Source organism: Amyelois transitella, chromosome 22, assembly GCF_032362555.1.
Source record: "Amyelois transitella isolate CPQ chromosome 22, ilAmyTran1.1, whole genome shotgun sequence".
NCBI lineage: Eukaryota > Metazoa > Arthropoda > Insecta > Lepidoptera > Pyralidae > Amyelois > Amyelois transitella.
The window spans coordinates 349063-421151 of NC_083525.1; the positions used below are offsets into that span (position 1 = coordinate 349063).

Sequence of the window (72089 nt, forward strand, 5' to 3'; positions counted from 1 at the left end):
CATGGATGTCGTAAAAGAATTTATGTATAAACACTCGAATTACGATTAAAAATTAATATATTCGTTCCGTCTGACGCAGGAAAAATTACTCATATTAGATAGGCTAAAAACAATACAAAGATAAAAGAGTTTATTAAACATTTTATGTGGTTCCCGGCACTAGTACAAAAAAGAATAGGACCACTCCATCTCTTTTCCATGGATGTCGCAAAAGACTACTAAGGATAGGCTTACAAACTTGGAATTCTTTTATTAGGCGACGGGCTAGCAACCTGTCACTATTTGAATCTCAATTCTATCATTAAGCCAAATAGCTGATAGTGGCCTATCAGTCTTTTCAAGACTGTTGGCTCTGTCCCCACAAGGGATATAGACGTGACCATATGTATGTATGTTAAACATTTTAATTAGGTCCTCATAATTATTGATTACACGTATGAGTTCGCAATTTCATATCGTTTCCGTCGACCATGATTGAGCTGCCGGCCATTGTTAAAACTAATTTGATATTCATACAATACTTTGCATGTCATTACAGGTACACACTACTCGTTGCCCGCAGATTAATCCGCTGTAAATGAAACAAATGAAAAGATTCGTAACATACATACATATGGTCACGTCTATTTCCCTTGCGGGGTAGACAGAGCCAACAGTCTTGAAAGACTAAATGGCCACGTTCAGCTATTTGGCTTAATGATAGAATTGAGATTCAACTAGTGACAGGTTGCTGGCCCATCGTCTAAAAAAGAATCTCAAGTTTGTAAGCCTATCCCTTAGTCGCCTTTTACGACATCCATGGGAAACAGATGGAGTGGTCCTATTCTTTTTTGTATTGGTGCCGGGAACCACACGGCATACATAAATAAAATCACGCCTCTTTCCCGGAGGGGTAGACAGAGACTTCATCTTTCCACTTGCCACGATCTCTGCATACTTCCGTCGCTTCATCGACATTCATAACTATCTTCATGCAAGTTCGGCGGTTTCGGGTACTCTTGACCTGACCCTTTGCCAGGACGTCCTTAATTTGATCAAGATCGTAACTGTAATTTAATCTAAATTTTATTATCAAGTCAAACAGCTGAACGTGGCCTTTTAAGCTTTTAATGACTGTTGGCCTCTGTCTACCCCGCAAGAGATATGAACGTGATTATATGAACGAATGAATAAATTAGGTAAAGGGCCATAACTAATTTTAGAAATTTTGAAAGCAGGAATGGTTGTCCCCTGAGGTAATATGAAGGCTGGAAATAGTGTGATATTAAAATTAGGAAGGTCCCTTGGCAACGGGAATCTCTAAAGATTTCGCTAAAGGCGTGACGACACAAATGGGCTGTCTTTTATTTATTTTTCTTTGCAGGTCATGTTTTTTTTTTTTCAAGCTGGTCTGATAATAACAATCTAACATTTTCACACGATACGACTCCCGTGTTAATGGTGCCGTGTGGTTCCCGGCACCATTAGAAAAAAAGAATAGGACCACTCCATCTCTTTCCCATGGATGTCGTAAAAGGCGACTAAGGGATAGGCTTATAAACTTGGGATTCTTCTTTTTTTTTTTTTTTTTTTTTTTTTATTTTTAATTACACAAAACAGATTACAACTATATCTAAACAAATTATATAAAACAAAACTTATAATCTAGGTTGTATTCCAAAAAATGTGTTTTTATAAAAGCTAAAAGAAGAGTTAACTTAAACTATGTCTAAAATAATATAAATAAAAATAAAAGAATGAGTATACTAAACAATAATAGGAGGAGACCAATGTTCCACGCGACAGGGATTAGACTGTCGTCTTGTGGTATAAAATATTTTTGATTGTATTACTATACAAAGCCAATTTAGGTAGAAAAACGTCAAAGGTCTGGTTGCCTTTGGCGATTTCATTGCATTGACGAGCCATCCTAACCAGGGGATTGTAAAATGAGGTATTATTGCGATACACTTGTAGAACAAAAAGTCCTATTTGATTAGCTCTACGAGCACTAAATCTCGTATTAAATGATAATTCAGCCAGCAAGTTAGGGACGTCTAATAAGGAGTGAATTATTTTATAAAAATAAACGAAATCAAAATATTTTCGACGTGTATCTAATTTCTGTACATTAAATTTAATGAGACGAGCTTCATAATCAGGGGTGTTTCGCTTTGACTGTTGGCGGTAGCATAAAATCCGCAGGCACTTACGCTGCACTCTCTCTATATTATCAATATGAACCTTATAGTGCGGAGACCATATTGGGCTACCGTATTCTAAAACACTTCTGACCAACGTATAAAAAAGATAAAGAAAAGAACGAGTGCCTTTGAAGTCTTTGGTAGATCTAAAAATAAACCCAAGAAGTTGATTTGCTTTTTGCACTATGTGGTGGTAATGTTCGCGAAATGTTAGTTTGTTGTCAAAAAGAATCCCGAGATCTTTAACAACATGTGTCCTCTTTAGGGACTGGCCGTCAATGTTGTAATCATTAACGATCCCATGACGCTTGTTAGTGAACGTAATGACGAAACACTTGTCAATATTAAGGTACATTTGATTAATTCTGCACCAATTAGAAACAGCCGTTAGGTCTTTCTGTAAAAGATTGCAGTCATCTAAAGAGTTTATTGTTTTAAATATTTTCAAGTCATCAGCGTATAAAAGACATTCACATGATATATCCTTTATGAGGTCGTTAATGAATACAACAAATAATAGCGGTCCCAGATGAGACCCCTGAGGCACACCTGATGCTATGTCAGCGGGAGATGAGGTGTAACCTCTCAAAGCCACCAACTGACTTCTTTTATTCAAATAGGAGGCCAACCAGCGAAGGAGACTACCATGAATACCATAGGAGGAAAGCTTGTTACAAAGTAGTCTATGATTCACTTTGTCAAAGGCCTTCGAGAAGTCAGTGTAAATAGAGTCAACCTGACCCCCTGCGGCAAAACTTTTGCACAAGTAGTTTTTATATACCAGAAGATTAGTAATGGTGGATCTACCTTTAATGAATCCATGTTGTTTTTCGGAAATCAGAGGCTTGAAATGTCTGTATAATTGAGTGTATACTAGGGATTCGAAAAGTTTTGCGAAACATGACAAAATACTTATGGGTCTGTAATTTTCGCACCTCGACTTGTCTCCGTTTTTGAAAATTGGAACGATATGAGCTACTTTCCAACGTTTGGGAAAAATTCCATTTGTTAAGGATTTATTAAATATGATGCTTAAAGGTGTGCATAGCTCTATACCACAACTTTTAACGAATGAAGGGGGTATTTGGTCCGGACCAGCTCCTCTACTTGAGTCAAGAAGCTTGATTTTCGCCATTATGTCTTTGTCAGATATATAAATATGAGACATATAGTCAACAGGTCTACACTCAGGTGTCTTGAGATTGTTGTTGCTCGTAGCAGAGGAGTTACATTGCTGATCCGATTCAAACACCGAGGCAAAATAGTTTGAAAAAAGCTCACATACTCCCTGACCGGTCGAAGAAAAAGAGTTGCCAAACCGCATGACATTAGGAATCGAGACTTTGCCCTTTCTATTATTTACAAAAGACCAAAACGATTTTATATTATCAGTCATTGTTTCTTCAATTGAGGCCACATAATTTTTATAACAATAATCTATCATTTTTTTGGCTCTAGCGCGTAATAAAGTAAACACATCATAATCTCGTGGGTTATTAAATTTCTTAAAAAGTTTATGGAATTTATTCTTTTCTTCGAAACATTTTATTAAGGACTTACTATACCAGACTGGATAATTATTGGACTTCATAGTTGTTAATGGTGTATATTTATTAATAATTTCAAAAAGTTTTTCATAAAAAATATTTACACATTCATCTACGTCAGAGCTCAATAAAAGATTATGCCAGTCCAATAACTCCAACTCATGCTTTACGCTGTCATAATCACACCTTGCGAAGTTCAAGCGTTTATTGTTATTATGTTTTAAATTTTTTGGAGTATTACATAGGGAGGGAAATTCAAATTCCAAAGCAGGATGATGCTTATCCTTTAAACTTAGCGTATCAGCTTCGGTAACTGTCAATGAATTGACTGATGATAGTACTAGGTCTAGATACCGACCATTGTCATTAGGAATGTTGTTACTTTGATAAAGGTTGCAAATTGAGATGAATTCCTGTAAGAGTAGTAATTTTTTACTTTGTGAGGTGCATGATGGCCCGTCAGTGTCAAGAGCAATAGAATATTCAGGTGTATTAAAATCTCCAATGATTAAGTTTCTGTCATCTATGCAGTGATTCAGCAATATCTTTTGACAATTCGAGTAAAATTCATCCCTCTTAGAACAATTTAATTCAGGAGGAAGGTAACAAACACATATATTGATTTTAGAGGCATTACAATTATTTGGTATGATTGTTATCCAAAGATCTTCTAGATTGCTGTCCCAATATGCCTGTCGGAGCACCTGGAATGATTTTTTTACTGCAATGAGGACGCCACCGCCGTCCTCTTTTAAAGAATTATTATCATCGCGGTCTCTTCTAAAGATGTTATAGCGAGAGTCAACAAACTCTCCATCAAAAATATTTTTATTTAAGTTAGTTTCCGTCAGGCATATGACGTCATAGTTAGAATTCAGTAGATTTTCATAAAATTGTTTTAACTTAGTTCGCATTCCATTAATATTTTGATAATACATACTTATCATAATGAAAGGTTTTAGGAACTAGATTATAAAAATAATATTTACTTACATAGAAAGAAAAAGTACCTAATAATTTTTACAATAGTTTGTTGAGACAGTCAATGGTTTTGATGTGCCGAGCTGGACTTTGTTCATCTTTACGTATATACACTTGGCCGAAACGAACCCACACAAACTTAAAGTTATTGTCTCTGCAAAATTTCCTCGCTACACTGTGCACTTCTTTTGTTTCTGGAGAAAGGTGTTCAGCCACATAAATCCTGCGGGTTTCTCCCGCAAAGCCAATGTGAGTAGAGGCGAGTTTATCTCTAGGATGAGCTTTATTGAAACGAGTGACTGACGACAAGACCAAGTCACGTTGTCTCTGAGATGAAAGGGTGACAAGAATATTGCGTGGTCGCCCAGATGAAGTATTCATTTTTGAAACTCGGCGACATGCTTTTACATCGATTTCAGGAATATCAACCTGTAAACACTCGCAAAGTTTTTTCAATATGCCAGGTAAGTTTTCGTTTTTGCTCTCAGGCACCTCGTGTATCTCAAGATTCATGTCGCGTGAGATTTTCTCAATAGTTTGAATTCGTGTCTGAAATTTAGCAAGTGAGTTTTGACATATTGATAAGTCAGATTGTAACTGTTTAACTAGATTGTCCTTTTCTCTAATCTCAGATCTCAAATCAGCCTGCTCAGCAGCCAAATAGTCCGTGGTAGAAGAGAAATCAGTCTTCAAATTTTCAATTGCTCGGTTGACATGCACAGCCACCATTTTTTCGATGTCTTTATTAAGAGCAGATCTCAAATTCTTCATAATTGTGGAGTCCGGCGCCATCTTTAAGTCAAAAAGTTTGCTAATACTTTCCATCGTAACGGGGCACTTTGCAAGGGCAGTATCCGTGGAGATACCAACACTAGTGTCGGCAGTAATGTCATGACTCAGGTCGGCAAAAGAAACATTCATTGATTCATTTATCAATTGCGCCTGTCCTTTTTGGCATCTCGGGCGGCAGGGCGTATCGTCACTGTTCATACGCCGCGTTACATTCCGACAGTAGGGGCAACTCAATGAATTTGTTTGTTCTGGGGTAAGTAACTGGCTTGCATCATAAGTTAAATTAAGGCAAGCGAAGCAATATTCGGATTTGCAGCCATTACATTTCAAATAATTATTGTCCCTTAGCGTTGAATTACAGCCGTGGCAAAGCATTATATTAAATAAAATATCGAGAAAATGCAACACAAATTGCTGGATTGAGCGAGCCAATGTACCAGGCTATTAGAACATACAAAGAGCTAAAGCGTTCACTCAACCACCACTCCGGTCAAGTATCACCGCCCTCGGCTTCTTCTCGTGTTAAGTTGGGGGCAGGACTCGACGACGTCACGATGCAGCCAATAGCACGCGGGATGTAGGTGCCGCCCCCTTGGTCGATGTAGTTTTTTTTTTTTTTCTAATAAGGGCAACACTGGTTGTCTTTAACTACACTTCCGGTTGTCAATTGACAGCAAGTGACGGCACAAAATGTTAAATTTCATGAGGGTAGATCGAACAAAAGTTCACAATAATCTTAATTGAGAATGTTAATTGAGATTTTCGATTCACTGTTCCACACATAAAGCACCACGAATTCACAGAATTATATGTTCAGTATGTCTCAGCAATGTTTATCTCCGAAAAACAATAAAATCAGCAGTTGTCGAACACTTAATTTCTTGATATCTATTTTTATTGACGGAGCTAAGAAATACAATGTTGCTTAAGTGACAACCCGACCAAAAAAAAAAAAGGCTTCTTCTCGGCGACAGGCAAGCAACCTGTCACTATTTGAATCTCAATTCTATCTAATGATATTCTACTGATAGGCCCCGTTCAGCTGTTTGGCTTAATAGCCAAACAGCTGAACGGGGCCTATCAGTCTTTGTAAGACATACAGTCACGTCTATATCCCTTGCGGGGTAGAAAAAGGCCAACAGTCTCGAAAAGACCAATGACCACATTCAGCTGTTTGACTTAATGATAGAATTGAGATTCAAATAGTGGCAGGTTGCTAACCCATTGCCTTAAAAAAGAATCCCAAGTTTACAAGCCTATCACTTAGACGCCTTTTACGACATCCATGAGAACAGGAGTGGTCCCAAAAAATTTTTACCGGTACCGGAAACCACACCGCTCTATAACATACATACATACATAAAATCACGCCTCTTACCCGGACGGGTAGGCAGAGACTACATCTTTCCACTCGCCACGATCTCTGCATACTTCCTTCGGGTACTCTTGACCTGACCCTTTGCCAGGACGTCCTTAACTTGACTTCCCGCTCTATAACTGCGCTGCTCTTGACGTGTTTTGTGTGCTCACGCCTTTATATAAATGGCGACAAGGTAGACTTAATTAAGAAGTCCCTCACAACGCCCGCGGGCCTGTCAGCGGATATCTTGAAGGTTTTGCAAAAAATAAATCTAAAGGGTTGTCCAAGCATAAAGTTTTGTTGTAAGTTTATGGACTCTTTTGATTTTTGGCATTGTTCGGTTGCTATGGTTTTTTATCTTTGTTATTAGTTGGTAAGATGGAGGAATAAATTTTTCTTTTTTAGTTCGCCTAGGACACGGTATTTTTATTTAATTGGACCCTTATTGAACATGGTCCTATCGCCGGATTGCGGCCTAGTTCCGCAAGCGACATACGGAAGCATCTAATGGCGGATATTTCACTATTGCCTCATAGCATGAACCCAATGAAACAGATGTGTTTTATATCATCAAAGCGTGAAGGTATCAATACTTATCAACCGATAGAAAATGCAGTTTTATTTAATGTGGTGACAAATCTGTAAGTAATCTGAATCTTGAATCTTCTATAAAGGGGAAAATAATAGATACCTATAGAGATTGTCTAAAAGTGCACATATAAGATGAGTTCGTTGTTTAAGCTTCAGTATGATACTATTTCTAGTCTCTCTAAAGCAAGGCGTAATTTTAAAAAGACTCCCAAGGATATACTAACCAGCTCTTATGTGGAGACGAGACTAGAGATTCTTGATACATTGTGGTCATCTTTTTATTCCACCCATAGAAGAATAATTGAAGAGTGTAAACCAAATGAGTTGGAAGAATCTGATTATCACACTCAAGATTTGTATTCGTCAACTGAAGATGTTTACATTGAATATAAATCGGATTTAAAAGAAATGCTGTGCACGTTGAAAAATAATTACGCAAGTATATCAGATAATGAGATGTCCGATGCCTCTCAACATGTTTCCAATATAAAGTTACCCAAAATTTCGTTACCAATTTTTAGCGGCCAGTATTCGGAATGGACTAGCTTTTATAACTTATTTGTTTCGCTAATTCATAACAATAAGACACTCGATGAAGTGCAGAAACTTCACTATCTTAAGAGCCACTTATCAGGTGAAGCAGAGCAGCTGCTACGGCATGTCCCTATTACCGGGGAAAATTATATGATATGTTGGAACAAATTAGAAAACAGATATAACAATAAAAAGTACTTGGCTAGTTGTATTTTGTCGCGATTTATGAGTCAAAAAAACATTACTGTTGAGTCATCGAGTGCCTTAAAAGAATTATTAGACACAAGTAATGAATGTCTTAATGCTTTGAAACAATTAGGTATTAATGTAAAAGAATGGGATATAATGGTAATATATATTTTAAGTTTAAAGTTAGATATAGAAACTAGAAAACAGTGGGAATTAGCTGTCAGTAGCTCATCTCAAGAATTGCCATCGTGGAATCTGTTTCAACAGTTTTTAGAGAACAGATTTCACGCATTCGAGTTTTTAAATAGTAAAAATAGTGTTAATAAGACATTCAGCCGTAACTCTTTTAACAATGTTAAAGCTCTTCATGTCACCACTACCTTAAGTTGTCAATATTGTACCGAAAACCATAAATTATATACATGCCAAAAGTTTTCGAGAGATGATGTCGATACACGTCGCAATTTTGTCCAAAACCAGGGTTTATGCTTTAACTGTTTAGGTCCACGCCATTCCGTAGTTTCATGTCGCATGTCAACTAGATGCCGAATATGTTCCAGGAAACATCATTCTCTACTTCATTCCAATTCAGCAGTCCCGTCGATTGATGACTCAAGCGATACAAATACCAATCAATCGGATGGGGCCGAAGCTGTGTCCTCAGTAGTCATACAAGGCGATTCCAATGATGTTGTAGTAGGCTGTTGCTCTAAAGCTCAATCTCAGGTATTGCTGGCAACTGCTTTAGTTAAAATTCAATCTCGAACAGGAGCAAACATTACTTTTAGGTCAATGTTAGACCAGGGTTCACAGGCTTCGTTTATAACAGAGTCTGCAGTTCAATTACTTGGACTGAAGAAAATTGCAAGCAAAAGTAATGTTTCGGTATTAGGAAGTGACAGGAGCCCTTCAGTGGTTTCTAAGTATATAGTTTTTATCCAATTGCAATCACTTCTTGATACCAATTTTGTTGTTCGAGTAAAAGCTCATGTGTTAGACAAACTGACCAACTGTCTTCCTAGTAAGAAAGTGGCAGTTCAATTGTGTCCAAAGTTTACACAATTGTCGTTGGCTGACCCTACCTTTGCTACTCCCAATAAAATTGATCTTTTGCTCAGTGCAAAGGTGTACAGTCAAATTATAAAGCAGGGCCTAGTTAAAGATTCTAACAGTTGCCTTATAGCGCAAAATACATCTCTGGGATGGATAATATCCGGAGAAACTGATGAAGGTGAAGATGTTGGGACGATTATTTGTAATACAAATGTGACTATGCATGTTCAGATAGGAGAAGATGATAAGCTTTTGAGGAAATTTTGGGAAATAGAAGCCGAACCTTCGTTAGTTAAAGCAAAGAAACATTTAACGGAAGAGGAACAGCTATGTGAATCAATATATTCAAGCACGACTAAAAGGGATTCTTTTGGTCGTTATATAGTGAAGCTGCCATTCAAAGAATACAGTCCACAATGCTTAAATGGAAACTCAAAAGAAATAGCACTTAGAAGATTATATTCATTAGAACGTAAATTAGACAAGGAGAAAGATTTGAAAGAAAAATATGCAGAGGTATTTGCTGAATATCTCAGTCTAAATCATATGGAGATTATTCCACCTGAAGAACATAAAAGCTCCAAAGGTTTTTATTTACCACATTTTGCTGTGGTGCGCAACGATAGAAGTACAACAAAAGTACGTATTGTCTTTGACGCATCGTGCCCAGGATCCAACGGTGTTTCTTTAAATCAAGACTTATTGGTTGGTCCCACATTACAGGATGACTTGAGACATATTTTAATGAGATGGCGGGCACATCCTGTATGTATTTCTTCTGATATTGTGAAGATGTATCGTCAAGTTCGTGTATCTTCAGAAGATGTTGATTTTCAGCGTATTCTTTGGCGTGAAGATTCTGCTTCTGAGGTGCAACATTATCGACTTTTGACAGTTACATTTGGTACATCGTCAGCTCCATATTTAGCAATTCGCTCATTACGTCAAGTAGCTTATGACGAGGGTGTTCATTTCCCAATAGCTGCAAAAAAAGTGTTGTCAGACTTTTATGTTGATGATTTGATGTCAGGATGTGAAAATTTTATAGAAGGTCAACAGCTATATACTGAAATGAAACAATTGCTTAGAAAAGGAGGGTTTGAATTACAAAAGTGGACAAGCAATGATAAAAATCTAATGAAGTGGATAGAAAACGAAGAAAAACTTGGAGATAAAAGTATGAAAGAGCAAATAAAAGATAATAGAAACAGTGAAGACAATGATAATAGAATTGCAGAGCAAGAGTCTAAGACAGAGACACCAAAGTTTGTTGATAAATCTGATTCGATTACTAAAATATTGGGTCTTACGTGGGACAAATGTAACGATACATTTAAATATTTAGTGCAGTTGCCGACAATTGAAGAGCCAATCACGAAACGGAAAGTGATCTCAGATATATCACGTCTCTATGATCCATTAGGTTGGCTTGCTCCAATTGTAATAAAAGCTAAGATTTTTATTCAAAAACTATGGACATCAGGTTTGAAATGGGATGAAAAACTTACGCCTCAATTACTAACCGAATGGGTCGCATATAGAAACGAGCTTTTATTAATAAAAAGTTTCGAGATACCCCGATGGATGAACACTCGAAAGGATGATACTTCTGTTCAGCTTCATGGATTTTGCGATGCATCGAGTGAAGCATATGCCGCAGTTGTCTATATCCGTGTTATTGATAAATGTAGTAATATTAATGTAAACCTTGTTACTTCTAAAACAAAAGTAGCTCCTATCAAACAACTGTCAATACCCCGATTAGAACTTTGTGGGGCAACAATACTTTCTAAATTATTAATAGAGGTAGCTGATATTTTAGGTATTCCAAAGCAACACATTCATGCGTGGAGTGATTCTTCAGTTGTACTTGCATGGCTTAGCATCCATCCAAGCCGGTGGAAAGTATTCGTCGCTAACCGTGTAGCAGAGATTTTAGGAAGTTTAGACAGATCTCAATGGTCTCATGTCCAATCAAAATATAATCCTGCGGATATTGCATCGCGTGGAATTATGCCGTCTGACATTTCAAAAATGAGACTGTGGAAGCAAGGACCAGATTTTTTGAGAAAGGTAGTCATAAATTACAATGGAGATGATATAACATATGATACAAATACAGAAGAAAAAGGTAATAAAATATGTCAAGTATTAACAAGTATAGATGATGATGTTATTATATGGGAAAGATTCTCATCATTAAGGAGACTTCTAAGAGTTATATCGTGGTGCAGGCGATTTATTTTGAAAAGCATTAATAAAACCAATGAAGGTCCTCAATGGCTAACTAATGTAGAATTACAACAAACATTACATATATACATAAAGCAATGCCAAGTTCGAAGTTTTTATGAAGATATTGAAAGTATAACTAAAGGAGGAACAGTTAAAACAAAAAGCAAACTTAAACCGTTAAATCCTTACCTTGACGATGATGGACTTTTACGTGTTGGTGGGCGGTTGGATAGAACAGCTACTTTCTTGAACGTAAATAAAAGACATCCAATCATTCTTCCGGCTAAAGCTCATTTAACAAACTTAATTATAAAGGATACGCACGAACGAACTATTCACGGGGGTATTCAAATTATGATCAATCATCTTAGAACAAAATACTGGGTTATTGACGCTAAAAACCAAGTAAAGCATTATATTCGCAATTGTGTTATTTGTATTCGATATGCAAGTCAACGTAGAGAGCAACTGATGGGACAATTGCCAACAGCCAGAGTTACACCAATGAGACCTTTCAAAAGAAGTGGCGTCGACTATGCTGGTCCTATTGCTATAAGAACGTCCAAAGGGCGTGGTCATCATGCATATAAAGGGTATATTTGTTTATTCATCTGCATGGTGACTAGAGCAATCCATCTAGAAGTAGTAAGTGACCTTACTGCTCAAGGATTCATTGCTGCCTTTAAAAGATTTGTAGCTAGAAGAGGACATTGCGCAGAGCTTTTTAGTGATAATGGTACAAATTTTGTGGGTGCAGAACGTGAATTGAAGTCCTTATTATTTACAGAAAAGTCTAGATTACTGCCAGAAATAGCGAATTGGTTATCTACAAATGGTACTGAATGGCATTTTATCCCACCCCATTCCCCCAACTTTGGAGGACTATGGGAGGCTGGCGTAAAATCCACTAAATATCACCTTAGACGGATAATCGGAACTTCTACACTTACTTTTGAAGAAATGAGTACTCTCTTATCTCAAATTGAGGCTTGTCTTAATTCGCGTCCATTATCAAGCTTAAGCTCATCGGCTGATGATCCCGAGCCTTTAACACCAGGTCACTTCTTGATTGGGGAACCATTAGTACTTGTACCAGATGCAAACTATGAAACGTCAAACATGACTAGCTTGAAACGATGGCAGTTTATGCAACGTATGGTACAAGATTTTTGGCGAAGGTGGTCTCAGGAGTATCTTACACAATTTTTACATCGGTACAAATGGAGTTATCAAACGCCAGAACCAAATATTGGTGATATAGTACTAGTAAAGGAAGATGATCTTCCCCCTGCGAGATGGTTGTATGGAGTTATAACTCAAAAGCACCCTGGGTTGGATAATATTACGCGTGTTGTTACTTTAAAATGTAAAGGGAATATAATTAAGAGACCCGTCTCAAAGTTGTGTATTTTACCTATAGCTAAATAGAAATTTGTGGTATTTTTTTTTATCATTTACACTGATACACATGCACTTCTATTAACCTTTTCTTATGAATTAGTAGGTTAGTTTCTTTTTGGTTATTTTTACTTTCGTTACATTTATGAAGATTTGATTTTAGTTAAGTAAAACATTAAGTTTAAAGATAGCATAGTGAATGTTTTTAACATCTCATTCATTGTTTTATGGACATAATGTCCATGGTGGGCGGAATGTCCAAGCATAAAGTTTTGTTGTAAGTTTATGGACTCTTTTGATTTTTGGCATTGTTCGGTTGCTATGGTTTTTTATCTTTGTTATTAGTTGGTAAGATGGAGGAATAAATTTTTCTTTTTTAGTTCGCCTAGGACACGGTATTTTTATTTAATTGGACCCTTATTGAACAGGGTTCAGTTTAAGGACAAGGATGAAAGGGATTCCGGGATTAAACGGGTTGTTGGAATAATGACATGAAATTGCAGTTTAGTTTAACTAAAACGCGGTCGAATTGAGAACCTCCTCCTTTTTTAAAGTGGGTTAATAAATAGCTTTTATATGATTACACAGTGTACACATTTTTCTTATACTTTTAGCTGTAATGACGAAATAAAGATTCAAATAGTGACAGGTTGCAAGTTTATTTGCACTTTCCCTTAGTCAACTTCTACGACATCCATTGGAAAGATATAGAATGGTCCTATTCTAATTTGCCGGGCTAAAGAATTTAAAATTAAATCCGAAGTCGAACACCGAAGCGATTTTGAAGTCAGTCTCCATTGACTTTAAAATTGGTTCAGTACAACAGCATCAAAGGTTTTAACCGTCTGATGTGGTTCCTTTATCTACCACCAGGTGGCGGCACTCAAGGCTTAACCCCAAAACTGGCGATAATTAATTCAACCGATGCAAAGTTCAAAAACATTGGCACCTTTACCGGGGTCGGTCAAACTGGCCCGAACACACAAACTAATGGCAACACTGAACGGAGTTGCCGTTTTAATCCTACAATAGGTTGGCAGGTAAGTAGGGTGACCATATACCATTAAGTTGAACGATATTTACATACATACATATAGTCACGTCTATATCCCTTGCGGGGTAGACAGAGCCAACAGTCTTGAAAAGACTGAATTGGCTTAATGATAGAATTGAGATTCAAATAGTGACAGGTTGCTAGCCCATCGCCTTAAAAAGAATCCCAAGTTTGTAAGCATATCCCTTAGTCGCCGCTTACGACATCTACGGGAAAGAGATGGAGTTGTCCTATTCTTTTTTGTATTGGTGCCGGGAACCACACGGCACTTGAACGATATTTTATAAAAAAAAATATTAAAATAAATTTACGTGCCGTGTGGTCCCCGGCACTAATAGAAAAAAGAATAGGACCACTCCATCTCTTGCCCATGAATCGTTAAAGGCGACTAAGGGATAGGCTTATAAACTTGGGATTTTTCTTTTAGTCGATGGGCTAGGAACCTGTCACAATTTAAATCTCAATCCCATCTTAAAGCCAACGTGGCCTTGCAGTCTTTTCAACACTGTTGGCTCTGTCTACCCCGCAAGGGATATAGACGTGATTATATGTATACACCGTACTTAGTCACTGAAGTACTAACTTTAATACGAGGTAATGGATTGGCGTCTTAATGTAACATTGCAAGTAATGTAACATTACTATTTGAGTCTCAATTCTATCTTAAAGCCAAATAGCTGAACCGTGGCCTATCAGTCTTTTCAAGACTGTTGGCTCTGTCTACCCCGCAAGGGATATAGACGTGATTATATGTATGTATGTATGTAAAACGTCAGATGCCTTTAAGCAACCAGAAAATTTAGACAACTGTGTTGGCCACTTAAATTTAAAATAAAAACATTTTATATTGACTTTATTATGCTTTTATCAACCTTTTTTTTTACAAAACGTAATTATTTTAATAAAATACGTTAATTTCAGAAATGTACTATGAAAGATTCTGCCATTAATAATATAGTTTGGTTGCCCTAACCCACTAGTTCCCGAAATGTAAACGCCGAGATTCCTTGAATAATTCATGGGCCCTGTCCATCATCGGTTAGATCTGTGGCGGCAGATGTTTGAAGATATACATGAAACTTCTTTATTAAACAGCTTTCGCAGGTCTATCACCCCACCGACCCATCGCTCTACTAATTCAACTCCTATTTTATTTATTAACTAGCTGTGCCCGCGACTTCCGCGGGAAATAATTATTTTGGACATCATTGAAGCCCTCAAGGATAAATAATTTTCCCCGTTTTTTTATTATTATTTCTTTGCTCCTAATAGTGATGTTAATAGCCCAAAGCCTTCCTCGATAAATGGTCTATTCAACACAAAAATAATTTTTCAATTTGACCCAGTAGTTCCTGAGATAAGCGCGTTCAAACAAACAAATAAACAAACAAATTCTTCAGCTCTATAATATTAAAATACATTCAACAAGAAGGTCGGTACAGCTATTCGGTAACAAATTAAAATAGATATCCTGATATATACCAATTTTTTTATTAAGATCTCAGCGCACTCAAGGCTTCAGAGCTTATTGGCAGAGAGTGCAACTGACTTGGGATTCTTCTTTTAGCCAGAGCCAACAATCTTCAAAAGACTGATGGGCCACGTTCAGCTATATGAATTAATGATGGAATTAAGATTCAAATAGCGACAGGTTGCTAGCCCATCGCCTGAAAGAGTAATTCCATGTTTATTAGCCGTTCCCTTGATTGACCTTTATAATATGGAAAGAGGAGCAGCTGGCATATACTTGTTACATGTTAGATCCATGTTTTAGCTTCGCCACCAGACCAGAATAGGTCTATATATATATATATATATAAAAATATAGGATCAAAGTTTTTTAACTTAGAAATATAATACGCAAATATATAAATCGTACCTTAGCTGCTCAACATAATTATACTATCTGACATATTGAAAATAGTCTGAAAGTGCATTCAACGTGCCGTGTGGTTCCCGGCACCATTACAAAAAAGAAAAGGACCACTCCATCTCTTTCCCACGGATGTCGTAAAAGGCGACTAAGGTATAGGCTTATAAACTTGGGATTCCTCTTTAAGGCGATGGGCTAGCAACCTGTCACTATTTGAATCTCAATTTTATCACTAAGCCAAACAGCTGAGCGTGGCCTATCAGTCTTTTCAAGACTGGTGGCTGTGTCTACTCCGCTAGGGATATAGACGTGATCATATGTATGTGTTTACTATGAATAAGCCTCGTCGAATGTCCTTTCCATGCTGACGATCAGGTTATCCTGGTATCATAAACTGGATATTAGCCCTCCTCTATTATAGTAAAGGTAAGCTGGTGATGATGAACCGACTGCATTGTAAAACTTTTTTATTTTTATTATGTGTGTGTTCGTTTGTCTAACCGTAACTCTTTTACAGATTCAATATTTCCATTTTTATAGTCGACATTCTAAACAAAGCGTTTTGGATGAAAAATTATTCACGACCAGTCATAAAACTTCTTTCTATTGTACATGAGAGACCGTCATATCAACCGATATGGACATTTAGAAACATCAATTCCTCCACTATTCATACTGAATCGCTTTGTCCCAATGTCTATACAATAGCAATGCACATAGCTCATTCGATAAATTAACGTTATACTAGTACGCCAGCGACTCCACTCCCGAAGAACTAAACATACATACATATAACGTCTATATCACTTGCGGGGTAGACAGAGCTAACAGTCTTGAAAACACTGAATGGCCACGTTCAGCTGTTTGGTTTAATGATAGAATTATGATTCAAATAGTGACAGGTTGCTAGCCTATCCCTTAGTCGCCTTTTACGGCATCCATGGGAAAGATACAGAGTGTTTCTATTCTAAAGTGCCAAAAACCACAAAGCGCTATCTATATTTCTTCAAAATTAAATATGTACCTACATCAATATGTAAAGTCTGGGACCACCTATAACAAGCTGATGCCACAGATTAAAGGCGCGGTAGACAGGTCGCATGAATAATTTATGTATGTCTGGATACTGGCTAATATGTCCTAAACTGTCGTTCTCGTAAAATTATCCGTTTGCGAAATATTTCACCTTGATGTGCCGAATTTATTAATATCGTAAGTGTCTTTGTAACAATTTTGAATTGAATAGGCTTATAAACTTAGGAGTTCCGTTATAGCTGATTGTCTAGCAACCTGTCACTATTTCAATCTCTAAGTTATGCCAAAAAACATTAGGTCTAAATAATTAATGCGAGCCGTGCCGTGTGGTTCCCGGCACAAAGAGAAAAAATAATAGGACCACTCCATCTCTTCTCCACGAATGTCGTAAACGGCGACTAAGTACGCTTGTAAATTTGGGATTATTCTTTTAGGCGATGAGCTAGCAACCTGTCACTATTTGAATCTCAATTCTATCATTTAGGCAAACAGCTGAACTCAGCCTATCAGGCTTTTCAAGACTGCCGGCTCTGTCCACCCCGCAAGGGATATAGATGTTGTACGTATGTAATTTATGCGAAAAAGTGGCCCCGTTTTAAAATAAACTTAAACGGTTGTAACACTGCTGTTTTTGAATGAAATTCCAAGCCAACCGATTTAATTAATTCAATTTAATGCATACGAAGTGCATATACTCGTAATTATTAAATTTGCATTCGCATCCTCGTTTACAGCCATTTAATTTTATAATGTAAGAATTAAATTAATTATAATAGGCTCTTGTATGGATGAATACTCGTAACATATATACGAGCACTTTCAACAGCATCATAAAATAATTAAGTAATGCTGCTTTAATTTATATGTGTAAACTATTAATGTTATACATGCATACATACATATGGTCACGTCCATATCCCATGCAGGGTAGACAGAGCCAACAGTCTTGAAGACTAAATGGCCACGTTCAGCTATTTGGCTTAATGATAGAATTGAGATTCAAATAGTGACAGGTTGCTAGCCCATCGCCTAAAAGAAGAATCCCAAGTTTATAAGCATATCCCTTAGTCGCCTTTTACGACATCCATGGGAAAGAGATGGAGTGGTCCTATTCTTTTTTTTTGTATTGGTGCCGGAAACCACACGGCACATTAATGTAATGTATTACGTTAACCAGTTACTTATATAGGTATCTATTTTGTCAATTGTTATGTTGTCAACACACAAGCATAATTTATATGTTTTTTGTTAAATTTTTCGGCGCTATTTGTCCATTTAATATGTAATTCTTTTTGTAAAAATGCTGTAATGACTGTTTGTGCCAAAATAAACTAAAATATATATATATATATTCTCATGAGATGTCGTAAAAGGCGATTATGGGATAGGCTTATAAAACTTGGGTTTCTACTTTTAACCGATGTCCTAGCCTGTCACTATTAGAATCTCAATTCTATCATTAAGCTAAACAGCTGAACGTGGCTTATCAGTCTTTTCAAAACTGACGGCTCTGTCTACCCCGCAAGGGATATAGACGTGATTGTATGTATGTAGATTGTAAATAGGAGACTTTCGCTAAGAAATAAATTCCAGCAGAAATGGAAGAACTGGATTTTTCGTTCTCTCTAGTTAATTATATAATTACATCTTTCTAACCTCTTTCTGAACTTAAAATCAACCTCTCTCGAAATGCCTTTAACTTAAAAATGTCAATCACAAACATCTGGCTTCACTTATTGAGCAATTAATTTGCACAATTTGATGCGTGCCGTTAGACAGACATCTTGGAAATTAAGACATCAATCCTGGTTCTAAGGCACAGGTGCAAAGGGAGGTATGGACGACCATGATATTCCAACGAATTTTGGTACAAAAGTTGTTATAGGTTAATGTTTCTGTTCTTGTTATATTTTATTATTAAAATCTATACTATTATTATAAAGCTGAAGAGTTTGTTTTGTTTGTTTATTTGTTTGTTTGTTTGTTTGTTTAAACGCGCTAATCTCTGAAACTACTGAACCGATTTGAATAATTCTTTCACTATAAGATAGTCTATTTATCGAGTAAGGCTACATTTTATCCCGGATTTCCTACGGGAAACGTCAACAATGCAGGTGAAAGTTGAATGAGTCGGCCATCTGCGAGCTTTCCACGCGAACGCTGCGCAAACCAACAAAGATATAGTAAAACAATGTACTAAAGATGTGAAGTACTCATTTTTTGCCACAAAAAAGTCCGCGAGAGCATATATCTATCTCTTAAGGTTTACTTACAATAACCACATTTATGTTCATTTTTTAAGATTATTTTTTCATTATAAACATGAGTTATTTTGAAACCAATTTTCTTTAATTCAGTATTAATCCTTATCCAAATAAATATGTTTATTACTTTCGGCTTTTCATGTAGACTAAAATTGCCATTTACAGTATATAAATCAGACGAATAGGTTTTGAGATATAGTCGTTATAAGCAATTTGCAGCGAAACATTTAATACGGCGAACCAGCGTTCTTTCTAATACGCGTGACCGCCTGACCTTTTATTTATTAAAATCGGACCAGTAGTTTTGGAGATATATGCTAACATTGGTTTGGACAAACAAACGCACAACCTCTCACCCTAAACGCATATATACGGTCTCCGTTCGGTCGCGGGTAATGATGTGGGCCAAGTCGTCGCCAAGTCGCATAATAATTAGCAGCTATAATTGATAAAGCCGAGGAGGATGTTTGCAAAACTAAATATGATGCCCAAAATAACTATTCCACGCGGACGAAGTCGCGGGCACAGCTAGTATCATATAAATAAATTAATTTGAACAATGTATTCTCTCGTCCACATTTCTGTTCTAAGTTCGGATAGTTGGGAAGTTGACGTTGTTTAAGAAAATGCTGCAGTGCAGTCTGTTACTGCTTCTTCTGCTTTCCGCTTTGGAAGCGGCAGTGAACTTAGAATAATTAATTTATTTGACGTCAACCAATGTTGTGAAACAAAATGATATGACAATTAGTAAGTGATATGAAGTAATAAAAATAAAAATTTTGAATTTGAATATACCAAATAAACATTGATTTTTTTTTCTTTCAAAAAGGCCTGACTTTATGTATGTATGAATTTATGTCGGCAGCAGCATCTAGCATCTATAGTGCATTCAATATTGAATTGCAAACTACCAATGGTATTATTGAGTGACAATAATTTACATTTTGCTGTCGATTATATCAGCAAAGGCTATCAGAAGACTTTCAGTCAAATCTGAAAGTATTCTGGAAATCCGTAAGGTCAGCCCGAGGAGATACTATAACCGGAGAGCTGACTAGGATCAGATGCCAGGATGGTAGCGTTGTGAAAGGAGAAGAATGTGTACTAAAGATATGGAAGGACTATTTTGAAAGTTTATTTGAAAAAAAGGAAGGAAATAAGAAAGATTTCTGCTATTGCGAAGAAAAAGAGAATGAGATGGAAGGCGAAATTGAAATGTTCGAAATTGTGGAAGCACTTAAGAGTATGAAAGCGGGAAAGGCTGCTGGGTGTGATAGAGTGTCGGTCGAGATGCTTAAAGCAGGAAAAGGCGTAGTAGCTAGTCAGTTGTACTGCCTTTTCAATTTGTGTTGGAGAAGCGGCCGAGTACCAAAAGATTGGTGTAAGGCTGTTATCGTGCCACTTTACAAAGGAAAAGGGTCACAGCTGGACTGCAAAAATTATCGTGGTATAAGCCTGCTGAGCGTCGTCGGCAAATTGTATGCTAAGGTATTGATTAATAGAGTCAGGAATGAAACTGATGACAAAATATGGGATGCTCAAGCGGGATTTCGAAAGGGAATGGGATGTACTGATCAGGTCTTTTCCTTGCGGTGCATAGCCGAAAAGTTTTTGGCCAAGAGTCAAAAAGTCTATTGCACATTCGTAGATCTGGAAAAGGCCTATGACAGAGTTGAGAGGAATGAATTGTGGTCAGCACTTTCTATGCATGGGGTGAGCAGTCTCTTAATACGAGCACTGAAATCCTTATATGAGGATTCGAGTGCTTGTGTCAGGATAAACGGAGCGCACACTGAGTGGTTTAAGATTGAGAAAGGCGTAAGGCAAGGATGTGTTGCGTCACCGTGGCTGTTCAACCTATTTATGGACAGCTGTTTGACAGATTTGAAAGAGTCTAAAAGTGGATTAAGGATGAATGAGTTACTCGTCAAATGTCTGCTCTATGCCGACGATCAGGTTATACTGGCGTCATCAGCGGAGGAGTTACAGGAGATGGTAAACTGTATGCATGAAGCTTTAAAAGAGAAAGGAATGAAAGTGAACGTAAGTAAAACTAAAACACTGGTTTTTGAAATGGAGAAAGAAATGACAGCATGTAATATTTTGATTGGAGGAGAAAAAGTGGAGCAAGTGAAAGAGTTTGTATATCTAGGATCAAAGTTTACATCAGATGACAAGTATGATAGTGATATTGAAAGGAGAGTGAACGCGGGGAACATGGTGAATGGAGCTTTGCATGCCTTTATGAGCAGTCAGAAACTATCCAAAAAGGCTCGACTGGCTGTGCACAGGGGCGTGTTGGTCCCGACATTAATGTATGGGAGTGAAAGTTGGGTATGGCAAAAGAAGCATGAAAGCAGAATAAATGCAGTGGAAATGAGAGCGTTAAGGAGTATGATGGGTGTGAAATTGAGTGACAGGATAAGGAACAGCGTGATAAGGGAATGTTGTGATGTGAAAGAAGATGTAGTTACAGGAATAGAAAAGGGTATGTTAAGATGGTTCGGTCATGTGGAGAGGATGAATGAAAGCAGGTTGACTAAGCAGATATACAAGGAGAGTGTGGAGGGAAAGGTCGGAGTGGGAAGACCTAGACGAACGTATCTTGATCAAATTAAGGACGTCCTGGTAAAGGGTCAGGTCAAAAGTACCCGAAACCGCCGAGCTTGTATGAAGAGAGTTATGAATGTGGACGAAGCGAAAGAAGTATGCAGAGATCGTGGCAAGTGGAAAGAGGTAGTCTCTGCCTACCCCTCCGGGAAAGAGGCGTGATTTTATGTATGTATGTATGTTATATCAGCAATCGCTGTGCCCGCGACTTCGTCCACGTGGAATAGTTATTTTGGGCATCATTGAAGCTCTCAAGGATGAATAATTTTCCAGTTGCAGCGTGATGTTATATAGCCTAAAACCTTCCTCGATAAATGGTCTATTCAACACAAATTTTTAATTCGAACCAATAGTCCCTGAGATTAGCGTGTTCAAATAAACAAACTCTTAAGCTTTATAATATTAGTATAGATGTACTGTAAAGCACCCGAAACCGCCGAGCTTGTATGAAGAGAGTTATGAATGTGGATGAAGCGAAGGAAGTATGCAGAGATCGTGGCAGAAAGAAGCAGCAGTGGTGGAAAGAGGCGTGATTTTATGTATGTATGTATGTATGTATAGATGTACTGCGCTAATCGCCTTTCTATTTTAATTTCTTCCCACCCTAAGGTTGACTGGAAGAGATTGCTTAAGCGATAAGTCCGCCTTTGTACTTACTTCAATACCTGTGTTTTTATTTTTCGGTTTCCTTTTTCTCATGGTGCAATAAAGAGTTTATCTATCTATCTATCTCACGATATCAATCAACAAGAACAAAGTTCATAAACATTCCACAGCAAATGCAATGGACAATTTGATTACAGGACAATACCGCGGCCCATAAACCACACTGACACTGCCAAATTAACGGGCCATTAAATTAACTGTCTCATTATTCGGGACAGACAGGTAAACATGGCCCTAATTTTTGCATGCCTGAAAAGGTCGTTGACCTCGCTTTGAGGACAAGGCAATTTTTAAACCAATATACACACATACACATGGTCACGTCTATATCCTTTGCGGGGTAGACAGAGCCAACAGTCTTGAAAAGACTGAATGTCCGTTTACGTTACATTCAGCTATTTGGCTTATTTAAACCAATATTTCGATTTTAATTATATTCTTTCACATTGACGGCCTCTGTGGCACAGCGGTAGTACGCTTGTTTTGTGACACCGGAGGTCCTGGGTTCGAATACCGGTCAGGGCGTGATGAGAAAAGAGCTTTTTCTGATTGGCCTAGGACTTGGATGTTTATCTACATATATAACTACATATAAAGTATTATGAAATATAGTATCGTTGAGTTAGTATCTCGCAACACAAGTCTCAAACTTACTTCGAGGCTAACTCAATCTGTGTAATTTGTCCCGTATAAGAAAACAACATTGCGTAAGTGGTCGATTCTGTGCACGATACGAAAAATGTGCTCATTTCAAGATGTAAAAATTTAAAACCCGCCGTTACCAATAACAGTAGATACCAATAAAATCGTAATCACTACATAGTACTTATAAAACAAAGTCGCTATTTTAGTCTGTTTGTCTGTATGCTTAAATCTTTAAAATTACGCAACGGATTTTGATGCGGTTTTTTGTAACAGGTAGAGTGATTCAAGAGGAAGGTTTTTATGTATATTTTTTTCCGAATTTTGCACCCGTGCTAAGCAGGGGCGGGTCGCTAGTCTTGTATAAAAGGTGGCACGTCAGCATTTTACCCTGAGTTCATCATAATATTTGATCTAAAGCCATGAAACTGTTAAAAAATTCAAATGTCGAAAAATCTGCCCTGTAACTAATAATTTATTAACGCGTTACATCTCAAGCCCTTACTATTTGAAGTTCAAATTTTTCAAGAAATAATAGTTTCATTTGGCCTCTGTGGCGCAGCGGTAGTACGCTTGTCTGTGACACCGAAGGTCCTGGGTTCGAATCCTGGCCAGGGCATGATGAGAAAAATAACTTTTTCCGATTGGTCTGGGTCTTGGATATTTATGTATATACGTATTTATAATACAATATAGTATCTTTGAGTTAGTATCTCGTAACACAAGTTTCGAACTTACTTCGAGGCTAACTCAATCTGTGTAATTTGTCTCATATATATTTATATTTATTACATACATACATACAATCACGTCTATATCCCTTGCGGGGTAGACAGAGCCTACAGTCTTGTAAAGACTGATAGGCCACGTTCAGCTATTTGGCTTTAAGATAGGATTGAGATTCAAATAGTGACAGGTTGCTAGCCCATCGCCTAAAAGGAGAATCCCAAGTTTATAAGCCTACCCCTTAGTCGGCTTTTACGACATCCATGGGAAAGAGATGGAGTGGTCCTATTCTTTTTTGTATTGGTGCCGGAAACCACACGGCACTTGGCACACGGCAATTTGCGGTTTATCGCATTCGTTTTGTTTACCGACTTTAAAAACAGAACGTTCTTAATTTAAATCTGTTTTTTTATTATTTCTTTTTTAATGATTTTTATATTTATTAATTTATCTTTATTAATATACGTCTTGAAAAATGAAAGTTTAAAAAATGTAATAGACATTTGCTTTGCATTTAACGAATAAACTTTAAAAAAATATTAAAATTCGAAGATTTAGATACACAGAAAAATCTTTAGATTCTTTTTTTTTTATTCCTACTAGACCGAAGTCTCGAACAAAAGAAACATTTTAATTTAAATTTTCTACAAAAACTGCTTTCAAACAAATCGATCAAGTATATATTTTAATAGTTTATATGATATACAACAATTGTATAACATGTAATCACATCTACATCCCCTGCAAGGTAGACAGAGCCAACAGATATCAAATGTCTGAAAGGCCACGTTCAGCTGTTTGACTTAATGGTAGAATTGAGATTCAAATAGCGACAGGTTGCTAGCCCATCGCCTAAAAGAGGAATCCCAAGTATATAAGCCTATGCCTTAGTCGCCTTTTACGACATCCACTAGAATGAGATTAAGTGGTCCTATTCTTTTTTCTATTGGTGCCGGGCACAATGCAACAAAAAATTTATTTATTACCAAAATTTTAAAAAAATATAATAATAATACATAATACGGAATAAAGATGCGTGCACGCATCCATTGTACTTGAGTTCGACTTGCACTTAGCCGGTTTTAAGCCTTGTCAACCCGTTCCGCCATCAAGAAACCAAGAACGCAGCTACGTACGAAATTCGTCGCGAAATCATAGTAAAGGCCAATTCTTCTAAACAATTTCCCAAAGGCGAGTTGCCCTGACCTCAATTTATCCTTTGACCGGCCTTTTGTCCCGGCTTCAAAGTGTTGCAAATCATTCCGGGCTAACATCTATGCTAATTCGAGGTACAAAATGGAAATTAAATGCCCTTGGTATCGTGTAAATTGTGTTATTTCCGTATGTAGTTATGTCCAGGTACGGCACATTATACATACATATAATCACGTCTATATCCCTTGCGGGGTAGACAGAGCCAACAGTCTTGAAAAGACTGATAGGTCACGCTCAGCTATTTGGCTTTAAGATAGAATTGAGATTCAAACAGTGATAGGTTGCTAGCCCATCGCCTATAAGAAGAATCCCAAGTTATTAAGCCTACCGCCTAGTCGTCTTTTACGACATCAATGGGAAAGAGATGGAGTGGTCTGTTGGCTTTGTTTTGACGTTTGAAGACTGTTGGCTCTGTCTATCCTGCAAGGGATATATACGTGCTTTTATGTATGTATGTATGCAAGGAGCAGCGAATTGAACACAGTCTTAAAATAGCGACAAAATTAGCACCCCTACAAAAAACAGCAAATCAAACGCCACTTTTGACGAATAAAAAAAAAATCATTAAAAAAGAAATAATAAAAAAACAGATTTAAATAAAGAACGTTCTGTTTTTAAAGTCGGTAAACAAAACGAATGCGATAAACCGCAAATTCAGTGGAGTGACGCCCCGCTGTGAATGCACTTTATTTGGGGAGGCTGCGTCAGGCGAAAGGAAATTAAAAATATTACAGAAGTAAGATATAGGCTTAAAAACATGGAATTATTTTTTTGATGGAAGTATGCAGACATCGTGGCAAGTGGACAGATGTAGTCTCTGCCTACCCTTCCGGGAAAAGGCGTGATTTTATGTATGTAGGTATGTAGTTATTTGGGCGATGGGCTAGCAACCTGTCACTATTTGAATCTTAATTCTATCAGCTGAACGTGTCCTGTCAGTTTTTCAAGACTATTGGCACTGTCTATCCCGCAAGGGATATAGACGTGACTATATGCGTGTCTATATTTATGTATGTGTGTATCAATGAGCATTAATTATTATAAGTTTTCTAAATTTAGTGTTTTTTTTTCTATAATTACCTTTTTTTGTTTTAAATCAATTTAAAAAAAAAGGTTTACAAAAAAGTTTATGAAAATATCCATTTATTATTAAAATCTGCAGATGTATAGCAAATGTTTTATTTGCTATCATTATATGTGTGTTGTAACTATATGAATGTGTTTATTGTCTTTTACGCCATCCATTGAAAAGCTAGGTATATAAGGTTTATAGTATAAATTTTATAGTAAGTATGTTTATTATACATTATTATTATCACCCACACAAAGGTTCTCCGCTTAACACAATTGTAGACTGTTAGATAATGCTATTAGTATTAAGTCCGCCTATTGTACTTTACAAATTGTAATTGTTACAATCACTACATAGTATAAAACAAAGTCGCTATTTTAGTCTGTTTGTCTGTATGCTTAAATCTTTAAAATTACGCAACGGATTTTTATGCGGTTTTTGTAACAGGTAGAGTGATTCAAGAGGAAGGTATTTATGTATAATTTTTTCCGAAGTTTGCACCCGTGCGAAGCCGGGGCGGGTCGCTAGTAAATAAATAAAAGCAATAGAGAATAGTGGGACAGGGCCGGCCTCGTCAAACTTTCAATGACCAAACTTCGAATGTCTTGAAAAAAGGAGATGTTAGGAGTACCCGTAACCGTCGAATATGCATGAAAAGAGTAATGAGTGTGGAGGAAGCGGGAGAGGTCTGTGAGGATCGTAGCAAGTGGAAATCCATAGTCTCTGCCTACCCCAATGGGTAACAGGCGTGATAGTATGAATGTATAACAATATAAATTTTTTATTTCATTTTTCGTTAAAAGTTCACTATAGTTTTTATTCTGAACTCTCTTTAATTTGTCAGACAGCCGAGTTGTAATCAATGAACCGAGTGAATTCAATATTTGATTCATTAATGTCCCCTCACATAATTCAGCCGCCGAGCTGATATCATCATAAAACCTCTATATACTTACACTCTCTATTTTATATTATTACTAGATTTGACCCGCGACTTCGCGATTTGACCTGCGTAAAACGGAAAATCCAGGTAATTTTTATACCCTAAGGAATACGTTATTTTTGTATATTCTTCGACTAACAGTAGAACCTGCTTTCAAAGTGATACTAAATCAGGCAAACAGTCAGTGACCTCTTTTGTACATTTTAATAGTTATTAAAATGTACAAAAGAGGTATTTAATAGTTATTATAATTGTAGGTATTAAGTTACATACATACATACATACATAAAATCACGCCTCTTTCCTGGAGGGGTAGGCAGAGACTACCTCTTTCCACTTGCCACGATCTCTGCATACTTCCTTCGCTTCATCCACATTCATAACTCTCTTCATACAAGCTCGGCGGTTTCGTACTTTTGACCTGACCCTTTACCAGGACGTCGTTAATTTGATCATGATACGTTCGTCTACGTCTTCCCACTCCGACCTTTCCCTCCACACTCTCCTTGTATATTTGCTTAGTCAACCTGCTTTCATTCATCCCCTCCACATGACCGAACCATCTCAACATACCCTTTTCTATTCCTACCCTTTTATATCTATTTAGTTACCTAATTACTATTTAGTTATACGTACGTATATCAAACTTTGTTTTTAATATTATCATTTTTACAACAACAAACTGCACTGCAGCGTTTTCTTCAATGACGTCAACTTCACAAATATCCAAACTAAGTATAGAAATGTCTATCAGTCTTGAAATGACTGATAGGCCACGTTCAGCTGTTTGGTTTAATGATAGAATTGTGATTCAAATCGTGAAAGGTTGCTAGCCAATCGCCTACAAGAAGAATCCCAATTACTACAACCACGGGAAAGAGATGGAGTGCTGCTTTTATATATGATCACGTCTATATCCCCAGCGGGGTAGACAGAGCCACCAGTCTTGAAAAGACTGATAGGCCACGCTCAGCTGTTTGGCTTAGTGATAGAATTAAGATTCAAATAGTGACAGGTTGCCAGCCCATCGCCTAAAAGAGGAATCCCAAGTTTATAAGCCTATCCCTTAGTCGCCTTTTACGACAACCACGGGAAAGAGATGGAGTGCTCCTATTCTTTTCTTATTGGTGCCGGGAACCACACGGCACTACCAAAGGAGGCTTCCAAACTTATACACTAGATTTTATTATATTTTTATTTTTATTAAAAATGGGAATTTTGTTAACCAGTGGTGCGGGCGAAAATCGGTACTTACAAAATTAATAACAAACGTATTTATTCATTTAAAACTTTATCGCGCATATTAAGTAATTGTATGGTATTTAATAGCAAACAAAACAAACAGTATCTATAGATGTATTTATAAAAATACAATGTAACACAAAGTCTCTCTTATCGAAATAATCAAATATTTTATTAAACCAACACAAATATTGTATCAAAGCAAAGTTTCAATAATTCGCTACGTTTCCAAACTCGCCTCAAGTCAACTTTTGCTCGGAATATTGACGTTAACCTGCGATTCCGCAGCTGCTGATATACATTATATACTCAGTAATAATGCGTTTCGGCAAATGACGATTTTTTCTCAGTAATCTTAAGTGACCTAGAAAAACTCTATGAAAGGATTTTCCAAAATTCTCACGATTTTTATTTTACATTTTTGGTGCCGATAGAAAAAAGAATAGGACCACTACATCTCGTTCCCATGAAACTCGTAAAAGGTGACTAAGGGATAGGCTTATAAACTTGGGATTCTTCTTTTAGGCGATTGGCTAGCACCCTGTCGCTATTTGAACCTCAAATCCATCTTAAAGCCAACGTGGCCTATCAGTCTTTTCAACACTGTTGGCTCTGTCTACCCCGCAAGGGATATAGACGTGATTATATTGATGTATGTATACAGTACACCGTAATTAGTCACTGAAGTACTAACTCAAATACGACGTAATGGATTGGTGCCTTAATGTAACATTGCAAGCAATACCCTTTCAGTTTGCAAACTCGTTAAGATTCTTCAGAAAACAAAGAAATCAAGGCTCGGCTAATAACAGTTACTGGTTGACAAGTTGATTTGATAAATCACTTTTGCTTTGACATGTTTTACTTTAAACAAGCAAAACCAGGATTGTCACATAAATACATACATATATACATGCATACATACATACATACATACATAATAATCACTTTTATATCCATTGCGAGGTAGATAAAGCCAACAGACTTGACAAGACTCATAAGCCACGTTTGAATTTGATTCAAATAGCGACAGGTTGCTAGCCTATCGCCCTAAAGAAGAATCCCCAGTTTATAAGCCTATCCCTTAATCGCCTTTTACGACATCCCTGGGGACGAGATGGAGTGAGTAGCATAAATAGGTACATACAATTCAATTCTATATCCCTTGCAAAGTAGACAGAGCCAGCAGTCTTTGAAATACCAAAATTATGATTCAAATAATGGCAGGTTGCTAGATCGCCTTCAACAAGAATACTTACATACAAACATATAACTACGCTGACGTTGCGGGGTAGACAGAGACTTCACCACAATTGGTGAAGGCTTTACAAACAGTACTGCGGCGACTCTCCTGATTGCACGTCTATTGTCTCCGAAGATATAAAGCCGTGGAACAGCCCACAGTGCACAGAACGACCACCCGATGGTGAGATCTTGCTCTGTTTAGCAACGACGCTTGCATTTTTCTTTGCTTTTCCATAAACACGTGACCTTTCATTCTTTTCTTGTATCTCAAAAGCGAGCTATACGCGCTATGGTACGAATATCTTCACAAGAATCTTGCAAACCACACTTCAAAAAGTTGGGAATACTAACGGTACCTGGTCTATATTTGCTTGTGGTCCTATCTGATTTTAAAAAACAGCTTCCGCAACTTGAGACGGAACAAGAGAAAATCGAACGTGAAGGATCTAGACGAAAACACTTCATTTCCAATATAGTACCCCGTCTGAATGTTGTCAAGCATTGTCCATACTATCAAGGGGTGAAATTATTTAATAGACTGCCAGTTGATTTCAGAGGAGATATCAGTTTAAATTTATTTAAAATCAAACTTGAAAATATATTAATTGCCAAAAACATTTATGACATTGAGGATTTCTTTAACTAATAATGAATTATTGCACTTATCAAAGTTTTGTTAGATATTTTAAGTTTAATTGTTCTTTTTTGAAATTTTATTTTGTATTCTATTTGTATTCAGACATGATTGTTAAATTGTTATATGAATAAATGATTTGATTGATTGATTTTAGATTGTAAGCTCTTTCTATCCCTAAAGAGAAGCAAGTGATGTGTATGAAAAATCAAAAGAATAAATTTCGAAGAAATTCCGATTAAGATAAGTCGACCATTGTACGTATTCTTCTTAATCCAATGACCGTTATATAATTTGTTATATTTCTCTTTATGAGCAACTAGAGAAAGCCCTATCAATCCCGCGAGAACTTTGGGATAAAAATATGCCTATATGTTATTCTGGGTCTTCAGCTAACTACATACCAAATTTCATCGTAATCGGTTCAGTAGTTTTTGCGTGAAAGAGTAACAAACATTCATACTGACATATAAACTTTCGCATTTATAATATTAATAGGATAAAGTGTTTACAAACAAACAAACAATACGATAACTCTTTATTGCTCTACAATATATTACAAAACATGGGATTACATTAATTAAATTAATCAAGTACTCCTGACCTAACCTTATACCAAGTTAGTCTTCCTCAAAATTTCCATTTTTACTCGCCTTATATATTTTACAGACTAACACAAGTGCCGTGTGGTTCCCGGCACCAATAGAAAAAAAAAATACATGGATTTAAAAACATTGCATCAAAAGGCGGCCTTTTCACTAAAAGCGATTTTTGAAAGTTAAATTTTGAATTGTAAATAAAACTTCACCCAGAGAAAAGATATGATGGCGCTAAGTTGACCAAAAGTCGTCCGTGAGAATTTAGCGCGACCTACATAAGAATCATAAAGTTTTGTCATTTTGTTTTATTACAACAATAATAATTATATTCTATACTTAATATTATAAAGCTGAAGAGTTTGTTTGTTTGTTTGAACGAGTTAATCTCAGGATCTACTGGTTCGAATTGAAAAGTTCTTTTGGTGTTGCATAGACCATTTATCAAGGAAGGCTTTAGGCTATATAACATCACGCTGCAGTTTTTAGGAGCGAAGAAATAATGGAAAATGTGAAAAAAAAAACGGGGAAATATATTTATCCTTGAGGGTTTCAATGATGCCCAAAATAACTATACCACGCGGACGAAGTCGCGGGCACAGCTAGTTGCAAATAAAGGTTTATCACTTCTAGATCATTATAAATCTGCGTTGGATCGTGGTCGCCTCTAATCAATAGATTTACTCCTTGATTACGGCCACGAGGTGGAAATATGCCCTTAATCTGTTCTATGACACATTTGGCGCAGTGGTTGAGTATTATAACGCAAGATCCCGGGTTCGTCGTGTTGGTCCCGACATTAATGTATGGGAGTGAAAGTTGGGTATGGCAAAAGAAGCATGAAAGCAGAATAAATGCAGTGGAAATGAGAGCGTTAAGGAGTATGTTGGGTGTGAAATTGAGTGACCGGATAAGGAACAGCGTGATAAGGGAATGTTGTGATGTGAAAGAAGATGTAGTTACAGGAATAGAAAAGGGTATGTTGAGATGGTTCGGTCATGTGGAGAGGATGAATGAAAACAGGTTGACTAAGCATATATACAAGGAGAGTGTGGAGGGAAAGGTCGGAGTGGGAAGACCTAGACGAACGTATCTTGATCAAATTAAGGACGTCCTGGTAAAGGGTCAGGTCAAAAGCACCCGAAACCGCCGAGCTTGCATGAAGAGAGTTATGAATGTGGATGAAGCGAAGGAAGTATGCAGAGATCGTAGCAAGTGGAAAGAGGTAGTCTCTGCCTACCCCTCCGGGAAAGAGGCGTGATTGTATGTATGTATGTATATGTATGTATGCAATAAAGAGGTAACAAACAAACAAACAAAGGCACTTGTATTATGTGTAATTTTTCAGTAATAGTTCATCTAATGGCTTTTGTCTACTCTGGATCTCAAATGTAAGTTTAGGGCCCCTACCTGCACCTGAAGGCATTATTTGTGTTGGTTTGTTTACCTTATCCCTGAAACTTGAACAAAATTTGTCTCAAGTCGTTTACAAATATTTATGAACACATACATATGATCGCGTCTATATCCCTTGTGGGGTAGACAAAGACAACAGTCTTGAAAAAACTGAATGGCCACGTTCAGCTATTTAGCTTAATGATAGAATGAGCTTCAAAAAGTGACAGGTTGCTTACCCATCGCCTAAAAAGAATCCCAAGGTTGTAAGCCTATCCCTTAGTCGCCTTTTACGACATCCATGGGAAGAGATGGAGTGGTCCTATTATTTTTTGTATTAGTGCCGGGAACCACACGGCACGTGTAGTAGTTATGAACATACATATATAATTCATTTACCCACACGTAACGTTGAGTTAGTATCTCTGATTGGTCTGGGTCTAAGATGTGTCCTGGGTCTTTATTATAAAAAAATGGTATCATTTAGTAAGTATCTCGTAACACAAGTCGTCAACTTACTTCGATGCTAACTCAATCTGCATATTTTGTCTTGTATATACTTGTTTATATATGTCGTAAAAGGCGACTAAGGGATAGGCTTACAAACTTGGGATTCTTTTTTAGGTGATGGGCTAGCAACCTGCCACTATTTGAATCTCAATTCTATCATTAAGCCTAATAGCCGAACGTGGCCATTCAGTCTTTTCAAGACTGTTGGCTCTGTCTACCCCGCAAGGGATATAGACGTGACCATTATGTATGTATGTATGTATATATTTGTTTATTTATCTCGAAAAGACTAAATAACCACGTTCAGCTGTATAGTATAGCTTTATTTACAATCTTTGCTCTAAATAAATATTAAAAGACGGATGCAACGCACGTGCTAACATTATTCATGTAGCGGCAATTTACATAGATTTCTCACAACTTAACTGAAAATCTATAATATGCACGCCGTGATTAAGTTTTGAATAAAAAATAGGTCATGACAGCAGCCTCCGTTAGACGGCGCGACAGATTGGCGCCAATATTGCTAGGGAGGGCATAGAGCAATAATGTTATAGAATGGACATGTAGGTAAAATAGTTTCATTTGTATAAAAAAAATGAATTAAGGTACATTTCGCCCGCAACAAATCTGATCTGCTAGCAAAATGTCAAATTTTCATCAATCATAAGACCAAATTTCGAATGTCTTGAAAAAGGGAGATGTTAGGAGTACCCGTAGTCGTCGACATGCATGGAAAGAGTAATGAGTGTAGAGGAAGCGGGAGAGGTCTGTGAGGATCGTAGCAAGTGGAAATCCATAGTCTCTGCCCACCCCAATGGGAAACAGGCGTGATGGTATGTAAGTTCAAAATGTGTATGGGTATATTCGCCTGATCTAATTGTATGAGGAAGCCAAATGTCCATTGAAAACTGAAAAGACATTTAGATAAAATCGGACATTATTATTTCAGTCATTAAGTTTAGGATGTAAGTTAATTAACTCTTATTATTTACAATTAACCAAATAAATACAGAAACAAAAAGAAATGCATTTACAAGTAGTTAAACATAAATCTTTGTTACGAGTATAATCATTTATTTGTTTATTCACAAGTCTTAGTATATTACTCGACTTTAAAATGAGTAATTCAAATTCAAAAAGAGACCTAGTGTGTATGATATAACGTCTTTATAATTTATTTTTTGTTACCATGTCATCTAAAAAATATTAGGCACTGAAGCTGTCGAAATTCCCATATAATCTATGCACTATCTTCTGCAGACGTCTCATCCCTAACAAAACTCGAATCCCATTGGTATTTACCCAAATCCATCGACGATATCGACCAATGATAATGCATTACATAAAATTTCCACCAATGACGAACCAGATTTTTCTTTGAACATCCAATCAAAATGTATTCCTTTGAAACAACAAACTTTCAGAATCACAACACAGTTTCGAGTATTTGTCTAGGTTTCAGCTTCAAAAATGAGCTGATTGTTGAATTTAATAATGATTGGTGTTGAAATGATAATTTATATTGATTATCTACTACTAGGAATCCTGGTAAGTCAAGTATATTTTTATCTTAAGTTTTATCAGTGAATGCTTGCGTTATTTTCATATTTACGTTATACTTTTGACTGAATTAGATTGTGGACAATGTGCATTCGTCCACGATTTAGATTTAAGACATCTATATTTGTAAATTGACGTCCGGTGAGAATGCTGCAGTGTAGTTTGTTACGCCGCTTCTACTACACATGCGCTATGGAAGCGGTGGTAGATATAATTAGATTTAAGTGATGTGACGTCAATAAGTGATACCTTGTATCCAAGTATAAATCTATTCTATTCTAGATTCGCAATTCGCATTATGTCAAAACTCGCGACTGAGTTGCAACAGTATAATCTACTTTGACACCTTGATATTTGTCTGTTTGCTATTTTCTAAGGGTTGACTGGTAGAGAATGCTATTAGCATTAAGTCCACCTATTGTACCTTTGAGGTTCAATGAAGTTATAAATAAATTAATAATTTTTTAAATAATGAAAATGCGTTTTTATTTGCAATATTAGCTTAGGATATTTTGTAAGTAGATATGTTATTATGCATTGTCCAATTATCATTGCTTACTTAATGCAAGTATTTTTCCTGATTCTTCTTCTTTATTAAAATTCAAAATTAAAACATTTAATTCATTTTTATGGTATACTTCGTATCACTTAATAACTGTCATATCTTTTGGTTTCACAACATTAGTGGAAGTCAAATAAATTAAATTTTATTTGAGACTTGTATAATGTAGACATATGTACATATAATCACGTATATATCCCTTGTGGGGTAGACAGAGCCAACAGTCTTGAAAATACTGATAGGCCACGTTCAGCTGTTTGGCTTACTGATATGAGATTCAAATAGTGACAGGTTGCTAGCCCATCGCCTAAAAAAAGAATCGCAAGTTTGTAAGCCTATCCCTTAGTCGCCTTTTACGACATCCATGTGGAAAAAGATCCATCTCACTTGTATTATGTAGTCATTTTAATAGATAAACATGGAACAACATGACAAGATTGTTTCCTAAAAGAGCTTTCAACTATCCGAGCTTTTAGTCGTGTAGACACGGGCTTTCGCACTGGAAGCTTAATGTCGTTGCAAGCTTTCACGAGGGAAGTAAATAGCTGTTAAATTAATTAGCACACAATGTGTTGTCACGATTTGTAAGTGAAAGGTTCAAGAAATAGGGGAAGACCGAAAAAGAGATGGATGGACGGCGTAAAGGATAGTATGAGGAGAATGGGAGTGACCAGTGAGATGGCAATTGACAGAAGTAATTGGAAAAAACTAACATACTGTGCCGACCCCGCGTAGAAAGTGGGAAAAGGTAACGACGAAGAACAAGAAGTAGTGTTGTCACGATTTCAAATTTCCAAATTTCGAATGTCTTGAAAAAGGGAGATGTTAGGAGTACCCGTATTTGTCAAATATGCATGAAAAGAGTAATGAGTGTGGAGGAAGCGGGTGAGGTCTGTGAGGATCGTAGCAATTGGAAATACATAGTCTCTGCCTACCCCAATGGGAAACAGGCGTGATGGTATGTCTATATATGTATGTATTTGTTATCACGATTTTTCTTAATAAATTAATACTTTCGACAGTTTCATACATACCTACATACATAGATATTGTCACGTCTTTATTCCTTACGGGGTAGACAGAGCCAACAGCCTTAAGACTTAAAGCCCATGTTCGGCTGTATGGGTTAAAGATGGAATTGAGATTTAAGTAGTGGCAAGTTGCAAGTCCATACCCTAAAAGACGAATCCCAAGTTTATCAGCTTATCCCTTAGCCGCCTTTACAAAGTATAAAGCATAGTCGCTTCTACCCCGCAAGGGATATGGACGTGTTTATATGTATGTATGCTATTTTAATAGTTAATGTGATTCAAGATAATGGTTTAAATGTATAAATGTTACCAGTGCGAAGACGGGGCGGGTCGCTAGTAAATAAACAATATAAAACAATAATTATTTATAATTGGTTCTACATGAATTCATGTTTTTTAATGTAGACAATGTGCATTCGTCCACGATTTAGATTTAAGAGATCTATATTTGTATATTGACGTCCGATGAAAATGCTGCAGCGTAGTTTGTTCCGCCGCTTCTTCTACACATGCGCTTCGGAAGCGGTAGTAGTTATAATTAGATTTAAGTGATGTGACGTCAATAAGTGATACCTTGTGTCCAATTTTGAAAATAAATCTATTCTATTCTAATTTGTAACAATAGTCTCTGCCTACCCCTCCGGGAAAGAGGCGTGATTTTATGTATGTATGTATTCTAATTTGTTGCAGGTATTTCTGTCAGTGTTCGTCTGCTCTTACTGCATCATCAGGGTATATAGGCTTAGAAGGAATGGACAATTGTATTCAACTAATGTAAGTTATACTGTTAACTTTTGTGCCGTGTGGTTCCAGGCACTAATAAAAAAAAGAATAGTACCACTTTTTTCCGTGGCCGTCGTAAAAGGCGACTAAGGGATATGCTTATAAAATTGGGATTCTTCTTATAAGCGATGGGCTGGCAACCTGTCACTGTTTGAATGTTAATTCTATCATCAAGCCAAAAAGCTGAGCGTGGCCAATCAGTCTTTTTGAGACAATTGGCACTGTCTAACCCGTGAGGTATATAGACGTAACTATATGTATGTATGTTACCTTCTAGTGCCCTAGTAGTAGGCCTTCTAGTATAGCCCTAAAATAAAGTGGTTTTCTTTTCTAAAATGCCTAGAACCACACGGCTAGTCCTATAAAATAAATAAATATATTATACGGGACAAATTACACTGATTGAGTTAGCTTCGAAGTAAGTTCGAAACTTGTGTGACGAGATACTAACTCAACGATACTATATTTTATAATAAATACTTATATAGATAAACATCCAAGACATAGGCCAATCAGAAAAAGTTATTTTCTCATCATGCCCTGACCGGGATTCGAACCCGGGACCTCCGGTGTCACAGACAAGCGTACTACCGCTGCGCCACAGAGGCGTCTAAAATAAAATAATTGAGTTATTCCCAGGTGCCGTGTGGTTCCCGGCACCAATACAAAAAAGAATAGAACCACTCCATTTCTTTCCCATGGATGTCGTAAAAGGCGACTAAGATAAAGGCTCACAAACTTGGGATTCTTTTTAGGCGATAGGCTGGCAACCTGTCACTAATCGAATCCAAATTCTACCATTTAGCCAAATAGCTGAACGTGGCCTATCAGTTTTTACAAGACTGTTGTCTCTATCTAGCCCGCAAGGGATATAGACGTGACCATATATATTTATGTATGTACAGTGTACCTACTTTTTTATATGGACAGCGAAATTTATTACTCTTCTCCCCAGGGACGGCCGGGATCAGTCCCGGAGGTTTTGCGCTGGGTATTATGTTATTAATTAGAGACTCCTGCACAGATTTGAATAATAACTAAGCAATTTTTTCATATAAGCGATATAAATGAGCAATATTTGTCGGGTGGTTACCGGCCTTATTAGAAAAGAAAGAATAGGACCACTCCATCTCTTTCCCATGGATGTAGTAAAAGGCGAATAAGGGATAGGCTTTTAATCTTGAGATTCTTCTTTTAGGCGACAGACTACTCGTAGCAACCTGTCACTATTTGAATCTCAATTCTATCATTAAGCCAAACAGCTAAACGTGGCTTATTAGTATTTTCAGCTCTGTCTACCCCGCAAGGGATAAAGACGTGATTATATGTATTTGTCGAGGGAGTTTGTATTGTCAGTGAAGTATAAGTCACACGGAATTCGTATCATGGCAAACAATGTCACGCACAACAGCTAGTCGCTTCTAATTAACCAGAGAGTAGGTCAAATGAACAAAGCCCTCAGCTAAATTAATCTTAAAAATAAAAATAGCTTTGGTTTTGATCAACATTCTTAAGCAAATAATTAATTAAAAACCGAATTTTACCTCAAAACGCGAACACACATCAAAAGACTTTGTTAATGGCCTGTTTGTGTGTAAAAGAAATTAACAATTTAATGGTAATTTATGAAATATCTTCAAGAGGAAATTTAATAAATAATATTTTTCTTAAATCGGAAATTACAATAGGTACAAGTATTTGACCGTAATAAAGTGAATTAATTAAGGACGTCCTGGCAAAGGGTCAGGTCAAGAGTACTCGAAACCGCCGAGCTTGCATGAAGTGACTTATGAATGTGGATGAAGCGAAAGAAGTATGCAGAGATCGCATCAAATAGGAAGATGTAGTCTCTACTTACCCCTACGGGAAAAATTGAATCCAAAAAAGTAACTTAACATACATACATAAAATCACGCCTTTTTCCCGCAGGGGTAGGCAGAGACTACATCTTTCCATTTGACACGATCTCTGCATACTTCCTTCGCTTCATCCACATTCATAACTCTCTTCATGCGAGCTAATAATAAGTAAAGTCATTGTTTGTTTTTCGAGGCTAGCAACCTGACACTATTTGGATCACAATTCCATCATTAAGCCTAACAGCTGAACATGGCCTGTCAGTCTTTCAAGACTCCTAACTCTGTCTACTTCGCAAGGGATACAAACGTGATAAAATGAATGAATGAATAAATGAAACAAGACCTGACATAATCAAAGGTAACCGGGTTTCAGATCGGCGCGCTACTGCGGCCGACCAAAGTGTTGTTCACCCACAAACGAGAGGGGGAGAGCACTGAGGAGTTGCGGTGAGTACCATTATAAAGCTGTGTTCACACTGACAGATGGCTATATTTTATTTACATACATACATATTATCACGTCTATATCCCTTGCGGGGTAGACAGAGCCTTGAAAATACCTAAAGGCCACGTTCAGCTATTTGACTGAATGATAGAATTAATATTCAAATAGTGTCAGGTTACTAGCTCAGCGCCTATAAGAAGAACCCCAAGTTGATAAGCCTATCCCTTAGTCACCTTTTACGACATCCACGGGAAAGAGATGGGGTGGTCCGATTACAACCACTAACGCCGCCGGTTTAACTTATGTATAACCGGCTTTATAACCGAAAAGCCTTCGGCCTCGTGTCTGGAAGACTTCAAACAAAATGGATACCTTTGATGAACAAAACAAACGCTTACAAATTATTTCCAAAATGTATCTGGGGCTGTAGGCTACCCGCAAAACAAATTGGTTAAGAAAATGAAGTCTCTTTTCAGTGTTATCTGGGGGCACGGCAGTGTCCCCGCCAAGTCAAGCAAAAAAAAAAGCGGCACGGCCGTGCCATCCATTTCTCGAAGCAATTCAGGCTATTTTCGACCCCCCTATGATTTTGTTGTGGATAAAACAAGAAGCCTGAATACAATACTAATCAGGCATTAAATAAACACGGTATATTTAAAATTTCAGTCAATTTGAACCAGTAGTTTAAGAATGACAACTTGTTAAAGTTTCTAAATTTTGTCACTCAATGACTCACCCATCATGAAAAGTCTAAGGCACTTCTAGCAGACATAGAAGTGTTACGAACTCCTTTGTAAAGGACAAACATTTTGTAATTTAAAATAAGAAAAATAAATGACAGTCTGTTTTGAGCGTGCATCATCTTTTCTATACCAGCGCCTGTACGAATACAAATGTATGTGTATTTTATTCTTTCTGAAAAGAACTCTCTCTTCCTCAACAGGACTGTAGTGGCCTACCGCAACCCCTTCACTGGTGACTACTGCGTGCACAAAAGCAGAGTGGAGCCCAAGGGGTACGTGAACTCAGCGCAGATCCCAGACTCTCCCGACAGCGGGGTGTCGGACGCCTATGAGCCTTTACAGCTGGAGCCGAGGGCAAAGGTCAACGTTCCCGATGGCAGTATTATGGAGAAGATCGCTCATGTCAGTTGAATAAATACAAATTTAATTAATTTCTACAAAGAGTTATGAATGTGGATGAAGCGATGGAAATATGCAGATATCGTGGCAAGTGGAAAGAGGTAGTCTCTGCCTACCCCTCCGGGAAAGAGGCGTGATTTTATGTATGTATGTATGTTAATTCTTATTCTACCTCTACGTCGATGCCTTGTGAGCTTAAACTTCTTCTCACGAATTTCCCGGCAATTCAGAATTGAACCACTCCCTATCTTTCCAATGGATGTCGTAAAAGGCGACTAAGGGAAAGGCAACAAATGTGGGATTCTTCTTTTTGGGGATCATTAATTTTGAATCTCAATTCCATCGTTAAGCCACACAGCTGAACGCGGCACGCGGCGCGCGCGGCGCGGCACGTCAATTGATAAATATACATAGATCTCTTAAACATGAATGAATGTAAAACTAATGATTTCAATACGAATATTTCGTCAAATACGACTTGTACGAGTATATTAAGTTTTTCACTCATTGTGACATTACCTTGTGTTTTTTTTTTCAGAGAGAGAGAGAAAAAGTAACGGAAGACCCTATATACGACAACAGTGTCAACAAAACATGGAATTGGAACTACAAAGAGTATCAAATATAAATCGTAACACTTTATTCATAAGAACTATATTTACATGAACAAATAATGTCCAGCTTGTGCTCAAAAGACTTGACAAAGCGTACTTACGTCTAAATTATTCACTTTTAAAGTATTATAGTAATTATAATTTTACATTTAAATTAATATGTAACAATGATGTGCCAAATAAAAACAAAACTTTGGAAAAATCGTGATTCGATACAGGTTAAATAATATATAAACATATAAAATACCGTGCCGTGTGGTTCCCGGCACATATAGAAGAAAGAATTGGACTACTCTATCTCGTTCCCATCCCATGTCGTAAAAGGCGACTAAGGGATAGGCTTATAAACTTGGGATTCTACTTTATGGCGACGGGTTAGCGACCTGTTCCTATTAGGATTAGGATGTAAACTCTATAATTAAACAGCTGAACGTGGCCTATCAGTCTTTTCAAGACTGTTGGCCCTGACTACCCCACAAGGGATATAGACGTGATTGTGTGTATGAGCTTATAATTTGGAACTCGTATTATTATTTATTTTTAAACATAAGAATTCATGTTGAATGATTTATAATAAGGATATAAAAATATTTACCCTGAACGCTTAATTACAAGTATATATCTATGTTGTTTGTGATATAATATTATTAAGTACTTATTATTAAGGATTTCAGATGTTATGACAAAAAACTACTTAAAAGAGTTGTTGTAACTAGATTAAAAGTTTATAATTGTTCTATTAAATGAAATAACAGTATTTAAAACATTGTTTTTTAATTGATATTCTTATAATAAAAAAACAAATATAATAAAAATTATTTAGAAAAATGATTATATATCGTTATAATTTATATTGCCGTGTGGTTCCCGGCACCAATACAAAAAAGAATAGAACTACTCCATCTCTTTTCCATAGATGTCGTAAAAGCTGACTAAGGGGTAGGCTTATAAACTTGGGATTCTTCTTTTAGGCGATGGGCTAGCAACCTGCCACTATTTGAATCTCAATCCTATCTTAAAGCCAAACAGCTGAACGTGGCCTACCAGTCTTTACAAGACTGTAGCCTCTGTCTAACCAGCTCTGTAGAACCAACAGTCTTTAAAACACTGATAGGCCACGTTCAGCTGTTTGGCTTAATTATAGAATTGAGATTCAAATAGTGACAGGTTGCTAGCCTGTCGGCTAAATGAAGAATCATAACTTTATAAGCCTACCCCATAGTCGCCTTTTACGATATCCATTGGAAAGAGACAGAGTCGTGTTATTCTTTTTTCTAAAGGTGACGGGAACCACACCGCCCTTAAAATTACATTTCATTTTGCAAACTAATACTCTCAAAACTCTGAAAGCACTCAATGTCTATAGCCTATCCTAGGTAGATATCAGGAATCCCGTCCTCCTAATACAATATGCACTCTGTTCCCGATGCATTTGACTTGCATACGTCGTGACTGCCGAGTGCATGCAATGCAAACTCCTCTTATATAAATACGTTCGGAATTTTAGAAATGGATTTTTATGCGGTATGTTTGAACGGGTCTCATCTTTTAGACTTTAATATCTGAAAAGCATTTCTGTTTTATTTTAGAGCATTAAGATTGGGCAGGCTGGTTTTGCGCTGTAACTTAATTCTATTTATATCCTACTAATCACTACATAGTATAAAACGAAGTCGCTATTTTAGTCTGTTTGTCTGTATGCTTAAATCTTTAAAATTACGCAACGGATTTTGATGCGGTTTTTTGTAACAGGTAGAGTGATTCAAGAGGAAGGTTTTTATGTATAATAACATTTATAATTTTGCACCCGTGCGAAGCCGGGGCGGGTCGCTAGTATATTATAAATGCGAAAGTTTGTGAGTATGTCAGTGTGGATGTTTGTTACTCTTTCACGCAAAAACTACTGAACCGACTACGATGAAATTTGGTATGACCAAGAATAACATATAGGCTACTTTTATCCCGGAGTTCCAGGGGATTGATAGTGTTTCCACGCGGACGAAGTCACGGGCGGCTTCTAGTCTTACATATTAAAAAAAAATGTACCGTATAGATCTCGGCTGTAATAAATAGGACCTCCATCTCTCTCCTATGGATGTCGTAAAAGGCGACTAAGGAATAGGTTAATAAATTTGGGATAGTTCTCGTAGGTGATGAACTAACGACCTATCACTATTTGATTCTCAATTCCGCCATAAAGCAGTTTAGCTTATCGTCTATACTAATATTACGAGTATAAAGCTGAAGAGTTTGTTTGTTTGTTTGACCGCGCTAATCTCAGTAACAACTGGATCGAAATTGAAAAATTCTTTTGTTGAATAGACCATTTATCGAGGAAGGCTTTAGGCTATATAACATCACGCTGCAACTTTTAGGAGCGAAGAAATAATGGAGAATGTGAACAAAACGGAAAATTATTCATCCTTGAGGGCTTCAATGATGCCCAAAATAACTATTCCACGCGGACTAAGTCGCGGGCTCAGTAAGTTTTCTTTAAATAAATATCAAAGGTTTAATTAAAGTTCATAAAATTTCATACTTGATCAACATTTCATTGTTTTTATTAACAACATAGTTAAATACATTTTTAATGGCGTTATTAAGTGCATTGCAATAAGTGTTAAACATGCTTTATTGAAATGAAATTACTGATATTTATTTTTCTCTCTTGTAAGTACCTAAGTGTAGTTATTTTGCTGTCATACACATAAAATCTTGAATCTCAATTCTGTCATTAAGCCAAACAGCCGAACGTGTCCTATTAGTCTTTTTAAGACTGTCGGCTCTGTCCACCCCGCAAGGGATATAGACGTGATTATATGTATGTATGTAAATAAAATCACACGTCTAACTTCAAGTCTCGAGACCAAGCGGTTTAGGCAGTATGTTTTCTTGTCAGTAACACAGAACGGATTTTAAGGAAGAGAGAGAGAAGAGATTATATACATATAATACTAGCTTTTACCTGCAGCTTCGTCCGCGTGAATTTAGCACCATCTACCTAAAACGACAAATAATAATTTAACGCCATCTATCAAAAACGCTAAGGAATTAGCAACATCTACGTTTAACGCCACCTGGTTACAAAAAGCACAACGAATTTGGCGCCACCTACAAAACATTACAGTTTTTTCGCAAATCCCACGGGAACTATAGTTTTTACTGGGATGAAAGGTACTCTGTGCTTCTCCAGACTCTTACTTATTTTCAAAAGGATTAATTTAATAGATAACCCGTGAATACCTAGGTAAGAAAAAAACAAATAAACTGTCTTTCGTATTTATTATCCTACTACTATTATAAAGGCGAAAGTTTGTATGGATGTTTGTTACTCTTTCACGCAAAAACTACTGAACCGATTACCATGAAATTTGGTATGTAGGTAGCTGAAGACCCAGAATAACACATAGGCTACTTTTTATCCCAGAGTTCCCGCGGGATTGATAGGGTTTCCATACGGACGAAGTCGCGGGCGGCCTCTAGTACATACATACATATGGTCACGTCTATATCCCTTGCGGGGTAGACAGAGCCAACAGTCTTGGAAAGACTGAATGGCCACATTCAGCTATTTGGCTTAATGATAGAATTGAGATTCAAATACTGACAAGTTGCTAGCCCATCGTCTAAATGAAGAATCCCAAGTTTATAAGCCTGAGTCGTCTTTTACGACATGCATGGGACAGAGCCGGAGTGACCTTTTTTATATTCGTGCCGGAAACCACAAATTATAAATCATATAAGAATATAAGATATTTAAAGTTAAGTTAATCATATAAAATATCGAAAGTAACTTTATTTGTCTGTTGTCTCTTCACGCGTTATCTACTGAACCTATTTTCTTGAAATTTCGCTTATATTTACCTTAAAGTCTGGAGAAGAACATCCATTAGACAGAGATGGAGTGATCCTTTTCTTTATTATATTCGTGCCGGGAACCACAAGCATTTATGATATAATATTACATAAGTTGGAATAAACGAAGGAGATCGTGGCAAGTGGAAAGATGTGATCTCTGTCTACCCCTCCGGGAAAAAGGCGTGATTTTATGTATGTATGTATGTATGTATGTATGTTGGGATATACAGATGCCGCTATCACAAGGCCATGGCAAGCTCGGAAGCCCAACACATACAAGGAGAATTACAACGCTGACGAAATCTACAACAGGATGGTGATTCTGATGCAGACAATGCATAGGGAGGGAAGGATCAGACACCAAGCGCTGAACCAAGTGAGGTTTTACTACGAGAAGTCGCCGCATTACGAAATGGGGTATCTGATGGGCGAAATCATTGAGAGGTATTGATTAAGGTCACATACATACATACATATGGTCACGTCTATATCCCTTGCGGGGTAGGCAGAGCCAACCAAGTCTTGCAACCTGTCATTATTTGAATTCCATCACTAAGCCGTGCTGAATGTGGTCTTTCAAAACTCTTGGCTCTATCTACGCCGCAATGGATTTAGATAGAATTGAGATTCAAATAGTAGCAGGTTGCTAACCCATCGCCCACAAGGGTCCCAAGTTCATAAGCCTATCCCTGGTCTAGCCTTTGGCCTTTTTTATGACTATCAGCTCTCAAATGACCTGACCCTTTACCAGGACGTCCTTACGTCCTGATAAAGGGTCAGGTCAAAAGTACGCGAAACCGCCGAGCTTGCATGAAAAGAGTTATGAATGTGAGATCGTGGCAAGTGGTAAGAGGTAGTCTCTGCCTACCCCTCCGGGAAAGAGGCGTGATTTTATGTATGTATCAGCTCTGTCTACCCCGAGATAAAGCCGTGATTATACGAACGAATGAATGAATGAACGATAAAATTGTAGCATTTAACAGATACAGAAAAATGGTGAACCACGCCCGCCGCCGGCACACGTGGAGAAGCACCCACGTGCACTGGTTGGTCAAGAGAATACAGACGATACAGCACTTGTACTTCGAAATCGTCCACCTTTGCGGTATGATGCACGAGATTCAGCTCAAATACAGGTCGGTGATGGAGTTCGCCGACATGACGTCTAAAGTACCGTATTACAAAATGCAAGAGGTGAGATTACGGTTTGTTCCAATCTATACTAATATTATTGTTTGTTTGTTTGCTTGCTTGTTTGTTTGTTTGTTTGTTTGAACGCGCTTATCTCAGGAACTACTGGTCCGAATTGAAAAATTCTTTTTGCGTCGAATAGACCATGTATCGAGGAAGGCTTAAGGCTATATAACATCACGCTGCAACTATAAAGAGCAAATAATGGAACATGTGAAAAAAAAAACGGGGAAAATTATTCATCCTTGAGGGCTTCAATGATGCCCATAATAACTATTCCACGCAGACGAAGTCGCGGGCACAGCTAGATTAAATATATACGGGACAAATTACACTGATTGAGTTAGCCCCGAAGCAAGTTTGAGACTTGTGTTACGAGATACTTACTCAACGATACTATATTTTGTAATAAATACTTATATAGATAAACATCCAAGACCCAGGTCAATCAGAAAAAGTTCTTTCCTCATCATGCCCTGGCCGGGATTCGAACCCGGTACCTCCGATGTCACAGACAAGCGTACTACCGCTGCGCCACAGAGGCCGTCATTAATATAACATAACTGTCACGATTTTCTTAAAAAAAAAGAATGAAAACTGCATTGAATTTTATTATTCAGGTGATTTAACGTACATACATAAATGTGTTCACGTCTATATTCCTTGCGGGGAAGACAGAACAGTCTTGAGATACTGATAGGCCACGTTCAGCTGTATGGCTCAATGATAGAATTTAGATTAAAATAGTGATAGGTTGCTAGCCCATCGCCTAAAAGAAGAATCCCAAGTTTATAGCCTTAATTTTATTCGCATTTTACGACGTCATGAAAAATAAATACAAAAGGTATTAAACGTGCAAGTTACCTTCATTTAATCTCGGACGTTTTGGACGGAAATTCTGACGTTCAGACGGAGCAGTAGCCGGCTGGTTTTCAGCCGCTCTGTGACCATGGATCATTGTGACATGATTCGTAACGTCCGGATAAAATAATGGTACGTTACGTGCGCGTTAAATACCTGTAGTATTTATACATACATATCGTCACGTCTATATCCCTTGCGGGGTAGACAGAGCCAACAGTCTTGAAAAGACTGAATGGCCACGTTCAGTTATTTGGCTTAATGATAGAATTGAGATTCAAATAGTGACAGGTTACTAGCCCATCGCCTAAAAAAGAATCCCAAGTTTGAAAGCCTATCCCTAGTAGTAATTATACATAGTTTTATTTATTGCATGTATAAATAAATATTTTGTATGCCGTATGGCCAAACATGTTAACAACAATTCCTTTCCTTCTCCATCTGCAATACATGTATGTACCTATTTATATGTATGTAATGTAACATGTTCTACAAATAAATAATCTTGAATCTTGAAAGCTTTGTATAGAAAGATATGCAGTGGTTATATTCTAAAGATGGGACTGGCAGAGAATGCCTTGTGGCATTAAGTCCATTATATACATATTACGTGCATAAAGTTTAAATAAATAACGTGCCAGAAATAATACACGTATATACGGTACAATTAAGGACGTCCTTTGAAAGGGTCAGGTCAAGAGTACCCGAAACCGCCGAGCTTGATGAAGAGAGTTATGAATGTGAATGAAGCGAAGGAAGTATGCAGGGATCGTGGCAAGATGTAGTCTCTGCCTTCCCCTCCGGGTAAGAGGCGTGATTTTATGTACACGGTACACATTTAAGTAGGTATGCAATAATTTATTTTAGATGCAGCACAAAATAAGGCAGGAACTGAAAAAGAAGGAGTTGGAAAGGCAGAAGGCGCAGAAGAAGATTCTGAAGAACAGAATAAAGGCAGCGAAGAAGGAAGGCTACTGGGAGAAGTTCGTTCTGCCCCCCAAGAAGAAAGGCCCGTGGCCTCATGACTACGGCTGGGATATTGGCGAGTTCTTCTGGTGATAACGTGGATACAAAGTTATTAATTTGGTATATTAAAATATTTTTATAAATCCATCCAGCTATACTTAAAAAGAGATCAGATGTGTGTTTTTGTATATACTAAAACCGCATCAAAATCCGTTGCGTAATTTTAAAGATTTAAGCATACAGACAAACAGACTAAAATAGCGACTTTGTTTTACTATGTACCTAGTGATTGTGTACCCGCGACTTCGTCCTCTTTAAAACCCTATCATAACGTAACAATTAATCCCGCGGGAACTCCGGGATAAAAAGTAGCCCTAATAAGATCCTAGATTGTCAGGATATCACGTGAAATGTAGTTGCAAAAAACATTTTAATGAATACTGAAGTATCAATTGTAAGTGAAACTTCTTGAACTGTAAATAATACTCAGCCCTGCACATGGTAGGAAATTCAACTGGTACATTTTCCATAACATAACATATAATCACGTCTTCATCCCTTGCGGGGCAGACAGAGCCAACAGTCATAAAAAGACTGAAAGGCCACGTTCAGCTATTTGGCTTTAAGATAGAATTGAGAAACAAATTGTGACAGATTGCTAGTCCATCGCCTAAAAGAAGAGTCCCAAGTTTATAAGCCTATCCCTTAGTCGCCTTTTACGACATCCATGGTAGAGAGATGGAGTGGTCCTATTCTTTTTTAAAAGAGAAATCCCAAGAATATTCCAAGTATATAAGCCTATCCCGTAGTCGCCTTTTACGACATATATGGGAAAGAGTTGGAGTGATCCAATTCTTTTTTCTATTGGTGCCGTGAACCAAACGGTATATTTACCAACGTGATCAATATCAATACAACTTACAACACCCCTCTTTTTCCGACGGGGGGGGGTTAAAAACCCTTGTTGTTAACACGAATACCGAATATTTAGCGACTCAGTCCGAATGCGGCCGAGCCAGAAATACACGCCACAATAAAAACTATAACTGATACCGTTCGGACGCCGTCGCATGCGCAACTAATATTAGACGCGCGGCGCAAAGATGATGAAATGTATAGAACACCGCTAGCGTATTAATTGTGCCGTGTGGTTCTCGGCATTTTAGAATAGAACTACTCCATCTTTGTAATGGATGTCGTTAAATAAGGCATTTTTCGGTATAAGAGCGACGGATAATGTTGTGATGTGAATGAAGATGTAGTTACAGGAATAGAAAAGGGTATGTTGAGATGGTTCGGTCATGTGGAGAGGATGAATGAAAACAGGTTGACTAAGCAGATATACAAGGAGAGTGTGGAGGGAAAGGTCGGAGTGGGAAGACCTAGACGAACGTATCTTGATCAAATTAAGGACGTCCTGGTAAAGGGTCAGGTCAAAAGTACCCGAAACCGCCGAGCTTGCATGAAGAGAGTTATGAATGTGGATGAAGCGAAGGAAGTATGCAGAGATCGTGGAAAGTGGAAAGAGGTAGTCTCTGCCTACCCCTCCGGGAAAGAGCTAAGCGGGAGAGAGCCAATGACTATTTCCGAAATTATGTACATTGCCGTGTGGTTCCCGGCACCAGTACAAAAAAGAATAGGACCACTCCATCTCTTTCCCATTGACATCGTAAAAGGCGACTAGGGGATAGGCTTACAAACTTGAGATTCTTTTTTAGGCGATGGGCTAGCAACCTGTCACTTCTATCATTAGGCCAAATAGGCTCGCATATCATCTTTTGCGACGTCCAGCCATGATCTTTTCAGCCAGCCCCTTCTACCTGGGCATGTCCAGACATCTGTTGTCTGCCGTTTTCCGCAAGACATGTCCGTACAAGCGTGGGCGGCTCTCCTTCATTTTGTCTGCTATGTCACGGATATGAAGGCTGCCTCGGATAAGGGAGTTCCTCACGCGATCCTTCCGTGATACTCCATATGTACAAACGTATAATCACGTCTATATCCCTTGCGGGGTAGACAGAGCCAACAGTCTTGAAAAGACTGATAGGCCACGTTCAGCTGTTTGGCTTTATTATGGAATTGAGATTCAAATAGTGAAAGGTTGCTAGCCCATCGCCTAAAAGAAGAATCCCAAGTTTATAAGCCAATCCCTTAGTCGCCTTTTACGACATTCATGGGAACGAGATGGAGTGGTCGTATTCTTTTTTTTTATTGGTGCCGGGAACCACACGACACTAAATAATACTCCACTTCTACGATATTTAATCTTTGCCAATGTCTTACCTACACGCACTATTCGTTAGTCGATTCGGCAGTCACCTCATATCACTACATTCCTACCAACGATTCTGTTAGTCGAATATTTGTGTAAATAAAACTGAAACTTACGTTTGTTTTCCTGTAAATAAAAGTGAAACTTACGTTTGCTTTCCTTTTTTACGTTATGGTGTTAAAGCAGGACAAACAATGGTGATTGGAGCCTTATAACGATGGTTCTTCGAATCGTGTGCTGTTACCGCGGCGTTTTATTTAATCTGTGAATTTTGCTGGATATTTCAATGTAAGTAAATAATTTGAGTTAAATTTATATATATAATCATGCCTATATCCCTTGCGGGGTGGACAGAGCCGACAGTCTTAAAAATACTGATACGCCACGTTCAGCTGTTTGGCTTAATGATAGAATTGAGATTCAAATAGTGACACGTTGCTAGCCTGTCGTATAATAGAAGAATCCCAAGTTTATAACGCTATCCCTTAGTCGCCTTTTACGACATCTATGAGAAAGAGATGGAGTGGTCCTTTTCTTTTTTATAATGGTGCCGGAAACCACACGGCACTAAATTTATTGAGAGGATTAATATGTAAATAAATGGATATAAAGTATAGGACTAGTTCCACGGATTGTGTTTTGCTTTTGAAAGTTATAATAAGCTTGGGATGCCTTTTGTAGGCGATGTGCTAGCAACCTGTCATTATTTGAATCTCAATTCCATCATACAGCTGAACGTGGCCTTTCAGTGTTTTCAAGCCTATTGGCTCTGCCTACCCCGCGAGGGATATAGACGTGTTAATACCTATGTATGTTATTTTTGTATGAAAACTCCGCTAACGTGGGAATTTCGTGAAACCCTCTGTCAGTTTAATCAAAAACCACAGACAAAACATATTATGGAAAAAAAAAATTAACCAACATTTTGTAGAAAGTGTGTGTGTACTTATTGATATGTTAGTTAATCAGTTAATCAGTCAATATACAGAGATAAACTCACGCGGGCGAACCTGTATTTATTTGTAGATGACGCTAAACTCACGCGGACGAACCTGTTTTTATTTGTAGATGACGCTAAACTCACGCGGGCGAACCTGTATTTATTTGTAGATGACGCTAAACTCACGCGGGCGAACCTGTATTTATTTGTAGATGACGCTAAACTCACGCGGGCGAATCTGTATGTATTTGTAAATGACGCTAAACTCACGCGGGCGAACCTGTATGTATTTGTAGATGACGCTACACTCACGCGGGCGAACCTGTATGTATTTTTAGATGGCGCTAAACTCACGCGGGCGAACCTGTATGTATTTTTAGATGGCGCTAAACTCACGCGGGCGAACCTGTATGTATTTGTAGATGGCGGTAAACTCACGCGGGCGAACCTGTATGTATTTTTAGATAGCGCTAATTTTACGCGGGTGGACCTGTATTTCTTAGTGATACATACATACTATGTCTCTTGTGGGGTAGACAGAGCCACCAGTCTTGAAAAGACTTATAGGCCACGCTCAGCTATTTGGCTTAATAATAGAATTGAGATTCAAGTACTGACAGGTTGCTAGCCCATCGCCTAAAAAAAGAATCCCAAGTTCGTAGTTCTATCCCTTAGTCGCCTTTTACGACATCCATGGGAATGAAATGGAGTGATCCTTTTCTTTTATGGACTGGTGCCGGGAACCACACGGCACTGCATTTCTTTGCGATGATACTAAATTCACTCGAGCGGAACTATTTTACCTTTGCATAGGCAAAGCCGCGGATAAAACTAGTTTCACATAAAATAAGAACGTTATTGACTGAACGTTATTTATGTCAGCAATACATCACGCGAGATTGGGCAATCATTAACTAGGTTTACATTAAATTGGCTCGCTTCTTATAAAGAGATCACTGTGTCTAAACAAACATACGTCCGATTTTACATATGTTTACATTAGTTTAGTTTTATTACACCCATTCATTCATTTGTGATAGGGAATTATGTATAGATATTATAACTTACAGGGTAGACTGTTCATTTACGGCGCCGGGAAAACATAGTGAGGAATCCTGCACATTCAGGCAACTGGATGTGTAACCATGGATCCAATACCGGTTTTTTTATATTTTAATCTTAAGGTTTTTTTTTTTCAAATCAAATGTTGTCCACATCCACACTAATAATAAAGAGGAAAGATTTGTATTTTTGTATGTTTGTGTGGAATAAACTCAAAAACTACTGGTCCGATTTTGATAAAATTTGGCACAGATATAGAATAGACCTTCAAAAGTGACATAGGCATAAATTTGTTTTGAAATAAATTTATTTCAAAAATATAAAACACAAAAATATGTCCACCCGTGCGAAGCCGGGGCGGGCCGCTAGTGTCACATATGTTTTAAGTCTTTATTTGGCTTTCTAATTTGTTTGCAATTTGATACAAATCAAACTAGTTTGACATTGTTTTACTTATTTTGAAGACGCTAATGGTAATGTTATGGCTATATTCATATATATATTTTATTATATTATTTATTTATTTTAATCAATTTAGTGGATTTTTATGAAACATCTGATCCAATACGGGTTAGGTTTACCTACAAAAGTTGCGCAAGTCAAATGGGAGACGCTTCGTGTAAAAACTTGACTCACCCAATCCAGGATCCAAAGGCATACCCCTGGCAGGAGCCAGGGGTATGCCTGGATAGGAATCCAGATACATACATACATACATATGATCACGTCTATATCCCTTGCGGGGTAGACAGAGCCAACAGTCTTGAAAAGACTGAATGGCCACGTTCAGCTATTTGGCTTAATGATAGAACCGAGATTCAAATAGTGACAGGTTGCTAGCCCATCGCCTAAAAGAGGAATCCTAAGTTTATAAGCCTATCCCTTAGTCGCCTTTTACGACATCCATGGGAAAGAGATGGAGTGGTCCTATTCTTTTTTGTAATAGTGCCGGGAACCACACGGCACCTATCCAGATGGTGAGGATGCAACCGGGACTAAAGCCAGGAGGAAGATATAATTTACAGGACCCTTGATTGGATATTTGGGATAGCGATTCCCATCTAACCTCAGTAACCTTTGCAGGGGAACCTTACCCGTATTAGATCATATGGTTACAACACATCCAGTTACCTGAATGTGCAGGTTTCCTCACGATGTTTTCCCTCACCGTAAGAGCATCGGTTAGTTATCAAACTAATGTACGTAACTTCTAAAATAGTCATTATTACATGACCGCGGTGGGATTCGAACCGGTGCCTTTATGCGCGTTTTTTTTTAAATATATACGGGACAAATTAGACAGATTAAGTTAGCCTCGATGTAAGTTCGAGACTTGTGTTACGAGATACTAACTCAACGATACTATATTTTACAATAAACACTTAAATAGATAAACATCCAAGACCCAGGCCAATCAGGAAAAGTTCTTTCCTCACCATGCCCTGACCGGGATTCGAACCCGGGACCTCGGTGTCACAGACAAGCGTACTACCGCTGCGCCACAGAGGCCGTCAAACCAGGCACCTTACGCTCACCGACACTTTACCTATTGAGAGCTAGGCTATAAAAACAAGCGTACCTATTACTACATACATACATACATGTGGTCACGTCTATATCCCTTGTGGGGTAGACAGAGCCAACAGTCTTGGAAAGACTGATCGACCACGTTCAGCTATTTGGCTTAATGATAGAATTGAGATCTAAATAGTGACAGGTTGCTAGCCGATCGCCTAAAAAAAAGAATCTCAAGTTTGTAAGCCTATCCCTTATTCGCTTTTTACGACATCCATGGGAAAGAGATGGAGTGGTCCCATTCTTTTTTGTATTGGTGCCGGGAACCACACGGCACCTGTTACTAATAAGACGGTTTACATCAGCTATAAACGTGAATGGCAACAGGTTAGTTGTAAAGCTATTTCGGAAGCCCTAAATGTCTTTATTGCGACGGTGAACCAACACTGACGCATTATTAAACATAGTTAACCGTAGTGCCGTGTGGTTCCCGGCATCAATATAAAAGATAATAGGACCACTCCGTCTCTTAACCATGGATGTCTTAAAACGCGAATGAAGGATAGTAGTCTTGGTCGCCTTTTACGAATGTAATCATGATCCATTACGGGGTAGGTTCCCCTGCAAAGGTTACTGAGGTCAGACGGGAATCGCTATCCCAAATACCCAATGAAGGGTCCTGTAATTATATCCTGAGTAATTATATCTTCCTCCTGGCTTTAGTCCAGGTTGCATCCTTACCTCCTCCTCACTTGTAATGTTGCCGTGTGGTTCCCGGCACCATTACAAAAAAGAATAAGACCACTCCATCACTTTCCCACGGATGTCGTGAAAGGGATAGGCTTATAAACTTGGGATTCCTCTTTTAGGCGATGGGCTAGCAACCTGTCACTATTTGAATCTCAATTCTATCACTAAGCCAAACAGCTGAGCGTGGCCTATCAGTCCTTTCAAGACTGGTGGCTCTGTCTACCCCGCTGGGGATATAGACGGGATCATATGTATGTATGTATGTATGCATCCTCACCATCTGGAGAGGAGCCCGGTGTATGCCTTTGACCATGGATCCTGGATTGGGTGAGTCAGGCGGGACGCTTCGTGTGAATGAATGAACGAACGAATGAACGAATGAATGAATGAACGAATGAATGAATGACTGAATGAGTGAGTGAATGAATGAATGGAAATCTGACTCACCCAATTCAGAATCATGTTCAGATACATACCCCGGACGCACTCCAAACAGGTGAAGATATAACAGGAACTAACGCCTGTCCCCCATGACATGATAAGCGCGACATCTTTTTCATCGCGCGTAAAACTATCGCCGTTTCGCTTTTTATTTTGACGTGAAACGGGACAGCGATAGTTTTACATACATACATACATATGGTCACGTCTATATCCCGTGCGGAGTAGACAGAGCCAACAGTCTTGAAAAGACTATACAGTCTTTTAGGCTTAGGCCATACGGCCACGTTCAGCTATTTGGCTTAATAATAGAATTGAGATTCAAATAGTGACCGGTTGCTAGCCGATCGCCTAAAAAAGAATGCCAAGTTTGTAAGCCTATCCCTTAGTCGCCTTTTACGACATCCATGGGAAAGAGATGGAGTGGTCCTATTCTTTTTGTATTGGTGCCGGGAACCACCATAAAAACGGAGTCGCGCGTGCTATGCCACGGGTGGATGAATAAATTGTAAAAAAACATCTATTTCTATGCGTTTTATGAATCGTAACCCCTAAATAACAATGGCTGGCCGAATAACATAATAAAATGGTTTATATCAAATCTTTGCTTGTTCAACTGATACCTACGTTGAATGTTTGTGTAATCTGCAAAAGTTCTTAAATAAAAAAAAAAAACTAGGCCTCTAGTAACCCATAATACATACATACATATAATCACGTCTATATCCCTTGCGGGGTAGACAGAGCCTACAGTCTTGTAAAGACTGATAGGCCACGTTCAGCTATTTGGCTTTAAGATAGGATTGAGATTCAAATAGTGACAGTTTGCTAGCCCATCGCCTAAAAGAAGAATCCCAAGTTTATAAGCCTACACCTTAGTCGGCTTTTACGACATCCATGGGAAAGAGATGGAGTGGTCCTATTATTTTTTGTATCACACGGCACATCCATAATAGAACCCATAATTTTCACTCTATTTAATGCTTGCGTTTGCTAAACGGAATTCTTTTAGAAGTCATACTCCTCAGAGAGCGTAGGTACACAGCATATTTAGCTTTCTACTCCTAATACTTTCAGCTACCTATACGTTGTCTGTTAGTCGGTTAGTCAGTCACTCATTCAGTAACAAGATAGACAGGAAAAAGGTATATAGACGTGATTGTATGTATGTATGTATAAAAAACCAAACGCCAAACACTAAGCCGCGCTATCATAAAGCCAAACAGCTGAGCGTGGCCTATTACTTTTTTCAAAACTGGCTCTGTCTACCCCGCTAGGGATATAAACGTGATTATATGTATGTAGGTCAAAAGTACCCGAAACCGCCGAGCTTGCATGAAGAGAGTTATGAATGTGGATGAAGCGAAGGAAGTATGCAGAGATCGTGGCAAGTGGAAAGAGGTAGTCTCTGCCTACCCCTCCGGGAAAGAGGCGTGATTTTATTTATGTATGTATGTATGAATTGATCAAACGAGGTCAAAGGCTAATACGACACAAAATTCTCATGAGAGCAAGCCCCTGGGCAAAACCATATACTATTTTAATTTTTTTTTTAGGAAATTGACTATTAATTTCCCAAGGGTCTAACCCCGAGTTTAAAACCAATATTTCATTTCGAACTTCTATTTATTAACCTGTCAACATGTCAATTAATTTCTAGGCGAATTTATTTTCACTTTTTTTTTTTTGGGTTCCGCATTATAAAGGTTAGTACACAAAGAAACCATTTACCGAGACTTCGCTATCCGTCCCTCCTTTTGTTCGTCTGTCTGTCACCACTTATTCATTCATTTATATAATCACGTCTTTATCCCTTGCGGGGTAGACAAAGCCAACAAAGTCTTGAAAAAACTGAAACTTTTATTACGTTTTTGTGGAAATTAAGCGGGGTAGGCAGAGCCACCAGCCCTAGAAAGACTGCAAGGGAACAGCAGGCAGGCATAGGATAAAGACGGGTCTATTATATGTATGTATAAAGCTAACTTTGCATTTGAAAGTGTGAAATATGGACGATACGGAACCCATGCGTGAGTCCGATTCGCACTTGGCCAGTTTTTTTTTTCAAACTCATTTTTTTTAAATTCATGCATCCTGAAGCAATTTGTCATTCTGATTTGTGGCAAAGTGTCAGTATTGCTTGAAAGTTTTCTTTATAGTTTTTCTCATAATGTATGAGATATGATGTTAATTTTCGTCATCTGCCGATGATTTGTCCAAGATTTGTCTTATAAATAGAATGTTATATCTTAGGTTCATACATACATACATACAATCACGTCTATATCCCTTGCGGGGTAGACAGAGCCAACAGTCTTAAAAAGACTGATAGGCCACGTTTAGCTGTTTGGCTTAATGATAGAAATGAGATTCGAATATTGATAGGTTGCTAACCTGTCGCATAAAAGAAGAGTCCCAAGTTTATAAGCCAATTACTTAGCCGCCTTTTACGACATCCATGGGAAAGAGATGGAGTGGTCCTATTCTTTTCCTAATGGTGCCGGGAACCACACGGCATAGGTTCATTAAATCACAATAATTTTATCGGAGTTTATCGACTGTGAGTTATGAATGTGGATGAAGCGAAGGAAATATGCAGAGATCGTGGAAAGTGGAAAGAGGTAGTCTCTGCCTACCCCTCCGGGAAAGAGGCGTGATTTTATGTATGTATCGACTGTGACAACATTGGTTCTTATGAGATTCCATGCCGATCGTTTTTTGCCGACCCTTTTCCCAAATTTACTTTTACACTATGAGTTTTGCTTCGCTATATGGATTCGCTTAGTTATCGCTTATCTAGATGAATAACCCTTTCCTTAGTCGTATTTCACGACATCTATGGTGGAGTAGTCCTATTTTAAAGTTCCAAGCACCATACACCATGAATAATCATTAATTCTTTATTTACCGTGCGGTTTCCGGCACCAATAAAGAAAAGAATAGCACCACTCCATCTCGTTCCCATGGATGTCGTAAAAGGCGACTAAGGGATAGGCTTATAAACTTGGGATTCTTCTTTTAGGCGATGGGCTAGCAACCTGTCACTGTTTGAATCTCAATTCTATCATTAAGCCAGACAGCTGAACGTGGCCTATCAGTCTTTTCAAGACTGTTGACTCTGTCTACCCCGTAAGGGATAAAGACGTAATCATACGTATGTATGTAGGTATGTATTTATTTACAGGTCAAAAGAAATCAGTGCGCGTTAGCATGGCGAGCGGGCGAGTGCGTCACGTCGCGATGACGTGACGATGTCGCGACGAAGGCGGCCCCTCGCGTCTCGCGTCCGCGGCCTCGTACGTCAGCTGCTGGCGTTTTTGTTTAGCAACGTAGGCATCACTGTTCTGGTCGTCGGCTACACTATCGCTGGTAAGTGATATACAGGGTGACATTTAAAACAACTGCATCCTTTTAAACATGGACTATACCCATGCTTCTGAGCTGTTTGAGCCTATTTTTTTATTGCTTTAGTCTTCATTACATCATATATCCTGAAGAAAATGCCGTTGTGCACCTCTTAATATAATCCTGGGTAGGGTAAGGATTTTACATGAAGCGACTTCTGTCTGACCACCGCAACCTTTGCAGGGGAGCATAATCCGTAATAAATCATGATTACACAAGCTGTACTAGATAAATGTGCCTATTCTCTTAGTCTCTTTTACCACATCTATGGCAAAGAGATAGAGAGAAAAGAATACTTACACATACATAGAAATACTTACGTCTATATCCCTTACGGGGTAGACAGAGTTGAAACAGTCTTGAAAAGACAGAAAGGCCACGTCCACCTATATGGCTTAATGATGGAATTGAGATTCAAATAGTGACAGCTTGCTTGCAGCCCATCGCCTGCAAGAAGAATCGCAAGTCTATCAGTTTACCTTTAGTCGCCTTTTTCGACATCCATGGCAAAAACATGGAGAGATCCTATTCTAAAGTTACTACAACATTCTAAAATCGGATTGAAACATATAAATTTATTACTAAACAGATGCTGCAATACTGTTTGTTATTTGTTTACACGATATCAGTAGATAGGTTGCAAAAACAAGAAGTGAAATATCGTATTTACGGGATTGTCAGTATGAATTACCTAATATATTTTGTTAATCGGCAATTTGTATAATTATGAAGACAGGTTTACTAACTAAAGACTAATTTATAGCCCAAACATTAATGCCATTTGGAAATCGAATTTAAATGGGAGTGGAAACAAATTTAAACGAAATAAAAGAAAATTTATTCGCGATTAATTTATTTTTATTTCTTAAAAAAAGAAAGTTTAATTAGATCAAACCTTTTATTTATTCTGTAATTTTTGACTTAAAATCTTTTAACTTTATGAGTTTGACGTCATATTCCCTTTGTTGTTGTATTACTTTGCTTAAGATGTACATTATTTTATTGGTCAGCAAAAAAAAGTTTCAAAGGTTTGATGCATGAAAATTGAAAAAGAAAATAATAATAAGCAGCAAAAAGTATAGTCCTGAATTTCCACGGACACCTTAACTAACGAGTACTATCGTTCTAAACATATTCTAGTACATCATAAAACAGCCATTTTTAATTTGGGCAATGTTAATATATTTGCACAGCTGTTCAATGTAGAATTTAGAACGAGCCGTCCAATTATTTTCTGCCGTTTTAACGCGCATCAATGTCGTATCGCGACAGCTGTCGTGAGATAAATGACGAAATCATCACATTTTTCGATGACTTTTTTATGTTGATTCATCATCATGTCCTCTTAAAATCTGCTGATCTTGGGTTGATGGAAAATTTCGTATCGTATATATAATATAAATATAAGTGTGGCCCGAGCTTGACATAATGGCCTTTTTAATGCAGGTGCATTTTTGACATGGCATTGACATAATTTGTACAGTAGGTACATATCTTATTAAGTATACTATTTGAAATGATTAATTTCATACTTATTCACTTTTATTTTTAATGTAGACAATGTACATTCGTCCACGATTTAGATTTAAAAGATCTATATTTTGTAAATTGACGTCCGGTGAAAATGCTGCAGTGTTGTTTGTTCCGCCGCTTCATCTACACATGCGCTTTAGAAACGGTAGTAGATATAATTAGATTTAAGTGATGTGACGTCAATAAGTGATACCTTGTATACAATTTTGAAGAAAAATCTATTCTACATATTCTACACATCTATACACGAATCTGGATCCTTCTTTCTTTCTCTTGGTATACCTCGAGGCTCCATCTACCGTTTATTTAATTCCCCATCAAAGCCTTGCCCTTTATCGCTGATAGGGTGACAATACCCTTCGGATAACGATGACAAAAGGCGTAAAACGCCTCGCGAGCCACTGAAGTGAACAAGCCATTCATTTTCTCTAATGACGCGTGGTCACCCTAATTTTATCATTGAATCCATCCATTTTGAAATGTCAGATTTTTAGGTTGTAAAGAATGTTTGCTTTTAGGGTTCCGTACAAAAACGGGATCCTATTACTAAGTTATTTGACGGCCTCTGTTGCGCAGCGGTAGTACGCTTGTCGGTGACACCGGAGGTCCCGGGTTCGAATCCTGGCCAGGGCATGATGAGAAAAGAATTTTTTCTGATTGGCCTGGGTCTTGGATATTTATCTATATAAGTATTTATTATAAAATATAGTATAGTTGAGTAAGTATCTCATAACACAAGTCTCGAACTTACTTCGAGGCTAACTCGATCAGTGTAATTTGTCCCGTATATATTTATTTAAATCTTCGCTGTCCGTATGTCCATTACCAGGCTGCATCTCATGAATCGTAACAGCTAGCCAATAATATAAATACTAGCTTCTACTTGCAGCTTCGCCCGTGTGATTTAACATACATACTTATAATCGTCGTCTGTATACCTTGTGAGGTAGACAGTCAACAGTCTTGAAAAGACTAACAGGCCACGTTCAGCTTTTTGGCTTTATGATAGAATTGCGATTCAAATAGTGACAGTTTGCTAGCCCATCGCCTAATATAGGAATCCCAAGTACCTATATCCTATCCCTTAATCGCCTTTTATGACATCCATTGGAACAAGTTGGAGTGGTCCTATCCTTTTTTATATTCGTACCGGGAACCACACGGGACTGTATCTCATGAATCGTAATAACTAGACAAAAAATAAATACTAGCTTCTACCGCCTGCGTGAATTACCACCTACAAAAGAATATTGGGTTTTCGCAAATCCCACGGGAACTATAGTTTTATAAGTATCAAGTATCAAAGATGAAATGTAAATCCTTCTCTAGACTCTTAATTACTACTACTAGCTGTTGCCCGCGACTTCGTCCGCGTAAATTTCGAGTTGAATCTCAATCATACAGTCAGATACAGACAGACAGACAAAACATGTGAAAAAAAATTATCTATCCGTTTCAGTCAAAATATTAAATGTACAGACAAAATATTTTTACGGTTTTATTATATGTAGTATTTTGATTTTCGAAGATTGGTTCAGCAGATAACGCTAAGAGACACCAAACTAACAAACAAATAAACTTACTTTCGCATTAATAATATTAGTTGGAATGGCTAACATGCAACAAACGTACTTATTTGCTGTTTTATGCACAAACTTTAAGTTATTTAAGATAAGGAACACTTGGCGCGCGAGTCCAACTCGCACTTGGCCAATTTTATCATATTTCGGATGCTATTCCATTAATTTACTAGCTTATTGAATCTCAATTCCGTCAATAAACCAAGTTGAACGTGGTCTAAAAGTTTTGTCAAGACTGTTGGCTCTGTCAACCCTCCAAGGGATAAAGACTTAATAATATATTTTCATTTCCAGGTGCTTTCATGTTCCAAGCGATAGAAGGTGCGAGCGAGATGGAGCGAGTGAATCACATGGCGTTAGAAAGAAACAACACAGCGCATTATCTGTGGCAAAATGTCACTTTGACATTAAACCTTTTCAATGAAACTGCTCTTAAAGACAGGTATGGTTCCCGGCACCAATAGAAAAAAGAATAGGACCACTCCATCTCTTTTCCATGGATGTCGTGAAAGGCGACTAAGCGGTAGGCTTATAAACTTGGGATTCTTCTTTTAGGCGATGGGCTAGCAACCTGTCACTATTCGAATCTCAATTCTATCTTAAAGCCAAATAGCAGAACGTGGCCTATCAGTCTTTTCAAGACTGTTTGCTCTGTCTACCCCGCAAGGGATATATACGTGATCATATGTATGTATGTATGTAAAGGTCAATGAACTACCTATGTGATGGCAAATATGCATAGATGATAAATAGTTCCTCCTATACAAAACGCCAATGTCATATGTAAGACCTAATATAATGAGTGATAGTGAACAATGCTTTTGTCCACCTATGTCTGTTTGTACATACATACATATATACATATGATCACGTCTATATCCCTTGCGGGGTAGACAGAGCCACCCGTTTTGAAAGGACTGATAGGCCATGCTCAGCTGTTTGGCTTAGTGATAGAGTTGAAGAAAATGCTGCAGTGCAGTTTGTTACCACTTCTTCTGCACTAACGCCTTGGAAGCGGCAGTAAACTTAGTTTTAAGTAATTTATTTGACGTCAACCAATGTTGTTAAACCATACGTTTTGACAATTATTAAGCGATATGAAGTATCCTATGATAATGAATAAAAATTTTGTATTTTGAGTTCCTCCTATACCAAACGCCAATGTCAAATTTAAGACCTAATTTAATGAGTGATAGTGAACAAAGCTTTTGTCCACCTATGTCTGTATGTAATTAACAGAATCAGCTCGGAGCTGAAGCAGTACCAAGTGAAGGTGGTGCTGGCGGTGCGTCGCGGCTGGGACGGCGGCCGGTCATCGCGCCAGTGGAGTTTCTCCAGTGCCTTTTTGTACTCTCTCACCGTTATCACTACTATAGGTATGTAGCATTTAGCAGGCTCCATTTGGAGTTGACTCCATCAAATGACAGATTAAGGTAGTAGTAAGGTAGGTTAGTATATTGGTGACGTGGTGAGGAGGTGAGGAGGCGAGCAGGCGAGCAGGCGAGGAGGCGAGGAGGCGAGCAGGCGAGCAGGCGAGGAGGCAAGCAGGCGAGCAGGCGAGGAGGCGAGCCGGCGAGCAGGCGAAGAGGCAAGCAGGCGAGGAGGCGAGGAGGCAAGCAGGCGAGCAGGCGAGGAGGCGAGCCGGCGAGCAGGCGAAGAGGCAAGCAGGCGAGCAGGCGAGCAGGCGAGGAGGCGAGCAGGCGAGGAGGCGAGCCGGCGAGCAGGCGAAGAGGCAAGCAGGCGAGCAGGCGAGCAGGCGAAGAGGCAAGCAGGCGAGCAGGCGAGCAGGCGAGCAGGCGAGCAGGCGAGGAGGCGAGCAGGCGAGCAGGCGAGGAGGCGAGGAGGCGAGCAGGCGAGCAGGCGAGCAGGCGAGCAGGCGAGCAGGCGAGGAGGCGAGCAGGCGAGCAGGCGAGGAGGCAAGCAGGCGAGCAGGCGAGCAGGCGAGGAGGCGAGCAGGCGAGCAGGCGAAGAGGCAAGCAGGCGAGCAGGCGAGCAGGCGAAGAGGCAAGCAGGCGAGCAGGCGAGCAGGCGAGCAGGCGAGCAGGCGAGGAGGCGAGCAGGCGAGCAGGCGAGGAGGCGAGGAGGCGAGCAGGCGAGCAGGCGAGCAGGCGAGCAGGCGAGCAGGCGAGCAGGCGAGCAGGCGAGGAGGCGAGCAGGCGAGCAGGCGAGGAGGCAAGCAGGCGAGCAGGCGAGGAGGCGAGCCGGCGAGCAGGCGAAGAGGCAAGCAGGCGAGCAGGCGAGCAGGCGAGGAGGCGAGCAGGCGAGGAGGCGAGCAGGCGAGCAGGCGAGCAGGCGAGGAGGCGAGCAGGCGAGGAGGCGAGCAGGCGAGGAGGCGAGCAGGCGAGGAGGCGAGCAGGCGAGGAGGCGAGCCGGCGAGCAGGCGAAGAGGCAAGCAGGTGAGCAGGCGAGGAGGCGAGCAGGCGAGCAGGCGAAGAGGCAAGCAGGCGAGCAGGCGAGCAGGCGAGGAGGCGAGCAGGCGAGGAGGCGAGCAGGCGAGGAGGCGAGCAGGCGAGGAGGCGAGCAGGCGAGGAGGCGAGCCGGCGAGCAGGCGAAGAGGCGAGCAGGCGAGCAGGCGAGCAGGCGAAGAGGCAAGCAGGCGAGCAGGCGAGCAGGCGAGGAGGCAAGCAGGCGAACAGGCGAGCAGGCGAGGAGGCGAGGAGGCGAGCAGGCGAGCAGGCGAGCAGGCGAGCAGGCGAGCAGGCGAGGAGGTGAGGACACACCAATGTCTGTTTGTAATTTACAGAATCAGCACGGAGCTGAAGCAGTACCAAGTGAAGGTGGTGCTGGTGGTGCGTCGCGGCTGGGACGGCGGCCGGTCTTCGCGCCAGTGGAGTTTCTCCAGTGCCTTTTTGTACTCTCTCACCGTTATCACTACTATAGGTAAGCACCATTTAGCCGGCTCCATTTGGAGGTGAGGAGGCGAGGAGGCGAGGAGGCGAGGAGGCGAGGAGGCGAGGAGGCGAGGAGGCGAGGAGGCGAGGAGGCGAGGAGGCGAGGAGGCGAGGAGGCGAGGAGGCGAGGAGGCGAGGAGGCGAGGAGGCGAGGAGGCGAGGAGGCGAGGAGGCGAGGAGGCGAGGAGGCGAGGAGGCGAGGAGGCGAGGAGGCGAGGAGGCGAGGAGGCGAGGAGGCGAGGAGGCGAGGAGGCGAGGAGGCGAGGAGGCGAGGAGGCGAGGAGGTGAGGGATGAGGTTCCTGTTACTTCAGAAAAATACCGTGCCATCTTTGTAACATAGACATCATAAAAGGCGACAAAGAGAAGATACCCATTCATCTTTTGCAAATTTCCGTGCTAGTCTGTTAATATTGAGAAGAAGTTTGTGCAATCTGCTTCTCTATCCATGCTGATTGTAAATGTGATTTAAGAAAACCTAAAAGTTAGTGGTTCCCGGCACCAATATAAAAAGAAAAGGACCAGTCGATCTCTTTCCCATGGAAGTCGTTAAAGGCAACTAAGGGATGGGCTAATAAATTTGGGATTCTTCTTATAGGCGATGGGCTAGCAACCTGTCACTGTTTAAATCTCAATTCTATCATTAAGCCATAAAGCTGAACGTGGCCATTCAGTCTTTTCAAGACTGTTGGCTCTTCCCCGCAAGGGATATAGACGTGACCATATGTATGTATGATAAACCTCGTTAATTTGGCACGTTTGTTTCTTGGATGTGATAAGAAAAACAAATCTCTATGTTCTGTGTATGTAATATGGTTCTTGTGGTGCAATGAAGTTACCTTCTCCACCTTACCTTCTCCTCAGGCTACGGACATCTGTCTCCGCGGACCAGCTGGGGGAAGGTCACGACGATCCTGTACACTCTTCTTGGGATGCCTCTCTTTCTTCTGTACCTTAGTAATCTTGGTAAGTTTGTTTGTTAACTCTTAATCTATACTAATATTATAAAGCTAAAAGTGTTTGTTTGTTTTTTTGAACGCGCTATAACGCGAACGCGCGAAATAAAAAAATATTTTTGTGTTGAATAGACCATTTATCGAGGAAGGCTTTAGGCTATATACGAGTAACATCATGCTGCAACTATAAGGAGCGACGAAATAATGAAAAATGTGAAAAAAACGGGGAAAATTATTTATTCCTTGAGGGCTTCTAAATAACTATACCACCCGGACAAAGTTGCGGGCACAGCTAGTTGCACATAATCTTTTTATTACATTTTGGTAAGCTTAAAAAACAGTCATTGGATTAAAAAGAATATGTACAATGGCGGACTTATCCCTATTAAAAAACTAATTGGATAACCGACTATAATAGAACCTATTGTTTTAGGAGAGCTATTGGCTCAGTGGTGCAAATGTTTGTATGCCTTGGTGTGCCTGTGTCGGGGATGTCCAGGGTTCACCCGCCGAAGAGTCGCGAGGCTTAGGGTAAGTATGGACCATGTCACCATCATGTTCAACTTGAAACTCGACTCATGACTTCACCAAAACTTGTCTGACACCCAGAAAAGTCTTTCTGGCCCGGTAACATTCTTATTAGGATAAGGAACAGCGTGATAAGGGAATGTTGTGATGTGAAAGAAGATGTAGTTACAGGAATAGAAAAGGGTATATTAAGATGGTTCGGTCATGTGGAAAGGATGAATGAAAGCTACTAACTAAGCAGATATACAAGAAGAGTGTGGAGGGAAAGGTCGGAGTGGGAAGACCTAGACGAACGTATCTTGATCAAATTCTGGTACGGACGTCCTGGTAAAGGGTCAGGTCAAGTGTACCCGAAACCGCCGAGCTTGCATGAAGAGAGTTATGAATGTGGATGGAGCGAAGGAAGTATGCAGGTATCGTGGCAAGTGGAAAGAGGTAGTCTCTGCCTACCCTTCCGGGAAAGAGGCGTGATTTTATGTATGTATGTAACATTCTTATTTGTCAAGAGAGAAGCCTGGGGTGCACCTTCAGACTCCCAATCATCCATTGGGTAAGATGGACTGTTCTACACTAACTGAATCCCGTCTGACGTCCACCATCTCAGCAGGCAGGAATTGAAGTCCTGGATCATGACCCATATTAAATCATGGTTACACATCAAGTTGCCTTAATGCGCAGGTTTTCTCATGAACGAATGATTTTAAAATTGAAAGATATTACCAAAAAGCTGATAAAGATGATCCAAGTATCTATAAAAGTCACCAATAGAAAAAAGAATAGGACCACTCCATCTCTTTTTCTGTCGTAAAAGGCGCCTAATGGATAGATATTATGAACTAGGAATTCTTCTTTGAGGCGATGGGCTAGCAACCTGTCACTATATGAATCTCAATTCTATCATTAAGCCAAAACAGCTGAACGTGGCCTATCAATCTTTTCAAGACTATTGGCTCTGTCTACCCTGCAAGGAATATAGACGTGATGATATGTATGTATGTATGTATCAGCTTGTTTTAATATGATTGTATGGTTTCAGATAGACAATAATATAAGCGAAGCAGAGAGTATTGAGCGTCCTGAGGGTTGGTCTTCGGATTCCCCTTCTAACGCCACACCGCAGTACCCATTACCTCGTGTACCACCTCACTTTCCAAGGTACAAACATAAAACCATGCCGCTTTCCTGAAGATACCATCATAATTTTAGCCGTAGGACGTAATAAATAAATAAATATATACGGGACAAATTACACATATTGAGTTAGCCTCGAAGTAAGTTCGAGACTTGTGTTACGAGATACTTACTCAACGATACTATGTTTTAAAATAAATACTTATAAAGATAAACATCCAAGACCCAGGCCAATCAGAGAAAATTCTTTTCTCATCATGCTCTGGCCGGGATTCGAACCCGGGACCTCCGGTGTCACAGACAAGCGTACTACCGCTGCGCCACAGAGGCCGGCCGGACGTCTGCTGCTGAACTTAGCCGTAATGGTTGAACTGCACGTGCTTTTAACCTCACTGCTTCACGTCACTATTTGATTCTCATACATACATACATATGGTCACGTCTATATCCCTTGCGGGGTAGACAGAGCCAACAGTCTTGAAAATACTGAATGGCCTCGTTCAGCTAATTAGTTTAATGATAGAATTGAGATTCAAATAGAGACAGGCTGCTAGCCAATCGCCTAAAAAAGAATCCCAAGTTTGTAAGCCTATCCCTTAGTCGTCTTTTACGACATCCATGGGAAAGAGATGGAGTGGTCCTATTCTTTTTAGTATTGGTGCCGGGAGCCACAAGGCAATTATTTGATTCTCAATACCATCATTTCGTGGCCTTTGTATCTTTTCAATTCTATAATTTCGTGGCCTTCGGATCTTTTCGAAACTGTTGGCTCTGTCTACCGTGAAAGGGATATAGATGTGACTATATGTATGTATGTTTTTATTAAATCAAATCAAATTTATTTATTGTGTAACATCGGTTAAAGGCTATTACAAATTTGTGGTCATCGCTGTGAGCTGTCCTAATGGACGTACAATATCGTATTTCAAATAAATTTCAATGTCAAAACATACAAGCAAATTAAATTAATGAATAAGAATGAAATTTAAATAAAACAAAAATTACAAAAGCCTCATTAGTTGTCAATTAAAAAATAATTAAAATTAATTATCTTACACTCATGCCAATTTATTTCAGGAGACCTGAATATCTTCGCAGCGTGTCAATGCCGCAGCCGTACGAGCGGTACCCCATAGACCGTTACCCCAGGGTCCTAGGCCCCAGGCCACACCCTAGATATCCAGTAGATCCTAGGTACCATAGACCTTTGGACCCAAGGAATCTAAGACTAGAAGACTGCTCAAGATATGAAAGGAATATAAGAATGCAATATTGGACATCAAACGTAACAAATTCAAGATATCCCGTTGATAATAGAATCCCTTTAGAACCTGGGTTACGAAGCTACATGGACCCTAGAGGATGGATGGAGTCTGACCCAAGGTTCAGACCTGGCCCCGGGATCAGGGGATGGTCGGAGCCGTTCCACCGGCGCGCGAGTGCTTCTATCAGCGAATTCAGCTATATAACCTTTGATGCTCAAACAATTACTGTGCCAATTAGTGTATGTGTTTTTATTATGGTTGGGTAAGCAATTTTTGGATCTCTACCATTAAAATTAAACCATAATATAATGTAGCATACCATACCTCTAGGATCGTGTCATTCCCATCATCAATAAAAATAGGTAAAAAAACTTTTTAAGTTAAACGGTTTTATGTTAAACATACATTGCAATGTTTAATGTAAATGTACTAAAAACCAAAAAATAATAAAATAGATACAGTCGTGGGAATTATAAACATACCTATGCATAGACTAGACTAAAATAAAACCGTGGGGCACGTCAATTGTCTACAATCGTTGATTAAAATGTTTGTTTTGTAATCCTACTCCTACTACTATTATAAAGGCGAAAGTTTGTATGGATGTTTGTTACTCTTTCGCGCAAAAACTACTGAACCGATTACCATGAAATTTGGTATGTAGGTAGCTGAAGACCCAGAATAACACATAGGCTACTTTTTATCCCAGAGTTCCCGCGGGATTGATAGGGTTTCCATGCGGACGAAGTCGCGGGCGGCCTCTAGTGTTACACTATAATTAGGCAGTTGTTCAACCGGCATCGATGGACGTGTGATAAGTAGGGCTAGAATGTGGAAACAAGTTAGCAAGCTCGATTAAGCGAGTTTTAGGGTTTCATAATGTTGAGCGAGTAGTACTTTTATCATAAGTTTTGTCGATTAAAGACAAACTACGAGCAGTGAAACGATTCCTCGCTAGCCAGCAAAATAGTAAGTAATTTGCGCACCGTCTGCGGGCCAACTGCCTAACGACGAATTAAACGATTCTTCTATCGCACATTAAGTCTATAATTTGTAGACAATTGACGTGCCCCACGGTTTTATTTTAGTCTAGTCTATGCATAGGTATGTTTATAATTCCCACGACTGTATCTATTTTATTATTTTTTGGTTTTTAGTACATTTACATTAAACATTGCAATGTATGTTTAACATAAAACCGTTTAACTTAAAAAGTTTTTTTACCTATTTTTATTTTCTAGTTTTTAGTTTTTATTTCGCATTCTGTTTAATTCATTTAGTGCTTCATTATTGCAAGGTTTCTTGCCCGTTAGTTTATTGCAGTCCAACTCCTCTATACGTAGTCCCTGCAAAGATCTTACTCTACTAAGAGCCACGTAGGCTTGACCTTCTTCAAACAGTTTCGCACCTAAGTATACGACTGCGTGATCCACAGTGCTGCCCTGCATTTTATGTATTGTAGAAGCCCATGATAGTGACCTTTCATTTGATACCCATGTTGATGGGATTGATAAAACCTAAGTTATCCGCCATTTTGTAGAGGCCGCCATCTTAGATTTCAATTTTTTATAGTATATTGTATTCTGCTTGTTGAGCCCTTTCATTTGATACCCATATTGATGGGATTAATGAAACCTAAATTATCCGCCATTTTGTAACGGCGGCCATCTTGAATTTATAATGATAATGAATAAACATAATTATATTGTCACCAAAATCCAAAGTGTATACAAAATTTCAGATTAATCGGTTGACAGGAAGAGGGTGAAATTTGAATTACTAAATTTGACCCAAGAATAAATAAAACAAACGGGGTGAGCTAAATAAAACCGTTTAAAAACCTGAAAGGCTACGATCCGTTTGGCTTAATGATAGAATTGAGATTCAAATAGTGACAACTTGCAAGCACATTGCCTAAAAGAGGAATTCCAAGTATACAAACTTTTCTCTTAGTCGCCTTTAACGACATCTATGGGAAAGAGATGGAGTGGTCCTATTCTTTTCTCTATCAGATCTATTCCATAACTATCAAAGTCGTAATTTATATATGTAAGTATTATATATCTTTCAGTTGACTGTAAAATTCATTTATTTGTAAAAGTGGGACAGGGCCGGCCTCGTGGAACTTTCAAGGACCAACTTTGGAATGTCTTGAAAAAGGGAGATGTTAGGAGTACCCGCAATCTTAGAATATGCATGAAAAGAGTAATGAGCGTAGAGGAAGCGGGAGAGGTCTGTAAGGATCGTAGCAAGTGGAAATCCATAGTCTCTGCCTACCCCAATGGGAAACAGTGTGATGGTATGTATGTATGTATCTTTCAGGTACATAATGTTCGGCTCAATGATATTTGGACTTTGGGAGAAGTGGGACCAACTGGATGGAGCATATTTTTGCTTCATATCACTTAGCAGGTACGTGTCAACGGCCTCTGTGGCTCAGCGGTAGTACGCTTGTCTGTGACACCGGAGGTCCCGGGTTCGAATCCCGGTCAGGGCATGATGAGAAAAGAACTTTTTCTGATTGGCCTGGGTCTTGGATGTTTATCTATATAAGTATTTATTATAAAATATAGTATCGTTGAGTTAGTATCTCGTAACACAAGTTTCGAACTTACTTCGAGGCTAACTCAATCAGTGTAATTTGTCCCGTATATACTACTCTGTCAAGAAAGTAGCAGGAAAAGATCAATAATACACAAACTGTTTGTTATTCATCCAAATTTATTTTATCACCTTCAAAATATGCTCCTTTAGAAACGATACACTTACGCCAACGAATAATCCAATCATCAAAACATTTTTTAAACGCTGTTTCCGGAATTGAGGTCAGTTCCCGCCGCGAATTCTCTTTTATGTCTTCTACCGATTGAAAACGGGTGCCACGAAGTGGTAATTTGAGTTTAGGAAAAAGAAAAAAGTCGGCTGGAGCCATATCTGGTGAATATGGTGGTTGCTCGATGGTATTTGTTGAGTGTTTGGTTAAAAATTCGTTCACAATGATGGCCTTGTGCGAAGGTGCATTATCATGGTGCAAACTCCAGAATTTTCTTTCCACAAATCTGGCCTTTTTCGTCGGATTTGCTCTCTTAAACGCCGCATAACACTCAAATAATATTCCTTATTTACCGTTTGACCTTCCGGCAAGAATTCCGAGTGCACAACACCGCGATAGTCCAAGAAAACAGTCAACATGACTTTGACTTTTGAACGACTTTGGCGTGGTTTTTTCGGTTTCGGTTCAGTTGGAAGGCGCCACTCCGAAGCTTGTTGACTAGTTTGCATGTCAAACTCGTAAACCCACGTCTCGTCACCAGTAACAATGCGTTTCATGAATGTTGGGTCGGAATTGACTCGTTCTAGCATGTCCTCAGCGACTCTCATGCGATTGAGTTTTTGAAAAAAATCCAGGTCTTTTGGGACTAGCCGAGCGGCAACATGTTTCATACCCAAATTATTAGTTAAAATGGTACGGATCGACTCGTGAGATACAGAAAGTTCGGTGGCTATCTCTCTCAAAGTTGAATGAGGATTTTCAGTCACTATTTCCTTCACTTTTGCGATGTTAACTTCAGTTGCAGACGTTGATGGCCTACCAGAGCGAGGCAAATCTTCCATCACATCTCGACCGCTTTTGAACGCTTTGTACCACTCATAAGCACGAGTTTTTGATAAAGTCGATTCACCGTAAGCCTTCTGTAACATTTTCAGTGACTCCGAACACGATATTCCATTGGCAATGCAAAATTTAAGACAAACTCTTTGTTCGATGTTTTTATCCATTATGAAATTAGCAATACACACTAGATATGATATAACTAAAAATAGCGCTGTATTTAATGTAAACAACAGATGCAACTCAAACTCCGCGCCAAAATGGAAAACAGTTGTGCCAATCTAACAACAACAAAAAAAACAAAAATTTGAATTTGGAACCATAAATAAATAATCCATTCCCGATACTTTTCTGACTGAATGTATATATATATATATATATATATATCAATTGCTAAGGCAATTAATTCTTCTTCTTCTTCCTGACATAAGTCTCAGTCAAGTACTCAGTATACTCCAACTTAAGTGAGTTAACAGACACAGAAGCATTGTGGCGAAAAGTGTGACTTTTTTTCTTTCTTCTTTTTTCTTTCTTCTTTCTTCTTTCTTCTTCCTTCTTTCTTCTTTCTTCTTTCTTCTTTCTTCTTTCTTCTTTCTTCTTTCTTCTTTCTTCTTTCTTCTTTCTTCTTTCTTCTTTCTTCTTTCTTCTTTCTTCTTTCTTCTTTCTTCTTTCTTCTTTCTTCTTTCCTCTTTCGTAGTCAATCATGACACTATAACCACTTCGACAACATCAAACTGAACGTGGTCTTCCAG

General features: G+C 38.7%; 4 protein-coding genes across 4 annotated transcripts in view; all 4 read left to right on the forward strand.

Moving 5' to 3' along the window:
• Window positions 1–9482: 9482 nt before the first annotated feature.
• Window positions 9483–12893, forward strand: LOC106131061 (uncharacterized). The gene has a single exon (XM_013330050.2). The coding sequence runs from the start codon at window positions 9777–9779 to the stop codon at window positions 12891–12893; it is 3117 nt and encodes a 1038-aa protein (XP_013185504.2). The 5' UTR covers window positions 9483–9776.
• A 21108-nt stretch (window positions 12894–34001) lies between these two features.
• LOC132903167 (uncharacterized) lies at window positions 34002–40797 on the forward strand. Its single transcript, XM_060950608.1, has 5 exons — window positions 34002–34136; window positions 36432–36515; window positions 38757–38830; window positions 39772–39973; window positions 40509–40797. Exons 1-5 carry the CDS (start codon window positions 34083–34085, stop codon window positions 40596–40598), a joined length of 504 nt encoding a protein of 167 aa, XP_060806591.1. The 5' UTR covers window positions 34002–34082; the 3' UTR covers window positions 40599–40797.
• Window positions 40798–44755: 3958 nt separating this feature from the next.
• LOC132903195 (uncharacterized) lies at window positions 44756–47553 on the forward strand. Its single transcript, XM_060950821.1, has 3 exons — window positions 44756–44886; window positions 45426–45636; window positions 47362–47553. The coding sequence occupies exons 1-3, from the start codon at window positions 44756–44758 to the stop codon at window positions 47551–47553; spliced, it is 534 nt and encodes a 177-aa protein (XP_060806804.1).
• A 2224-nt stretch (window positions 47554–49777) lies between these two features.
• The window catches only part of LOC106139256 (potassium channel subfamily K member 18), a 23947-nt gene continuing 1635 nt past the window's right edge, over window positions 49778–72089 (forward strand). The window contains exons 1-9 of the mRNA XM_013340662.2: window positions 49778–50020; window positions 57622–57806; window positions 61250–61397; window positions 62195–62331; window positions 64709–64810; window positions 65234–65331; window positions 66365–66483; window positions 67537–67986; window positions 70047–70136. Of these exons, the coding sequence (XP_013196116.1) occupies window positions 57689–57806; window positions 61250–61397; window positions 62195–62331; window positions 64709–64810; window positions 65234–65331; window positions 66365–66483; window positions 67537–67986; window positions 70047–70136 (1262 nt within the window). The 5' untranslated portion in view covers window positions 49778–50020; window positions 57622–57688. The remainder of the gene's footprint in view (window positions 50021–57621; window positions 57807–61249; window positions 61398–62194; window positions 62332–64708; window positions 64811–65233; window positions 65332–66364; window positions 66484–67536; window positions 67987–70046; window positions 70137–72089) is intronic.

Coding starts and splice junctions, on each gene's coding strand:
- LOC106131061 (XM_013330050.2), top strand. CDS start 9,777: ATGGAGATTATTCCACCTGAAGAACATAAAAGCTCCAAAGGTTTTTAT.
- LOC132903167 (XM_060950608.1), top strand. CDS start 34,083: ATGATTGGTGTTGAAATGATAATTTATATTGATTATCTACTACTAGGA. Junction 36,516..38,756: donor GACAATTGTATTCAACTAAT/GTAAGTTATACT, acceptor ACCGGGTTTCAG/ATCGGCGCGCTACTGCGGCC. Junction 39,974..40,508: donor TTATGGAGAAGATCGCTCAT/GTCAGTTGAATA, acceptor TTTTTTTTTCAG/AGAGAGAGAGAAAAAGTAAC.
- LOC132903195 (XM_060950821.1), top strand. CDS start 44,756: ATGGTGATTCTGATGCAGACAATGCATAGGGAGGGAAGGATCAGACAC. Junction 44,887..45,425: donor ATGGGCGAAATCATTGAGAG/GTATTGATTAAG, acceptor AGCATTTAACAG/ATACAGAAAAATGGTGAACC. Junction 45,637..47,361: donor CGTATTACAAAATGCAAGAG/GTGAGATTACGG, acceptor AATTTATTTTAG/ATGCAGCACAAAATAAGGCA.